General features: G+C 37.5%; 4 protein-coding genes across 8 annotated transcripts; 3 read left to right on the forward strand and 1 right to left on the reverse strand.

Moving 5' to 3' along the window:
* Positions 1 to 2,465: 2,465 nt before the first annotated feature.
* rbm27 (RNA binding motif protein 27) lies at positions 2,466 to 15,643 on the reverse strand. 2 transcript variants are annotated; one of them, XM_056731514.1, is made up of 21 exons: positions 15,480 to 15,643; positions 14,769 to 14,887; positions 14,512 to 14,630; positions 13,982 to 14,076; positions 13,219 to 13,415; positions 12,703 to 13,005; positions 11,278 to 11,496; positions 10,410 to 10,586; positions 9,996 to 10,142; positions 9,738 to 9,879; positions 9,328 to 9,481; positions 7,790 to 7,993; positions 7,549 to 7,680; positions 7,306 to 7,431; positions 7,112 to 7,186; positions 6,883 to 7,032; positions 6,695 to 6,799; positions 5,063 to 5,260; positions 4,888 to 4,971; positions 4,674 to 4,802; positions 2,466 to 4,306 (listed from the first exon to the last, which is right to left on the reverse strand). In XM_056731514.1, exons 1-21 carry the CDS (start codon positions 15,536 to 15,538, stop codon positions 4,217 to 4,219), a joined length of 3,024 nt encoding a protein of 1,007 aa, XP_056587492.1. In that variant the 5' UTR covers positions 15,539 to 15,643; the 3' UTR covers positions 2,466 to 4,216. The 2 variants fall into 2 exon arrangements, with proteins under 2 accessions (XP_056587492.1, XP_056587490.1); XM_056731512.1 differs by lacking the exon at positions 10,410 to 10,586 and having other exon boundaries at positions 15,480 to 15,642.
* Positions 15,644 to 16,358: 715 nt separating this feature from the next.
* LOC130408345 (leucine--tRNA ligase, cytoplasmic-like) lies at positions 16,359 to 34,859 on the forward strand. The gene is made up of 32 exons (XM_056731835.1): positions 16,359 to 16,441; positions 17,608 to 17,729; positions 17,818 to 17,905; positions 18,091 to 18,171; positions 18,266 to 18,403; positions 18,544 to 18,705; positions 18,807 to 18,919; positions 19,407 to 19,470; positions 19,568 to 19,635; positions 19,778 to 20,003; positions 20,678 to 20,765; positions 21,133 to 21,209; positions 22,356 to 22,409; positions 22,894 to 23,034; positions 23,121 to 23,198; positions 23,313 to 23,398; positions 24,836 to 24,901; positions 24,999 to 25,081; positions 25,364 to 25,502; positions 26,409 to 26,621; positions 26,833 to 26,890; positions 27,201 to 27,264; positions 27,590 to 27,773; positions 27,994 to 28,084; positions 28,310 to 28,450; positions 28,627 to 28,767; positions 31,445 to 31,555; positions 31,808 to 31,918; positions 32,361 to 32,465; positions 32,656 to 32,751; positions 33,310 to 33,442; positions 33,839 to 34,859. The coding sequence occupies exons 1-32, from the start codon at positions 16,436 to 16,438 to the stop codon at positions 34,042 to 34,044; spliced, it is 3,534 nt and encodes a 1,177-aa protein (XP_056587813.1). The 5' UTR covers positions 16,359 to 16,435; the 3' UTR covers positions 34,045 to 34,859.
* Positions 34,860 to 35,091: 232 nt separating this feature from the next.
* On the forward strand, positions 35,092 to 43,135 carry plac8l1 (PLAC8 like 1). Of its 4 annotated transcripts, XM_056731280.1 has the most exons (6): positions 35,092 to 35,223; positions 35,417 to 35,582; positions 35,703 to 35,888; positions 38,047 to 38,183; positions 38,750 to 38,889; positions 42,079 to 43,135. In XM_056731280.1, exons 3-5 carry the CDS (start codon positions 35,711 to 35,713, stop codon positions 38,879 to 38,881), a joined length of 447 nt encoding a protein of 148 aa, XP_056587258.1. In that variant the 5' UTR covers positions 35,092 to 35,223; positions 35,417 to 35,582; positions 35,703 to 35,710; the 3' UTR covers positions 38,882 to 38,889; positions 42,079 to 43,135. The 4 variants fall into 4 exon arrangements, with proteins under 4 accessions (XP_056587258.1, XP_056587262.1, XP_056587259.1 ...); XM_056731281.1 differs by lacking the exon at positions 42,079 to 43,135 and having other exon boundaries at positions 35,096 to 35,223; positions 38,750 to 39,278; XM_056731284.1 differs by lacking the exons at positions 35,417 to 35,582; positions 42,079 to 43,135 and having other exon boundaries at positions 35,094 to 35,223; positions 38,750 to 39,278.
* Positions 43,136 to 61,975: 18,840 nt separating this feature from the next.
* On the forward strand, positions 61,976 to 65,603 carry LOC130408506 (glutaredoxin domain-containing cysteine-rich protein 2). The gene is made up of 3 exons (XM_056732059.1): positions 61,976 to 62,275; positions 64,644 to 64,859; positions 65,430 to 65,603. Exons 1-3 carry the CDS (start codon positions 61,976 to 61,978, stop codon positions 65,601 to 65,603), a joined length of 690 nt encoding a protein of 229 aa, XP_056588037.1.
* Positions 65,604 to 71,808: the final 6,205 nt, after the last annotated feature.

A 71,808-nucleotide genomic window follows, 5' to 3' on the forward strand; every position in this document is an offset into this window, starting at 1 on the left:
GTTAAGAAACTTTGCAGAAAAAATAATTTATGTGTCATCAGTGCAAAGAACTCATGATAACACTTTACGGCGAAGCAAAATAGTGGTCAAAAGGGATCTCCAGCTTTAGAAAAGTTATCTCCTTGTCCTGTATTCCAAAGAATTTTAAAAAATGTACACACAGATGTGCCAAACTTTTTACATCCAGGCCCTCTCGTAGAAACAAAGGTGCTTAAAGGGTCCTTCACAGCGATGCCATAGAAGAACCATTTTTGGTTCAAGAAAGAACCATTCAGTCAGAGGTTCTTTAAAGAACCATCTCTTTCTTACTTTTTATAACCTGAAAAACCTTTTTTGCCCCAAAAAACTTTTTGTGAAACAAAAAGGTTCTTCAGAAGTTAAAGGTTCTTTATGGAACCATTTGAAAGAAAAGGTTCTTCCATTGATGCTTTTTCGACTGGATGAGATCAGTAACAAAAGTTCTGGCATAATTAAAGTAAGTGACCTAAAGCCATCTCCTGATTGCATTCACACCGGCAAAATGAACTATTTTGTGACATAAGCCAGACAACAGGAACGTCATTTAAAGTCACCATGAAATCAAACAGGAATTTTTTTTACACATTCCAGCAGTGATTATTATAAATGAAAACATTATTTTCTCTAAATTAATTTGCGCATGCAATCTTTAATCAAAAACATTAAGCTCCCTTTCCCCTTTCAACAACAACTCTTCACCACATGACGTCAGCAACAAAAAAGAGGTAGGACTATACTGACCGTCCAATGGCCAGGCATGTTCAGACCTCCCCTCCAGGCTCAACTTACAACAAACCAATCAGAAAGGAAAAGGCAAAATAAATTCCCAGCTCTACTTTTTTTTCAAATTTCAGAAGCCGTGTCATTCGTATATACTTTAACGATACGGAAAAGAAGTCAATCCCAACTTCCGTTTCATGGTGACTTTAAGCGTGTCCGCCGAATAACTGCAAACCACAGAAGTTCAGCCAATCAGCGTTTGCTTACGTCACGTGTTGTTCCGATCCTAAAGGTTTGAACCCTGCCTCGGAGGGAGCTAAAGTGTTGTACAACTCTCTTCTGCAGAACACAAAAGAAGAAATTTAGAAGAATGTTGGTAACCAAACAACATTAGGGCCCTCATTGACTTCCATTGTATGAACACAAAACCACAGAGACGTTTCTCAAAAAATCTTCTTTTGTGTTCCAGAGTCATAAACGGCAGGAGGGTGAATCAATGACTTTCTCTTAACTGAATGTTTTTTCCATTTTGTGTAACACTCATATTTTAATGGTTTAATCTCTCAGAAGCGGACATTAACAGCAAATAAGGTACAAATATGCCCTAACAGAATTTTTTTTTCACTGAAGGCAGATTTTTTATTTGAAGAATATCTTAGAAATATTTCTCACAAAATCAGGTGTGGACAAGTTGTGATGTTTTTTATGCTTTTATGTATGTTTAATGACCCTATGTAGTGCATTCGATACAAATTCTGTTAAGTTGTCAATTGAGTGGTCTTCAATTTTTTATACCACATATGTATTTGATATACACTCACCTAAAGGATTATAAGGAACACCATACTAATACTGTGTTTGACCCCCTTTCACCTTCAGAACTGCCTTAATTCTACGTGGCATTGATTCAACAAGGTGCTGAAAGCATTCTTTAGATATTCTTCATATTGATAGGATAGCATCTTGCAGTTGATGGAGATTTGTGGGATGCATGAAGCTCCCATCCCACCACATACCCAAAGATGCTCTATTGGGTTGAGATCTGGTGACTGTGGGGGACATTTTAGTACAGTGAACTCATTGTCATGTTCAAGAAACCAATTTGAAATGATTTGAGCTTTGTGTCACACTGTATTCACACTGTATATCTGCACTTGCTAATTGCACTTCTGGTTAGACCTAAACTACATTTCGTTACACTGTACCTGTATATGTGTAATGACAATAAAGTTGAATCTAATCTAATCTAATCTAAAAAACATGGTGCATTATCCTGCTGGAACGAGCCATCAGAGGATGAGTACATGGTGGTCATAAAGGGATGGACATGGTCAGAAACAATGCTCAGGTAGGCCGTGGCATTTAAACGATGCCCAATTGGCACTAAGGGGCCTAAAGTGTGCCGAGAAAACATCCCGCACACCATTACACCACCACCATAATTACAATAATGAGAAATTAAACGGGTGTTCCTAATAATCCTTTAGGTGAGTGTAGATGTTTCTTTCTACTTTACTGCCTTAGACATCAACAGTCCATTCATTCAACACACACGAAGAAAAACACAACAACTTTTTCAGAGGTGAATGATTCTTGGAATGGATCATGGATTTTTTTTCTCTTTTTCTCTGTGATGAGAGTTCTGTCTTTTTTCTTTGCAGGTTCTTGCAAACTATTTTAGGCCAATTTAACTTGTTTTTTTCCTTTCGATATTCATCCATCTCACCCCCATTCCAGTTTCTTTATTGATTAGCAAACATGCGACTGTTAGAAATCCATTTTACAAACAGACAACTGAAAAATACATCCATCGATTTTGAAATTTAGCAACAGTATTAGTCAAAATCTACAGTATTTATGCTAGGTGTATGACACTGTACTAATGTGGTGTAGTAAAAGAGTTGTACAAATGATCAAAATCCATTCTTGAAGTTCACACAGAAAGTTTTGCCCTGACTCTTTCATGTAAAAAACAACAAGACGACCTGTCATGAGCAACAGGGTTATTGAGAGAGAAACTGAGCCGTCTCAGGGGGTTTTACAGAACACATTCAATACAATTGTTCTGGAAATGTGGGGTGTATAGCGACATCACTGAATGTTTGGATTCGACCTTCATAGGGACATGCTACCTAACATCACATCAACAAATGTACACTGGTCCTTCTTTAAGGAACTATAAACTTATATCTTAACTGTTAATAGCAACGTATGTAAATATGATAATTAAAAAAATATATACGCATACATACATATTTCTTGCTTCAATTAAACACACTCATACAGATGCCGGCATGCTATAGGACAATATTGAAGATTACAGAAACAGAAACAGATCCGTTTCTGAAGGACCAGGTCTCTGAAAAAAGTGGAGTGCCAAATATGGCAAAACAGGATCTCAAAATAAACACAGAAAGAAAATATTTAAAGCGTAGTGTAATGATGCAAGTCTGCTAGTTAACAAAAAGACACAACGTTAGGTTTAAGTCACTTAAATAAGCATTTCACTTAAATAAGAGTTTGTATTAGGATGGTGATGTAACAGCTTCATTCATTCCTACACCTCAAATTAACAGATCAGTCGTTACTACGGCAACCCTTTACAAAATATACACACAAAAAAGAAAAACTCACAAATCTAATAAAAAGTCAGCTGAACACCGACAATAAGGCGTAAATGAAGCGCAAACGAATTCCGAATACATTCAAAACACCTCTGTTCATATTTTTATCGTAATAAACAAAATTCATCCAATGTCATTTTTGATTTCGAAACATCCTCTAGATGTGCGAAATAAATATGAACAGTTGGATACGTTGAACACAACGAAGTGTGTGCCGCATACATTTTCTACAAAGTCCATATTTACACGAAGTGGCACAATAATTTTAATGAAATAAAAATAACTAATCTGGGGGAAACTGAAAATAGAAATGTTTCGAAAGAGTTCGACAGAGACGGCATTTCATTTCTTCACAAAGGAAAGAGATGCCTTTAAGGGGAAAGATGTCAAGCGAGTGCATCCAACAGGGTTGAAGCCAAAATGGCGCAAAGTGCAGATGAATTTACACATCAAATTATATACTGGACGTTAAATGGGTTAGGAGAACGTGTTCAGTTAAAAAAAATACACAGTAGTCACAAATGTTGTGAGTTACTGATCTCTGGTCGTGCACAGTGAAACAAAATGTTTCCTCGCTGAAACATTTCGCATTCAATCTCAGCAAAAATGAGAGTTTGATACAGAAATGCGGAGATTTCAGAGTGACACTGCAATCCCTACGGACGTCTCATATTTTCACATCATCTCCTTTACGGAGAACGCTGTTGCTCAGACCGTTTCTAGAAATACTGAAAACCGTCTTCAAAAAAATGAAAGACCTTTTGTCTTTCCATCCCACATACTTTAATCAGCCTACAAAAACAGCAACTAAAAATGACAGTCCTTCTCCGAAGAAAAGTGTGATGCCGTTTGCCTCATCGTCTCCATGAGCGGCTCTCGTAATCGTCGTCTTCGTCATCGTCTTCCTCTTCTTCCTCTGGAAGCAGGAAGGGGCTGACTGTCTCCTATAAATTCATCAAAGATCAGTATGAGACAAAAAAACTGTGATAAATGATTATGTAAAAATTGTTTTTTTTTTCCCAGTTTCTCCACGTATTATGTCCAAAAAAAACTTCAGAGATTTCTTTTAAATACGTACAAAAAAATGACAGAAAAAAACAGGCTGCCAAAAATTTTTAGCTTTATTTACAGGATTTTGGTAACAGAATATTTTGGAAAATATTTATCCTGTACACCATAAAATTACCGGAAAAGATGGCAAATTTACCATGAAAAAGGGGATAAACATGTAATTTTAAAGCATCCCAGCTGGCAGAAATTTTTTGTTTGTTTACGGGACTTATTTTAGTGTATAATTGTGAAAATCATTACATGTAATCCTGGAGTGTTGACATCGTCCTTTAACTCCTCTTCTGGTTCAGTGGACACAGATGGAGTTTTAGGTTTGTACCAGGAGATCTGCAGGACTCGACCTTTGAACTTCGCCCCTTGATTGGCAGCCTGAAAAAAAAGAGATCCCTTTGTTAAATTTCTGTTAGCTTTAAGCAATGAAAAACGAAAAAGAAAACTTAAGAAGGCACAGTACGTTCTCAGCTTCACTCCGGGTTTTGAAGGTCATCACCACACTAGTAGCATCCTGCTCACGGAGCTCCTCGATCTCTCCAAAATTCTATAAAACATAATAAATTTGTCACATAGATTCATCATGCGCCAAGAAAAAAGTTTATTAATACATAACTAAACAAATGTAAAAGTCTTACAACAAAATGTGGCAAAAGTTCTTCTTTCTCTTCTTGTGTAAAGCCAAAAATGTTGATAGCTCGAGGGCGGTGATCCACCACCATATGATTGCCCCCTCCACGCCCCCTGAGGCTCCGCCCTCGGCCCCTACCCCTGCCTCGAGTTTGGGCTGTCGTTGGTTTACCACGCCCAGCGTGTATGAGTCCCAGCCGTTTTGCCTGGGAGAAAAATTCAGAATATAGTTTTAAAAAAATGCATTTAAAAGTTGACTGTAAATAAAGTGCATTTTTAGACCACTGCTATCCAAAAAAAAGAGATGATGTCAAAATTTGAATTTCACACAAAAATGAAAATGTCTTAAAATAAAGTTTTAAATATTGTGACCAAGTCAAATTCATTTTCCTATATGATCATATAAGTCTATATAACTTGTGTGCTATACATGCAAAGATTAAAAAATCTGAACTATGGCTAGAAATGTGACATTAAGTATGCAACACTTGAATCGGATTCACAGTTCTAGATTCACTCAAGCAGTAATATGCCAGAACATGCAAGAACTAGAGATGAACCAATATATCAGCCAATGATCGGTATCAGTCGATAAAAGCTATTTTTCAAAACAGCCGATATTCAGTGCCGATATATCCTGTCAATAAAATGAGGACAGGAAAAGGCAACGAATTTGTGCTCTGCATTCAGAAAATGTTTGGAAACATCACCAGTTTCATGTTCAATACTGATAATCATTAAATAAAGCAATAACATTTCATTTTAAAAAACGGTATCGACAGATATCACTTTGAATAATCGTCTATCTGCAGAGAAATTTAGCAAAGGTGCATCTCAGTAAGAACCCATTGATAACATTTAACAAGAGATGAACCGATATTTATTGGCAAATTTTTCATCAATTTAATACCAATGGCAAATCAGAAATAGCATGAAAAAGCAGATACCGTAAAACTTTTCATCTGCTGCTTTCATAAATAAGCGAGTAATAACGATTATCAGCTCATAGTTGTTTGTTAAAAACAAACTGGAATGGTACAAGTATATCGTAAGTAGTGATGCACTGAAAGAAAAAATTATGGGTCGAAACTGATACAAAAATGACAGAATTGTTCATTTAAGCAATAAATTCTTATAACAAGAAAACTAATCAAAATGATTTTAGGCAGCTATTCCATCCGTGGCCAGGTCTCTTTGGGTGTGCCACAAAAAAAGATGAGCTTTTGAACTTCAATATAGCTCTTAGAAACTTTAAATCTGTTTTACCCTGCCTGCACATTAAGTTTAAAAAAAGCCCCCACTGACCAAATTTTAAGTCAATGTAGTTCCTCTTTCTTCCATTAATTGTCTTTCCTCGCTTACATTTCTCGCATAGAAGCAGATCAAACTTTAATGTTACAAAGAGCACCAGCGTGAGAATGAGAGATGTGTGTTGGTTCGGTCGAGTCCTCAGGGTCCTGTAAGTGCTTACACTTTAATGTGCAGGAAATGCACTGTAATGACATGCACATTTCCCCTCGGCTAATTTAAGCCCGGCACAGGTTTTTGTTTCAGTAATCCTTCGTTAAAACCGAATATGAGATTGTGTCTGGGTGAAATGGATTACAGATTGTGATTCTGTCACATAACAGCATGCTCACCTCCACCTGCAGCTGACCCAACCTTCTCTTCAGGTCTGTGGTGTCCTCTCCTGCCGTTAGCTTCTTATGAAAATCCAACTCTGCGTCCAGCAACTCTTTCTGGGCCTACATGCAAAGTCCCTCGGTTTAGTTAAAGCCATACTGAAGAATCAAGAAAACATCTGAAACGGTGAACAAGAGTGTCTCACGTCTGTTTTTGTTTTTGCCGCGTTAGCAGTGGCTTGCGAGGTCGGGCTGATCTCGTTCTTCAGCTGCGAGATCTTCTCCGTCAGCTCTTTGAGCGTCTTCATGATATTTGCTCTCTCCTCCGGCTTCCTCTCCAGACGGTTTATCAGTACCTGCAGATGGGCAGCTCAGGTTTATATGCAGGCATCATTTCAAACTCCGTTTTTTGTTCTGCATCAAGTGCTTTCGTACCTTTTGACATTCGATCTGTTTCTCGAGCATTTCTTGCTTCTTTTTCCTCATGTCCTGCTGGAGCTTCAACGCCTCCTGAGGGCCAGAGGTCAGAGGTGGTGTGAGCTCACTCATAAGTACATTCCAGACTGTGCAATCTAAGCAGTCTGAACTGCTGCTATCGGTTTACGCTTGACGAGAAAGGAAATACTCACCTGCTTCTTTTTCTGAACCTCCTGAGCTTCGAGCACCTTGGCTGTCTTTCCCAATGATTTAGATGTGGTTTTCAATACCGTACGTGAGAACGGACTTTTCGGTAGAGTTGAGGGTGGCGTCAAACCCTGGTTTAACACAACAATAAAAAACAAATGCTGATTACGTGTATGTACATTATGAGTGTAAAAAAACATTTCAGTGACCCTAAGCCTTTCTAAGCTTTGCATATGCGTGTTTGTTACCACTGAGGGCTCTTGGCTAGGGCTGGTTGGTTCAGCGCCGGCAGTGGTTCCTGCAACTCCCGTTGCTGTCTGTTGTTTGGGGAAGGTATTATTCAGTACGTAAGATCCGGCATTGTGCTGCTTATTGATGACCTGCAGACGCAACAAAGTGTGTTTAGCATTAGCATTAGACTGCAGTCAGTGCTGCGTTCGTCCGGGTATTAATAATACCGAACTATAAAGCATCAGTGGGACATCTGACCTTGTGTGCTGCGGGATGCTGTTGGCCAGGGTTTGGGATCTGGCTGGGTCCCTGCTCCAGTGAGTTAGACGTGGCCTCTCTGTGCCAGTATACTCTTATAAAACGGTTATTCAGAACAGCTTCTGTACTCGATATGGCCCTCCGAGCCTCATCGTTTACCGTGTATTGGATTAACGCTGCCTCTGGGTCGCCCCCGAACACAACCTAGGAAAGAATCGCAGCCATTTATGATACATAACAGTGAAAAATTCAAAAAAATATTGAGTTGAACAACAATACTCTACTATGAGTAGAGCATGTTTAGAGCAGCCAAGCTTATACAAATCACAACGCAACAAACTTTGAGGAAAATAATCAGAAAATGAAATAACAATACAAAGGGACAAGACTGTGGAATTCTTTACACTAACATATATCAGGCATGTGATCAAAAAAGAGAACGCACCATCGCCCAATCCCCCCTTTTTAATGTTACTAATTAAATGATCCTTAATGTAAAGAATACTGTGGCCTCAAGAGACTTCCATACACAGCCACAAGATGGCATATCTGTGTCTTTCATACAGCGTTTGTCTGAATTAATCTGCAGGTATTGCAGTTTTAGATAATTTAAATGTATGCTTTCAGTCCAGACTTCAATAGGTTTATAATAGACAGTGACTAGATCAGCCATTTGTATAGTTTCAAGCCATCAAATTGTGGAATGGCTTATTTTAGTCTCTGTATATAGATAATGTTAAATCAAATCATAGAGACGTCTCAACTTCAAGACTCAGGATTTTCTGTTTCTGTTACAAAACGCTGTTCAGTTACCCACTTAATTAAAAGTTAAAACTGTGTTTGGCTTCCATTAGTCTGTTTGGTCTCTCTGGAAACATAAAGATAACTCCCAAAATTTATGCATTTATAAAAGCGGTGCATGACGTAGAGAGTAGAAAGGATCCTGTTGGGCGGCTTTATAATTACCACGCGCAAATCCCCCTCCCCCAATCCCGCCACTAATTCAAATAAATCAAATTTATGCAATTTACGCTGGTTATCCCAGCAATGTAAAAAAAAACACTGAAATCCGTGTATACGGAAAAATCATATCCCGAATATTAATTTTGCTTGTGTTTCCAAGGTTAGGTTATTAAAGGGATAATCCACCCAAAAACAAACAATTCTGTCATCATTTACGTGCCCTTACGTTATTTCTAACCTGTTAAAACTTCATTGCTTTGAGGAACACAAAAAAGATATTTGGTAGAATGTTTGTAACCAAACCATTCTGGGTCACTGTTGACTTCTATAGTAGGAAAAAAAATCTACAATGGAAGTCAATAGTGGCCCAGAACTCTGTAGTTTCCCCACATTCTTGAAAATATATTTTTGGTGTTCAACAGAAAAATGAAAGTTACACAAGTTTGAAACAACCAAAGGGCGAGTTTTCATTTTTGGGTGAACTGTCCATTTAATAAAAATTTCAGCTAAAGCCTACGTCATGGATATGAACTGTTGCAAAATATAAAAGCGCAAAAGCCTGAAAAACTTATCACCTGAATGTTGACTATGGTTCCAAACTTGCTGAAGTGCCCGTTGAGTTTGGTGATGTTGTTTAGCTCTCGGGGGATTCTGCGCACCTCTAGTTTGGTGTTGACATAATGGACCTTCTTCTGGAAGGTGGGTTTATGTTGGTTATTAAAATTTTGCCTGGAAAACCAAAAACACTTCTTTATATCAAAAAACCAGCACAAATGTTTCTATTCTTATAGTTTCCATTTTGCAACATAAAAAGTAACGCATGAAATAAATCTAAGATTCATTTAACTTTATGTGCTCCTTGTTGAAAAGCGTCTAAAAATATATATTTTTTTTCCAATTTATCTAGACTAACCAGAGGCAACTATGGTAAGGAAAAATGAAAAAGTGGTACTTTTTGTAAAAAAGAAATCTAAATAAATCTTACCTGTCCATCCAGGGTTTTTTAGCTTGAGAACCATCAGCAGACGGCAAAGTTCTCTTTCTGTTCTCCTGCTCTGAGTTGTACCTCACCTCATTGCTCGACACGCTTGTGACCGACGGCTCAGTCTGAATCACAATATTAGCAGCTAAAAATACAAACACACCTCCGTTACATTCAATTCGGTCATCTAAGAGAAACATGATTTTAAACATCATCAGCCATACACCAGAAATGGGATTGATTCTCTTTCACACCCGTTACCTCGTGAGGTCTGTCCATCTCCAGAGGTGAGGCCGATGAGGTTGGGTCTCTGCGTCTGAATGCGGGGGATAAAGTGACGGTACTGAGTTCTGCCCGGCCCCGTCAATCCCGGGGCTTCTGGGTTATAACCCTCAGGATCGTAGTTGTCTGTATATAAAAGGCAACATGAGGGATATTGTTTTAGATTTGTACGCAAAACATATTCAACAACACTACAGTAAAGAATTTTTTATTTTAGAACTTGTGTGATTATGTTATTTTAAAATGTCACAACATCGCCACCGCATGGTCAGAGTTGTTAATTGCGGCCTCAAAAAGAGTTTCGACCTTAATTATAAGACACATGCATACAATGCATACACATTGACAGCAAGTTGCAGAAACAGCAGAAGGAAAGCGCAGTGGCAGTCTTACATTCAGACAGACTGTACTGAGGATGAAGAGAGGCAGAGGAGGAAGAAGGAGGAGGAGGTGGAGGAGGAGGCGGAGGATGAGGAGGTGGTCCCAGACCAGGCAGGGCCAAAGGAGAAGAAGTGCTGCTTCTGGAGTGAGGCCGGGTGTCAATCCCAGTGGTTGGGATGTGAGGAGACCCTAAAACAAGACAAGAGCAAACTCAAGCATGCTAGACACAGTACATGCAATCCGGCTAAAGTTTAAAATGCAAGTATTGGCGGACTGTAGGAATTTACATTCTACATTGAGAGATTGACAGTGTGAATATGAAGTCTTTGTGACACAATTTGCCCTCAAATTCAAGATTTAGCTTTTAGCTATTTACATTTAAACATTTGGTAGAAAGTTTTAGCCAAAGCAACTTAAAATGCATTCAAGGTCGATTAATATGTTTGTTACCTGGCAATCAAACCCATGACCTTTGAACTGCCTGCACAATACTCGATCAAGAGTTTTTATGAAAATTTATATTCATTATATATTCATAAATAAATAAAGAGTTCCAAAATAAATCAATTAATAGACTAAATAAAAATTTACGTATTTAAAACTGAATTAATTAATCAATTACTGATAAAATATTTAATACAAAATTGTATGATTTTAACTATTTATCATACATTCATTTTAAATAACATGAATTTCTCCAAAATGTAAGGTTATTTAATTAAAATTTGTCCATATTTAATATTTAAATTATATTCTAAATGCAATTGAATAATACAAACCTCATTTCCACCAGAACTGATTGCAACTACATGGATAATGCGAGTAGCATTTGTTTTTCTTACAAAGAACATTAACTGTCAGAAATCAAAGTGACACCTACTTGGCATGGGGTAGATGCCTGGAGGCGGCGGCTGCCCGCGAGGGGGCATGGGCATTGGCATGCCCGGTGGAGGCTCAGTCATGGGCGGCATGGGCATCCTGGGCAGAACGGGGGGAGGCGGAAATGGGATCATGGTTGGAAGTGTGACGTCATCCACAATCAGAGGGTCATTTCCGTGGTCAAAAGGACAGAGATCTCCTCGTATACAAAATCCTTTCTCTGTTCAAAACAATGAGGTTCATTTAACAAAGATATTGTGCCAAACATTAACATAGACTTCAACACAGATGAGCTGCTTGACATGATCATTAAACAATCCATCCCTCAAATCATCCCTGGGGCTGATTCTAACTCCCACCAGTGTGAAAAATACTCCGGGTCCAGAGAGACCAGGTGATAAATATAAACACGGCTCACAGGAGGCCGTATGGTAAAACTGCTATGCCAAAGTCATTAGTGATCCTTTAGAAACCACGACCTTAGAGAATTAAAAAGACACTTTAGTGTTACTGAACTGTGGGTCTGTATCCACGAGAAGCCTAAACTTGTCTCTCTGATCACTTATTTCAGTCAAAACATTTTTTTACTTCTTCATCTTCACATCCTTTCAAATTGGTATGACTTTCTTTCTTGTGAGGAACACAGGTTGGTTTTGTGTTCATATATTGGAAGTAAATTGGGTTTGGTTACCAACATTTCTCAAAATATATTTTGTGTTCAGCAGAAGAAAGAAAGTCACACGGGTCTGGAATGACATTAGGATGAGCAAATGATGAAAGAATTTATATTATTTGGGTGAATTCCTTGTCTTCATGCAGTGACCTTGAACTGGGGTTAAAGGGTTGACATCGTTGGAGTCCATAATATGTTGATGGTTTATAGGCATATAAAAACAAAAGATGAGATTCATGAAAATCAAAAAGTTCAAGTCTAAGCCCCTAAGCACAGCTAGTTAAAAAACACTAGTTCATTATGGGTTAACGTAAAGGTTTACTTTACATGGTGTACATTTAGCAAACAAAATAGTATTTAGAAACGTATGCCATGGCATTAGAGCACAATATTAAACAAGGTATCATTTAAGTTGAACATTTTCACTAAATGATGTTTGTGAGATTTACAAACATTAAATACTATTAAAAACAGACATTTGGTGAAGCTTCAGTCTGAAGATAACAGTGATGAATTACACCTGTTGTCACTTTGTTGCTTCAAAGTCTTTGCAAAAATAGTTCAACATAATTAAGTCCTGAGAAACACTAATATTATTTGTTAGCAGATCCTTTATTATTTTTGCCACCTCAGATTGAATATTTTGCAACTTATGCAACAGCAGTCACATTCATAACAAACAAGCTTCTATTCGACCAAAACTAACCTGATAAATGCAAAAGATAGATACTCTCTTAAAAGTGTCATTCTTACCGTCGTAATCTCTGCAGCGATGTTTGAGCGTGCTGCTCTTGTTGAACGTCTTGCTGTCTGTGTGGTTGGTGAAGTATGCAGACCAGCTCTCTGTGGTGCTGTCGGGCAGGTGAGCAGGCGCAACCACGGATACGGCGTTGGGGACGGCGGGGCTCCCTGAGGAGGGGAACTGGTGCTGGGGAAGCGGTAGAGGCAGCAGAGGGGGTGGATGCATCTGCTGGTGGTGCAGGTTACCCAGGTGGGCAGGAGAAGGGTTGTAAGGCTCAGTCTCTTTCCGCTCCTGTTCGAATTTGGATCTGTGCTCTGTTGAAAGACGCCACATGTGAACTGATAAGGATTCGCTTTCGAGTTACCTGGATTACTTTTGAATCTTCGATATTTTGGAAATGAAGAGATCAAATGTATTGTTTATGTATAGTCATATACATCAGGGGTGGAATGATGGTAAGTAAACTGACTAAATTTTATCAAAAATAATATTTTATGACAGGTCTGTAAGTTTGTAATGATCATCACCTCTTCTCTGATTGTGCTCTCCGTCCCGGCTCTTTCCACAGCTGCCGCTGCGGCTACGACTCCTGCTGCGGCTGTAGCTCCGCCCCCGCGAACTGCCTCCGTGTCGTTCGTGGCGCTCCCGGTATGACTCTCCGCTCTTTCCGTGGCGCTCTGGTTCTCGACGCTTTCGGTCGTCTCTCCGGCGGTCATCTCTGGCCCTGTAGGAAAACATATGAGGGGTCAGAAACATTATTAATGTCAGTGACAGGGCAAAAACGATGTGTTTGATCATTTTGGTGCAGGTTTATATCATGTATTCCATGAAATTGATCATTTGCTGTATAGTTTGTGGTTTTAGAGCTGATACAGGAACAGTCTCTGGCTCAAACAAACAGCTGTTTAACTAAAAATAAATGTGCATTGGTTGAACATGCAAAGACAGATGTGTGGGAGTAAGCGCAAAATAGGGAAATTCTTGTTTTGCAATGTCTAAATTCTACAACAACAGTAAAGTCTGCTGGATGTAAAAATTTGGAGCGTGCTTCATGCTAGCGGTCCAAAGGTCAAAGCAGTTAAAGTACTGGCTCTAACCAAACACACACATAACAATAACTGTACATTTCAGACTATCTGCCATTTGTAAAATACACAAATCCAATTCTATTTAAGGCAAAATTATCCTTTTTATTCAAGTTATACATGTTTTCTTACTAAGATTTGGTTTTACCCAAAACCATTCATTTGATTACAGTACTCAAATTTGTTCTGAATCGTCCACACTTACCGTTCCAGGACCAACCTAGACTCATTGAAATCTGGACGATTTCTCAATGGGCTTCTTCGTCTTCGACTATCCCTGTCATCTTCAACATGAGCAGTCTGAAAATAAATATTACTTTTTAACATCAACAGCAAATGTTATTCACTCCTGCATTATATAATAAAAAAAACACTTGCAAACGGTAAAGTTAATCTATTATTCCGAAGGGCAGTCTTTAAAACTTCCCAAGGAAAAGAGTTTAACACAACTAGTTTAACTCCGATAATGTGCTGTGTTGTGCATACGCACTGGACATGTTAACTGGATGTGATGTGACTACATTACTTGTTAACAAAGGGTGATTGAGAGGACCAAAAGCTAGCAAATAATTAATAATTTATATGGAAATACAAGACAACGTTTTTAAAACACAAAACAGTTTTTATAAAAAGGCCTAGACATTCTGTTTAGCCAAGAGAAGTGTTACTGTACGATTTTCAGATTTCCTTCCAATATTATTCGTATAACTAATATAGTTAAAGATTTTTTTTTACCTCTTCCTTCTCTTCAACCTTTTGCACTGGAGTTTTAGAGTCCTCTTTAGCGGGTGGATTTCCCAAATAATTTTTAGTGGTTAGACATGCAAAGAGATTATCCACAAACCCTGTAGTCTCTGTGAAAATGAAAACCGTCAACCGTATCAGTCATATGCATATAATCATATAATCATAAAGTGCATAACTTCATTTTCACACAGCCTTTATTAAATAAAAAAGACCAATAAGCAATACATGTGAACTCATACTGATACCTTTCTGGAGGAAAACGTCCAACTGATCCGCACAAAGCGCTCTCAGTTCTTTCTCTGGTTTATCCTTCTTCACTAAAGCAACAACGTAGTTTGCCAGTGCAGTTGGATCAGCATCACATCTGAAAATAAGCACACATTAATAACTTTTACACTCTGTATGCATTTAGTTTAACAGTACTACAAAACTATACATTTTTGTTCCCCTGAGATGTCAAGTTTCTACATGCAGGTCTCTGGGGTTGTCTGGTAAGAGCCTTGTACCAAGAGCTCTTCAAGAATGCACTGAGATCACCTCATGACAAGTTTACTGCTTATGCATTAACCACCTACAACACACCTACTGCTTTCCTTAATAAACAGCATTTTAGTACTTAAAAAAAACAGTTAGTATGCTAACATGCCAAGACGCTCCATTTAAAATAACTTGTGTCCTGATACTCAAATACCCATATCACACTGTTTAGATTTCCACACCACTCAACCAAAACCTTCTTAGCTTAGCTTCCTAAAACATGGCATAAAAGTGGGACGTTTGTAAAATTACTCAACATACACAATATATGACTAAAACGCATTTTAACCCACACAACAAATGGAAATCACAATCTGTTTTCAGTGCAGGCACATGATCTGAAAGGCAGCTTGCGTGTTAGCATGTTAGCGGCGCTAGTTAGCTTTAACAGTTCAAGTGTCAGTCTGTTCATCACTTACATGGGTTCAAGAAGTTTAGCCAGCCAGGATTTCAGAGCGTCTACATTATCTATAATCATTCTGACATGCAATGAATTAATACTGATAAAAGGTTGGGCGTTTATGCTTCTAGCATCGTCTAAACACACACTGGGCCTTCTGTAGTCACTGAACGGCGGACGGGCTGTTGGAAGTTCACGCAACGTCACGCGGTAGCGTCACAGGACTACGGCCAATCACAGAACGGCTTTCAAAGCAACGTTAAAAAGCGAATATTCATTTTAGACAATAAACTTACATTTATTTAGACAAACAATGTTTAGTCTTTAATTCTATGTTTCTAAAAAGTTAATAAAGTCTCAAAAGTTAGATTTGCTAGAAAATCAAAAGTCGTTTTTGCAACGCAATTGATATATGGTGGCGTGATATATAGATAAGTGGTGTGAAGCGATGAAAAAATCGATGAAAAAAAGAAGAAAAAAAAGAATTTCAATTGCTGATTATATAAATTAATATATACATATCAAATTAGTTGCTATGTATTAAGCCAAAAACATAGGTTATAATTTAAAGTCTCTAATATAAATACCATAGGTATATACAAATAACTTTCTATTGATAGCAACATTTTATTACCCTCTTTTCATTTTAAATACTCTGCCATTGCCATAATTGTTATTGCTCTTTGCTTTACAATTCCGTTTTCATAAATCATAGGTTTATATTGTGCAAACTAATCGGCATTCCTTATTGGAATTCACTTTTAAAGTGATTGACTAGAGCCTTTAATCAACGCGGTTTGTTAAAACAATGCGTTTTTGTGTCTCTTTTCTGTGTGGCAAGGATTCAAATCCATTAAAACTACATTACCCATAAGTCCAAGCGCGTCTTCCGCCGGCGTTTCTTCACAGTGTCATCAGCCACGCGAGTTTCCACTCTTACAGAAATCTTGCTGAAGTTTCTGCTTATACATCAGCATGACGGTAAATTTAATCTACTGAAGATTTATGGTTTAGACGTTTTACTTTATTTATGTAGACCACCGCTTGCCTCATTATGTGAAATCCCATAAAACGCATAAAAATTGGTAATTTAAGCAGCATTGGTTTTCTTTAGCAACTAGCTTCGGACATATGTATCTAGTACTTTTGCACATTTATGTGCATTGAGTCGTATGTAAACATCCGATCTTCTGATCCACACAGCGATGCATCTACATCACCCCTGTATTTCATTTTCTTGTAAACTGGAGTAGATTTACAGCAACAGAAGTGACAGCAGCTGTCAATAGTGCTGCTAATGTGTCCTAATGTCATCTACTCTGCATATACAGTACACTAGCAACTCATATTACAAGTATAGTCCTAGTACTAGTAATAATGCATTGTTTGGCGAGCTAACAAGCAGATATTCTGGTAGCTCTTTAATATAAATTAAATAAGTAATTAATGAAACCATACACATAAAACGTTACTGTGTGTTGTTCAGCTGTAATACTGAAAAAATGGATGATGTATATTTATATACATATGTGACCCTAAATCACAAAACCAGTCTTGCATAGCACAGGAACATTTTTGGTAAAAGCCAAAAATGCATTGTATGGGTCAAATTATCGATTTTTCTTTTATGCTAAACATCAATAGGATATTACGTAAAGACCACGTTCCATGAAGATATTCTGTATTTTCTACCCTAAATATAAAAATATAAATATTTTTGTGAGTGGATGGCCTGCTACAGTGCCTCTGATTAACAACTTCAAAGGCAATTTTCTCAATGTTTGCACCCTCAGATTCCTGAGATGTAAACGGCTGTATTTCTGCCAGATATTGTCCTATCCTAACAAACCACACATCAAAAGAAAGCGTGTTTATTCACCTTTCAGGTGATGTAAAAATCTAAATTTGGGGAAAATCGACCCCTAAAGACTGGTTTTGTCGTCCAGGGTCACATATACATATTCATATACACAATATTTGATGTATTTCAAAATATAACTAATACTACTAATCATAATATCGTCTGGTCATAATAAATACGTAAGAAAAACATGTACAGATATATATATATATTTCAGTTCTCTGCTGAAGTTTTCACGTATGTAAATTGAAATGTAAAGACATTCTGCTGATGTTATTTGTCTCAGGAACGTAAAGGAACGGCGAAGCTCGACTTCTTGAGGAAGATCGAGGAAGAGGTCCAGCAGAAATGGGAGAAGGAGAAGATGTTCGAGATAAACGCTCCAGCCTCCACTGGAGAAAGTACCAAGTTAGTCTGTTTCCACATCTTGAAGATTTCCTGAATCTGAACCTATTTACTTTCATGCCTAATTTCTTGTAATTCTCTGTTTAACCAGTAAGAACAAGTACTTTGTTACATTTCCTTACCCGTACATGAATGGGAGACTTCATCTCGGGCACACGTTTTGTCTGTCTAAGTGTGAGGTCAGTATAGGGTTTTAATAATGAAAATGTTTATTTGTTGATTACAAGCATTTTATTTCTAAAAAAACTTGTGCATAATCTTTAAACTGGATATTTGAAAGGATTTCGTTTTATCATTGAAGCTTCTGCATTAAATATGAACCCCTACAATTTATTTACCTTACATTATGACTGATGTCTTGCAGTTTGCTGTGGGTTACCAGCGTTTGAGAGGAAAACATTGTCTTTTCCCATTTGGATTGCACTGTACTGGAATGCCAATCAAAGTGAGTCCTTTAAACTCAATCCAGCACAAACACATACACTTTATAATATCAACATCAATCCTATTATGTATATATATATATATGTGTGTGATAGGCATGTGCAGACAAGTTGAAGAGAGAGATGGAGCTCTACGGGTTCCCGCCACAGTTTCCTGATGAAGATGAGGAGGAGGAAGAGAAGCCGAAGATCAATGATGAGATCATCATCAAGGACAAGGCAAAGGGCAAGAAGGTACTTCTACAGTTTGAGCACCTTGAGCAAAACTCAGGAGTCATTTAAAGTGACATATTATGTCCAGAATGAAAGAATTGAAGTTAAATAAATGCTTGCTGTTGTGTAAAGTACTGTTTTCAATCTCATTCAACTCACAGAGCAAAGCCGTGGCCAAGTCTGGATGCTCCAAGTTCCAGTGGGACATTATGAGATCCCTGGGGCTGCGTGACAATGAAATCGGGAAGTTTGCCGAAGCCGAACATTGGCTGGATTATTTTCCTCCGCTTGCTGTAGAAGACCTTAAGAAAATGGGTTTGAAGGTATGTATGAATGAGCGGTTTCCATTGTGTGTAATGCTTTACAATTTTACAATAAAATGTAACTGACCTTGACTTCGTTCTTTTCTGCATTATTGTTGTAGGTTGATTGGCGTCGTTCCTTCATCACGACGGATGTAAACCCCTTCTACGACTCTTTTGTTAGGTGGCAGTTTATCACTCTGAAAGAGAGGAAAAAGATCATGTTTGGGAAGAGGTACATCTTTAAACATAATTAATTGGATAGATCCTATTAGATAGATAGAACCTGCTCTGTACTTACAATGTAGAATAATTATATTTATGTAATGCAGATCTACTAACCACTAGTTGCACTATTAGGATGACATGTGTGATTTAGGGTATTTCTTGACAAGCAGATGGTTAATATGTATCACAAAAAATGGCCACATGATTGACATCTGCGAAATTTTAATAACGAATTCCATTTTTTAATTATAAATCTTTTCTTTAAAAAATCGTAGGGAGAAGAATAAGGGAGATTCTCTCGATCGGGTTTAAGAAAGAAGCAGAGCAGTAGATTAAACACATCTTAATGGTGTCCAAATACTTGTTGTGGACTCTGTATTTACTTTAAAGGAGTAGTTCAAATCATGCAAGAATTTTCATTTTGAAGGTGAACTATTCCTTTAAAGGTTAAATGATTTTAAAGATTTTATAAAATCTTTCTTGGTTTGTTACAGATATACCATATACTCTCCCAAAGATGGGCAGCCGTGCATGGACCATGACAGACAAACGGGAGAGGTGGGGATGATTTGTATTTAATGAATCTCTGTTTTATTAAATAAACTCTGTAAATATTTTATTTTGAGTGTTTCAATGAGGTAGTGCTTTTTTACAGGGAGTTGGTCCTCAAGAATACACCCTTGTCAAGATGAAGATGATTGAACCGTACCCATCAAAACTCAGGTACTGCGGTGGCCCTGTGGTACTTCTGTTGCACAGTGATTAAGAACTGTAACCATTTTACCATCCCTAAAAAAGATGACATCAATGTAGCGCGCTTGCTGTGTAATGTTTACCATTGTTTGTGGTTTTCTGAATGTTTTAGTGGTCTTAAAGGCAAGAACATCTTTCTGGTAGCTGCAACTCTGAGACCCGAAACCATGTTCGGTCAGACAAACTGCTGGCTACGTCCGGATATGATGTACATTGTGTTTGAGACTGCCAGTGGCGAGCTGTTCATCAGCACACAGCGTTCGGCCAGGAACATGTCCTATCAGGGCTTCACCAAAGAGAACGCCCAGGTTCCTGTTATCATGCAGATCATGGGAAAGGTCTGTGTTTCCCTCACATGCACAGAGAAGTGTAACGGGGGAATAAAAACTCAAATTTACAGTTTAAAGTGTCAATATTTTGTTGTTTGTTAAGGTCCTACTTTGGTTTATGAAGTGTCCAAAAACAGGTTTATGTACATTCATGGTGTAAAAACACTTTCATTTTCTAATAATAGGTGGTTATAACCTCACTTCTTGACTGATTGTCAAATGATTTGTTCGGCGATTCATCTGTCTAATCCCCTCCTTTCTGTCAGCCTACTCTGATCTGATTGGTCAGATGGTTTAGTCTGCTGTGATTGGTCTACCGCATGCAGTGTCAATGTAATTTAGGCAGGCATTACACTGAGTGACGCAAATCTGACCCGGAACTGAAATTAGAATGACAGACGACTCATTTTTTTGCCCAATCAAACAACTTTGTCATTCGTTCACTTTCGGGTTTACAACATGGCAGTCTGCTTACATTCACATGCAGCAACATTATACACTGCATGAATTGTCATTTTAAGGACATTGTAATAGATGCTGTAATAGAAACAATTTCTGAGCTCAAAATAGCAAAAAAACTGTCAAACCATATTTGAACATAGATTATTAAACCAATTTCTAAAATAGCATCATTGATGCAGTCATAAAAAATGTAATCTAAGATGTTTCTCTTACTTCTACAGGACATCCTGGGCTGTGCATTGAGCGCCCCCCTCACCTCCTACAAGACCATCTACGCCCTACCGATGCTTACCATAAAGGAAGATAAAGGTACCATCCCATAATATCACCTCATCACATAACATTACCCCCTGATGAAGAAGATGTGCCTCGTAACAGACTGCAAGGCAGTTTGCACATGATTTTAAAGGCAAAAATGAGAGTGTTGTTTGTCATTGTGGAGCACGGTGAAGCTAGTAGAAATGGAATATGGAAATGACTGGTAATGGATGAGGCCCTCAGGCGGCCAGCACCACATTACTCTAAACACATACACAATGTTTTTTGCCTTGGGTTTCATTCTCACCCTGAAAAAGGCCTTTCTTAAGATTGAAATGTCACGTTGGCTAAAAGTTGTTTGTGGAATGGAACGTGAAGCAATTTATGCAAGATGATTAAATGTCGTTTGTAAACACAGGAACTGGAGTCGTCACCAGCGTGCCGTCAGACGCGCCGGATGATATAGCTGCTCTGAGGGACATCAAAAAGAAACAGGTGTTGTGTTTACTTTATATCATATATTATAAAGTTGTTTGCTCTGTTTTATACTACATCCATTGGGTTCATAATGATTACTGTATGTGTTAGCGATGTTACAATATCAAAAACTCACTGAACGATAATCAGTGTTGGGTAAATTACTCTGAAAAAGTAATTGATTACTAGTTACTAATTACATGTTCAATAGTGTTATTAGAGTACTGTACAAATGACTCTCTCCAAAAAGTATTTAGTTACTTATTACTAATTACTTTCTGTATCCCATATCAATCTTGATTAGTTAAGGGATTCACGGATGGATATATTTAATTCATTCAAATAAAAATATTAAACTACATAGTACTCTAATTAACTGACCAAAGTATAACAAATGTTAGAATAATATATTACGGCACGCATTTTAAAGTTAGACTTGATAGATTTGATAGTTAGACATTTGATGTCAATTCCACTATTGCACACACATATATTAAGCAAAGTATTTAGTTTAAGTACATAAAAAGTAACTAATTAAATTACAGAAAGAGCAATGCCTTACTTTACTTTTTCAAGGAATAAGTTATTAAATTACAGTAACTAATTACTCAGTAACTAGTTACACTCAACACTGATGATAATATCTAATATCTAAGTATGAGGTCAAGAGCACGATATTTATTGCTATTTTCAAAATGACAAATGATGACTTGGAAACGTGCCGTAAGCATCCGCTTTTCTTTATCCTCGAATCATAACTGTTGCTTACAGGTATGAGTTATAGTATGAAATGGGTCAAATGACCCTTTAATAAAATAAAAGAATTGCACCAGATGGACCTTGACATAGGTAACATATATAATTTTTTCTAACATTCTCTATGTTATGCCCAGAAGACCTATCGTTTCATACAGTCACGTGACCACGATAATATTGAGACAATTTTGCTATTGCGATAACACAATGTCGATAATATTGTTACATACCTATTAAAGTATGTATAGTACAATCACATTGTGGAAAAGGAAACACTGGAGAACAGCACATCACTTAAAGTACAAATACGAAATATACACATGCTTAGTATAAAAAATATGAATATGAAAATATGAAATATGAAATATGAAATATGAAAGCTTAACTCTTTTTTGATGTTGTTTTTAGGCTTTGAGAGAGAAGTATGGAATTCAGGATCATATGGTTCTACCCTTTGAGCCGGTAAGAAGATTCCTAAACTAAACACTCATCACAGTCCTTTTTTATTGATTTCTGTTATGTTTGTTAGTTTTATGGCCATTCGTATACTAACTTACTGCATAAAACCATCTTTTTTTTTTATGGAGATACTCTTTTGCAAGTATACAAAAGTATTGATGGAACTTAAAATGCTTTGTTTCCAGCTCTTAAATGATAAAATACCACCTTCCCCTGTTGTGTTTGAGCTTCTATTTCCTTCTCAACCATAAGTTGCTTCTGAAGGATGTGCTTGAAATTGATTCACTTTGATCTGTCAATGTCTGGAATTTTGTTTGATGTATTGTCAACCAAAAACTATTAAAAACAGTGGCATTAATTTTGTCCTGGCACATTTTGTCAATGTGTCAACACAAGAAAAAAATATATACATCCATTTCATGGGGTCTTTAGGTCAGTTGGATTGTTTAGTGGATCTGAGGTGGTTTGTGGCTCTGTGTTCTTTCAGGTGCCCATCATTGAGGTACCAGGATATGGAAACCTATCGGCTCCTCTTGTTTGTGACGAACTAAAGATTCAAAGCCAGAACGACAGAGAGAAGCTTGCAGAGGCCAAAGAGAAAGTCTACCTCAAGGGCTTTTACGAGGGGGTGAGAACATCTGAACAGAAACATCCCTTAAACAGATTTTTTTAAGGCTTAATACCCATATTTATCCTGAAATTTTGTTTTGCTAGATTATGTTGGTTGAAAGTTTCAAGGGGCAGAAGGTCCAGGATGTGAAGAAACCCATTCAGAAGATGATGGTGGAAAAGGTCGGTAGATTTTTCCCCCTGCTACTCCAATATTTAACCGTGGGGATACTGAACCTTCTCACCTGTATGTTCATGATCGATGGTTCTGACCCCAGTGTGTTACTGTGTTGTCAGGGTGAAGCTCTGATCTACATGGAGCCAGAGAAGCAGGTGATGTCTCGCTCTGGGGATGAGTGCGTGGTGGCGCTGTGTGATCAATGGTTAGTGTGACTTTCACGGAAAAGAGTTTAAAATGCAGCATGATATTCTTGGCTGAGGCCAAAATTGGTTTGTATTTACTGGAATTTGCTATAAAAGAAAGAATATTTCTAGCTTGATCATTTCTAGCTTTATAGCGTCAACCGTGTTATTATAGCTTTGTTAACAGGGTTGAATAAATGCATTCACAAATGGCGTAAACACAGCAGTTTGTGGAACAATAAAAAAAGTTTATTAAGAGGGGTTCAAGTAATGTTTATGATAAAAACTTTTCTTTTAATCGGGGATGATTGATGTATGTGATAACACCAAAATGTGGCACCCCAGACATTTCATGTTGGATAATACTTTTTATAAATAAATGTATTTCTTCTCACTCCAAAGACATTGATATGTGAATTACACATCCAGCTCCTCTCAGAAAACATTATACATATATATTTATTTAAGTGTATTCACAGCAACTCAGAGTTATCATAGGTTTGATTTTAGTTTTATTATGTTTTTATTAATATTTAAAGGGATCATATGGCATGTATTAGACACGTAAAATTGCAAAAATTAAAGTATGGAAACATAATACGCATTCTATCTAAATGCGAACCTTTTAGCTAAAAGCGAATCGTGTAACCACACCCCCACAAATCTACTTCATTTTGTGGTATGATTTGACTAAGACCGCCCAAATGTATAGTACGGTGGGTGTACCTGTCAGTACAATTGCTTTGGAACCTGATATTCCAAATATGGTAAGAGGCGTTACATTTCCGTCACACGCTTGCAGTATTCGACCAATCACTACACACTGGTAACTGGTCAATCATAGCACACCTCGCTTTTTACCTTTGTAAAAGATCTGCATATTTCAGAGAGGCGGGGTAAAGAGGAGATACAAACATGCACGGTATGTGAGAAATACAGTGTTTTTGAACCTTAAATCATGTATACACATTGCATTACATCTAAAACAAACCACACTATTCGTTTTTGGCGTGTCATATGAACCCTTTAACTTTTGAATGTTACATTTTAACTTTCGTTAAATATTAAGCAACTTTGTTATATGCTTTTGTTGTTTTAATTTTTGTATTACTATATAAGATTAATTAGTTTTAGTTTTGTTTATTATTTAAATTTTAGTGCTTTGAACTTATTTCAGTTTATTTCTGAGGCAATATTTCAATTCTTTGTTAGTTTAGTTTTTCCCGATAATGTTTAGGCTGTAATGTTAATGCTTTGAATAAACAAAAACACTTTCAAAGTTCTAATTTTGGTAAACTAAAATAAAGTTACAAAAACAGTCCATTCCTTTCATGGTGATGTTTCATGCATTCGTTGTTATCCTGTGAGGTCTTTTATCCGGCTATTGTAGTGACTTGCCTCAGGGCTCCCTTGTCTGAATTGGCTTTTCAGAAAGTGACTAGAGTCTTATTTCTCAGGTATCTGGATTACGGCAATGAAGAATGGAAAAAACAAACCACAGGCCTCCTGACGGCTCTGGAGACGTAAGTCTGTCTCACACACTGTGGGACATTACACACTTGTTGCTGTTGGACAACCTGTATGAATGTGGTAATACTGACTAAATACTTTCTTCTTCAGGTTTTGCGATGAAACCAGGAAGAACTTTGAGGCGACATTGGCTTGGCTCCAGGAGCACGCCTGCTCTAGGACATATGGATTGGGTAAAGATCTGCTTATCCATTTATCTGTATGAGGTTTTTTTTCAAGCTTTAATGTTTGGAGGCTTTTTTTCGTAAGCATGTCAGATGACCACCTTAGTTTGAAGCCTGTATTAATCAAAGCTTTTTCATAAGGACGATGCCTCTCTATAGTTCTTTTGTAATACACTTATTTTTGCTCTCGTGCCCCCAGAGCACTCAGCGATAGCATCAGCAATTTTTCTTGCCGTTCCTTAGAGAGAACTTTTTGATTTTGGAGTTCTTTTATGTGTTTGGTTCCCATAGGAACACGGTTGCCATGGGATGAACAATGGCTCATTGAGTCCCTGTCGGACTCCACCATCTACATGGCCTTCTACACCCTGGCACATCTTCTCCAGGGAGGGGTCCTCAACGGACAGGGACCCTCGCCACTGGGAATAAGGTATTATTTGCTCTGGAAAGGCTAGACAGTTTTTTCCTGTCATTTATGGCCATTTCAATTTTTGCAAAGAGAAATAAGTATACAGAATGAAAACTCAGGTGATGGTGAAGTTTTTTTTCTTTGAAAAGCTTAAATACATGAAAATGTATCTTGCTTAACATAAAAATGTTTAAAGCTGTGACGTGAAGTTAAATGAGTAGCTTTTATTAAATACAAAAATAAACAAAGAAATAAAAAAATATAAGTTAGAGCTGGTAAGCGATTGATCGTGATTAATTGCATCCAGAATAAAAGTGTGTGTTTACATAATATTAGTCTGTGTACACATACATTTAAATATTTAGGAAATATTTGCAATCATATCTTATATATATATATATATATCTTATATATATATATATATATATATCTTATATATATATATATATATCTTATATATATATATATATATATATATCTTATATATATATATATATATATATCTTATATATATATATATATAAAACATTTATTGTTTTTTATTTTAGATTTTTCTTAATTATATACATGTATGTGTTTGATGTTATACATACAAAATAAATATGCACATTACACAGACATATATAATGCAAGCACACACTATTGTTATGGATGAAATGATACTTGCACTTAATCATTTAACAGCCCTAATAAAAATTTGAATGAACAAATTGTAAAAAAAAAAAAAAAAGCAAATTATTCAAAATTCATGTTGTGTAAAATAACCAAATTATAATCAGAGTCATTAATCAGATGAAACTAAATTAAAATGGTAATTGTAAATGGTAACTGTATATAAACACGTAAACGTTCAGATATATATATTGTTCCTTGGATAAATATAGCAAATGAAGAAATGCTAGAGAAAAACACTGTTTCTCCCTGTAGACCCGAGCAGATGACGAGGGAAGTGTGGGATTACATCTTCTTCAAAACAGTCCCTTTTCCAAAGACGGACATCCCAAAGGATCACCTACAAAAGCTCAGGAGAGAGTTTGAGTTCTGGTACCCTGTCGATGTGAGAGTGTCAGGAAAAGACCTGGTGCCCAATCACCTCTCCTACTATCTGTACAACCATGTAGCCATGTGGCCCAATGACAGGTACCACATAAACACCTGCTTATCAAGAGTATTCAGTTTATAAGTTGAATATCCACAGACTTGAAATGTTTTCTGATCATTTGTACATTCTTTTTTCTATATACATTGTATATGACTATTTCACAACTATTATTATGGTAGTTAGTCTAGTTAAGTTATATTTGGCAGTTCAACACTTTTATTCGCTGATTTCGGGATTTTTGCTGTATAGTGGAAAATGGCCACAAGCAGTACGGGCCAATGGTCATCTTTTGCTAAACTCTGAAAAGGTGAGTATATGTTACTTTATTTTCATGTCCGAAAACTGACTTTTCTGTTCATTCCTACTCTGTCTGTCAAGTATAATTTCCAACATATCATCACAAACGGTCAATATAACACACAAAAATATAATTCACAATTACAGTCAGTCCTTCCACAGCTAATGTGTACAGACAGTTTTAAGGGAGCTTGACTTGAGCACTTAAACTTATAGTTCGTTGTGTTCTGAGAGCTACCTTGTAGAAGTGACACAGTCGTGTGAGGGCCCGCATCGCTGCTTGCAGCTATATTCTTAAAAGTTGTGTTTACATCCACCAGATGTCCAAATCCACTGGCAACTTCCTCACTTTGAGTCAAGCTATCTCAAAGTTTTCTGCAGATGGTAAGTACACCATCAATGGAATGAGATTATTGGAGACATTTGGCCATGTGGACTTTAAAAAATGATCATATTTAACTTAACATTTCATTTTCCTTTTTGATTTGTCAAATGATAGTATTTTGTCAGCTCAGGTAATGTTTTGTTCGAAAAATTTGTCAGACCTGTTTTATTTTCGGGACAAATGGAGTTTTGCCAATTATTCTTTTTTTATATTCAAACAAACAAGTCATATTTATATTGAATATCATTTGTTTTCCTCATACAATACTCAAGCATTTTCTGATGCTGTTATGAGTCTAAAAACACATCTGTCCCGTTATCTCAGGCATGCGTTTGGCTCTGGCCGATGCAGGGGACACGGTGGAGGATGCTAACTTTGTGGAGGCCATGGCGGATGCTGGAATCCTGCGGCTGTATACATGGGTGGAGTGGGTGAAAGAGATGATAGCCAATCAGAACAACCTGAGGACTGGACCACCTGACACCTTTAATGACAGAGTATTCATTAGGTAAGACTGGAGTTAGTAAACAACCATGAAGGCTGTTTTATACCACTAAAGGTTCAACATTGTTCTTGTAGACATTTGATTTCTTAACAAAAAATAGATGGATATATAATAGATGATAGCTATTCGAATAGTCAGTCAATGTAATAAGTTCTTATCATACTGTACCTTACAAAAATGTAAATTTTCTGTATTTTGGAACGTAAACCTGTCTTTTCTGCAGTGAAATGAACTCCAGCATTGTTAAAACGGAGCAGCATTATGAGAGGATGATGTACAAGGAGGCATTGAAGAGTGGATTCTTTGAGTTTCAGGTAACACATGGACTGTAAGATCCACCAGCTTTTATTTAAAAGCGCCTGTCGGAATCCTGAACGTTGGCAGGTGGCCGGCATCTGTTAGGCTGAATAAACTTTGTGAATGTTATAAGTTGTAGTTACAGCTGCACCTGTTATATTTAAAAACACAATTGAAGTTTGTTTGGAGACTTCATTATCAATTCACAATCATGTTTGTTTACAATTCTTGTGTCCTTTTAGGCAGAGAAGGATAAATACAGAGAGCTGGCCATCGAGGGCATGCACAGAGATCTCGTGTTCCAGTTTATTGAGAAGCAAACACTCCTGCTGGCTCCCATCTGCCCCCACCTGTGTGAACACACCTGGTCCCTGCTGGGGAAGGTGAGACCCCCGAAACGCTCTTCCACAAATTTCCAATGAGGATCTACCACAACATTGAAATCCATTTCCTTTGTGTAAAAACATTTTTAAGGTTCATTTTCTGGATACAACTCGAGTCTGTAAACAAGATTGAGAATCTGAAAAATGGGAATCGTGTGTTTTTTTTCTACATTTAGAGAAGTTCTGTAACGAAGGCCAGCTGGCCCACAGCCGGTCCGGTAGACGAGGTATTGAATCGATCCTCACAGTATCTGATGGATACGGCTCATGACCTCCGTCTGCGCCTGAAAGCTTACATGCAGCCAGCCAAAAACAAGGTAGGAATTCTTTACACACACCCACCGATGTGAGAAATGAGAATCATCTGATAGCTTATACAATTCTGCCACGTTAATGTATAACTGCTGCATTATTGCAAGACATATTTTGAGATTCATGCACAACGTAAAAAGGCAAAAACAGAGTGCATCCAGATTTTGATCAGTAATAATATCGCTAACGATAAGTTCCTTTCGCAGAAGAGATGTGATGTCAAACAACCCAAATTTGTAGATAAGTCATTATGTAATTTATTATCGATAAGATTTGTTTGTGATGATTTCAAATGTTTTTTGTATTTGTGGGTTCGGGGAACAGACACAATCGCTAGATTATAAGTGGATGATACCGAGTGATGGGTTTTAAGTGAGCTAGGTGACATGTCATGGCAGCTTAAGCCAGTCTGTCTTCATTTTTTTTTTAATGTAGAATTTAGGGATGCACCGAAATGTCACATTGGCCGAGAACGATAACTGATAACTCTTTTTTTTTCCATTCATTGTGAGCCAAAATTTTGGGCGATATACAGTATCTAAATATTATTAAAAAAAATTCTGGGACTAAAACAAATGGCAAAAAGTGATTTTATCTGAAAACATTGACTTAAGAAAAAAAGGTAACCATTTGTTCCATTAGTTTTCTCCAAAAAATTGTGTACTAAAGTTACTTTAGACTAGTTAATGATTCTGTAAAGGAGTCATATGGTGCGAATACGTATCTTTCTGTGTCTCTGTGTGTTATAAGTTGCCCATGCATGTAATATACACGTCAAATTGCAAAAATAAAGTCTCAGAACAAAAGATAAAAAAAAGCGAATGCTCTCACAGACCTGCCTGAAACGCCTCGTGTAACCACACCCCAACAAATCTACATCAGTTTGTGGTATGAGTTGACCAAGACCGCCCAAATGTATACGCAAGTAAGGTGGGCGTACCTGTCCGCACAATTGCTTTGGAACCTAATGTTCCTAATATGGTAAGAGGTGTTCACACGCTGGCAGTATTCGACCAATCACTACGCACTGGTTAACTGGCCAATCATAGCAAACCTCGCTTTTCAAAGTGATGAGCTTTGTAAAAAATCTGCGTTTCAGAGAGGCGGGGCAAAGAGGAGATACAAACATGCACTGTATATGGAAAACACAGCGTTTTTTAAACTTAATTTGTGTATGTATGTGTAGTTTGTGGTATGTTCGCATAATTTACACTTTCAAAAATATTGTATCTGCATATTGTACCTACATCAACAATGTTTGGATAATAAAAGTAAGTGAACGATCACGACAGAAAGACAGTACTGTACTGTATTTTAACTGTGAGCAGCATGCAGCTGAGGAAGTTTAACCAGAGGAAATAAGTTGTTATTTATGGTCTATAATGCTTTCCTGTGGCTAAGTGGTTAGAGCGTGATGCTAGCTACGCAAAAGGTCAAGGGTTCGATCCCAGGGATCTGATACAATGTATAGTATATGCAATGCAAGTCGCTTTAGATAAAAGCGTCTGCCAAATGTGTAAATGTAAACTATATATTGGCCTAAATTTGAATATGACCAATAATGTATCATGCATCCCTATTAGAAATATCACCACGTTTGGTCTGGGGTTGTTTATTTTTATATATATCACAATTTTTGCACATATTTGCTGTGCGTATCCTAATTCTATATGTTCTTAAAAGCAAATATTTACTCAATATAGATATATTATATAGATTTTAGATTTCAGCCTAAAACACGAGTTGTGTAAGACAACTTTTGCTTTTCACCTCAGGGTTGAGGTCTTTCACCTCCAGACCCTGACGGTCCAGCATGCAAAATCAATCCCACCCAAAGAGAATACACATGAGGAGCGAGCTGTCATGTAGGATCAGTGTAGCTGTGTCTCCGACATAAGAGCAGTGCATTATCCCTCACAGTCCTTCAGTCTTACGCAACCACAGCCAGTGAATGGCTTTTCTCAGTTCTGTTTCTATGGCCATGTGATAATGCATGTCGCTTTGAATAAGGAGTTGTCATGTTGATGGGTTTTAGACCATGAAGCAAAAATATACGGCTAGTGACCGTAAACAGGTTCAGAGATACACTATTAGCTGAAATATTAAATTTATAGAAATTATATTGTTTGTGCATTAGTTACGTTAACAAAATCAGCGCAAAATCAGTTTCTTTTGTTTTTCTCCTGTGCAGTCCAAATATGAAACATAATTTAATATAAATATAATATAAGAAGTACAGTGTTAGCAACTCATTTTACTTTTATTTCAATAAAATGAAGAAATGTATAAAATTTGCTTAAACACATTGTTTGTGCCATGCTCCACCTCTCTGAATTACAGAAAAGCACTTGAATCAGCATAGTGTTAGTCTTAGTTTTTCTTTATATTAAAGACACTTTTGTATTATAATTTTTTGTTTGTTTGGATTTTAAATTTGATTTTAAAATTGTAATTTAGTTTTCTTATTTGATATAAAACATATTTTTATTTTACAAAGAAATAATAAGATGGAAGTTGTTAAGTTCTAATTTCTCAACTCATTTTGTAAAAATGAACCGTGAATAAATCATATTGTGAGATCAGTATCATGAATCGCATCGCGAGGTGAGCGAATCGTTACATCCCTATTGTCTTCCATTTTAGTCTATTTTGTTAAATCTTTCATTCCTTTATCAACCACAGAAAGGAGACAACAAACCTCCAGCCAAGCCCACACACTGTAACATCTATATAGCGAAGACCTACCCACCCTGGCAGCACAGCGCCCTCTCTCTGCTGGGCAAACATTACAAGGTACCCTCCATTTAATCAAAGTCCACTATTGTCTGAAAAATTACTTATGAAAACAGTCTCCACATTTTTTAAATATTCAATATTTTAGAAAAGGAGATTATAGGTGAATAATACATGTGGCGATGGTAACTTTTATTATGTAGTGCAGGAATTTGCATTATTCCGTATTGTACATCACTGTGGTGATACTCAGAATGTCAGAGCAGATGAACTGTCAATCAGACTGCTATTCTTTTCTATCGTCATTTCCAGAGCAACAATGGATCTCTTCCTGACAAAAAAGTCATCGCCATGGAGCTTGGAGCCATGCCAGAGCTGAAGAAGTACATGAAGAGAGCGATGCCCTTTGTAGCTATGATAAAGGTAGGAGATGATACTTTATGGTATTTTATGAGGATGGTCAAACACTAGCTCCAACCTGGCACTTTATTTTTTTAAGCTCCGTTTGCAAGTTTTTAAACTCTGAAGGCCTATTATTTTAATAGAATGATCAAAAGTTGCAGCTACAATATTTATCTTTTAAATATGTCAAATGTGTTTCTATTAGGGCTGTCAATAGATACAAAATTGTAATCGTATCCTTTTCGTGAGATTAACTGCTTGTCAATACAACCAATTCAAATCGCGCCCAAATAGTTAAAAGTCCCTTATATGAATACGAGCATGAAAAGAAGATTTAGAAAAGAACGGCTACTATCATTTAAAAAAAAAACAAGAAACAATTGGAAAAACATGCTGTACGCCAGCAGAAACGCCTCGTTGGACACAGCCCTCTAGTCATGTTTGTGTGTCTGTGTGTTTTCAGGAAAATCTGGAGAAAAATGGGCCGCGGGTTCTTGATCTAGAACTGGAGTTTGATGAGCGTGCCGTCCTGCTTGAAAACATTGTTTATCTCACCAATTCACTTGAGGTAGAAGCACGCTATTTGTAAAGCCCAAAACGTTTTTATATACGATTTATGTGCATTATGTCCAACTGAAAAATGCCTTTTCCTTCTAAAAGCCACTTGGCAGACATTAAACACTATTCTTTTGCAACAAACTGTGCTGAATATCTTAAACATTTGACCCGTCTCTGTCCTTCTCTCCCCCATCCAACAGTTGGATCAGATAGACGTGGTGTTCGCCTCTGAAGCCGATGACAAAGTAAAGGAAGACTGTTGCCCTGGGAAACCGTTCTGTGTCTTTAGATCTGAGGTAATGATGATGTCCTGTTGAGGTCTTGTCATTCCCACCGTCTATTGTTTCTCTGTTGTTGTTGTTTTTATCTGCACTACTGCACATGCACGGAGAGCGAGGATCATTTTTGAAGCGCTCTGTGTATTTGTAATGCTCTTTTTGTGCATCTCATCATGTAGCAGTGTAGGCGTACAGCATTCATTCAGAATTAAAAAGGTTTTTGGATGGTTGCCATGCATTTAGATGAAAATAATTGTTAAAAAAAGGTAACTTTTACTCTTTGTTTCGTATTTGGTGAATGCAGAAGTGGTCAAGAATGAAATGGCCACTCTTTTGCATATAAAGTAATTTGAGCCCAAAATGGCAACTTGGAAATATTTATCATTTGTCACAATTGGACATGTGACACACTTTTAATTTTGGGGTTTGACTTTCCTATTAACTTATATAGACTGTCCTATACACAATGGCAGCATATGATACTTTTTTGTGTGACAGTTTTCGAACTGTCACATTTTTGATGTATCGTTCATAAATCCATAATCATGTGCCGTGACTTCTGTGTCTGTCTAACAGCCTGGAGTATCCGTGTCAATGTTGAACCCGCAGCCAGCCACCGGTCTGTTCTCCACTAAGATGGAGATTCGACAGGGAGACAGAAAAGACTCGATCATCCGCAGACTTTCTCGAGTTAACCGAGGGATCAAGGGTATGATTATAATCTTTCTGACATTTCAGTCTTGCTCGAACAAATTGCTGGAATTGAAGGTTGTAAAGAAACCATTAAAGTCCCAGTGAAATTAAAAAGGGCTATTTTTTCATGAAATATTGCAGCGTTTATAGTAAAAAGATTATCAACTTTCTCTTTTGAAATTCCTTTTAATTTGGAAATGTGTCAGAATACGGAAGTAAAAACGATCACAACTTCCGGTTCACAGGGAATTTAAAGCCCTGCAACCCTAAAACAATATTAGGCCTATGTTTGAAGCCACTCTTTAAAATGTGAGTTTTATGCATTTGACGGCAAAATATGAAAACTTCTGTGGCCAGTGCATGTTACATAAATGTTGTTATTGTTTGTGAATAACGGTTGTAAAACTTTCAGATTTATCCAAAGTGAAACTGATGCGTTTTGAGGACCCTGTGCTCGGGCCCAGACGAATCCCCGTTCTGGGGAAAGAAGAAGAGGGAAAGCTTGCCATCTCGGACAGTTCGGTCTTCCACATCAGCCTGGAAAAAAGCACAGTTCATATGAGCGACAACGGCTTTAAAATGGATATCGGAGACACTTTAATCTATCTGGTTCAGTGAGATCTGGGACTTCAATTGTTACTTTATTTACAAGTGGATACTTTTCTCTTGTCTAGAAAACATGTTTTGCATCAACTGAGATGAAAGTTAATCTAACACTAGCTGGTGTTTAGACTCAATGTGACTAGTCAATTGCTGTCTCTGCGTTTGAATCGGTGTCACAGTTACAGTCATTTTACATAATAAAAGCCTGGGGGACTGTACATTTTAAGTTCATGCTCATTCAAGCTAATGGGACTGGAAATATTCGTGCTATTTTACATTTTTTGCTCAACAGTTCTTACTGTTGTGCTCACAAATTTAAATTTCCCATGCAGAATCTGCAAGATGATTTTTTAAATAAGAGATGATTAAAATTGCATTTTCTTCATCATACGCAGTCAATAAATGCTCACGGTGATAACTACAGTATATTTATACAGGATAATTTGTGTTCTTTTTCTGTAAACTATATGTAGATATCTATCATGCAGGTTCTTCAGAGTAAAGGAAACAACAAAAACAAAGCTATTTTTATGATCGCTGTTCTTTTATACATACATGTAAACTGTATGTATACCCTATGGATGCTTTGAAGGATTTCTTACCGTTCATACCTGCCGATGGAATTTCATTTGTACACCTGTTCTCTATTTTACACCCATAATTCATAGTATTTCAACAGAGTTTCTGTAAAGACATCCGTTCCTTCAAACGTTGTGTCTGGCATTCAATTCAATGTCTGCACTTTTGTCGGACATCGGTTTTTGTCAAATTTCATGAATTCTGTGAACACTTAATAATTAATTGCTAATAAAATTTGCCTCTGAATGCCACCTTGGTTCCTTTTTTGCATTATATAATAATAATAATGAATGAACCACACAAGCACAAACGGCACAGTTTTCTTTGAATGGACCTGCTGAAAAACCTCTGTCTTATGAAGACACGGATGGATGCAGTTGGAGGCGAGACCATTCACACATGCTGAGAGAGACATTAACATGCACTTGACTGCCAAACAAAACCCCATCTACACAACTCCATGCAATGTTTCATCAGTGGATGTGACCCAGTTTAATGTGTGCAGCAGAAGGAAGTGATGCGAAACATTAACCTCAAGAGAACGTGCTATTCTGCATAGTCTTTATTTGTGCTCTTGGGGTGCGTTTGTGTAGCGTCACACAGTCTGAATCGCTGGTAAGTGAGAGGTTTGGCCTGATCTTTGTGTGTGGTCTGTGGCCCGAATAATGCGTGATTATGTGTTTCATAACTGGGATTTGTGTGATGCATTAGCTTTTGTTTGTGTTATTTTTATATTAGTGTGACCTGAGAGGTTTAAACGCGCTTGCTGTCTGTGTCTCCTGTGTTGTGGGTTTGTGTGTGTATTAAGACGGCTGGGGTCTTATCAGCTCAAAGCAGCTTTCTGTCGGGGCTTTTCAGCCAACTGGCTATCAGAAAGAATACGCCACTGTCACTATGGGAAACTCAGCCTTGCTTTTTTCTGCAGTCTCTTGTCGTTGCTTGGGGTTGTCAGCCAATTTGACATTCACTGCTTTGTGAGTTTTCACCCTCATTTTAATGCGTTTCATTGTTGGATGTAATTTTCTCACAAAGCTAGCGAAACTTTTAGGTCAGGTCAGAACAGCCGTTTAGTACTATTAATGTGTCTTTCTCAGAACACCAAATGGACTCATCTGGTGGAAGAGACGAGAAACTAAATGTAATAGGATATGAAAAGATGGAACTTCCTGTTCTCACTCAACCTGGTCTTGGCGTGACAACAACAACGGTGACCAATATCACTCAGACTGGAGGAGACTGGTCTACGGGACTCTTTGACGTTTGTGGTGACACCAGCACATGTAAGAGAAACTCCTTTAGGTTGAGTTGAAGGGACAGTTCACCAAAAAATAAAAATTCAGTTTTTTACTCACTCCAAAATCTTTATAAATGTCTTTGTTCTGATGAACACAGAGAAAGGTATTTGGAAGAATGCTTATAACCAAACAGTTCTTGGACAGAATTGACTACCATAGTTGGAAAATAACAAAAAAATGTTGTTCCGTTGAACACAAAAGACGACATTTTGAAGAATGGATTGAACTGTTTGGTTACAAGCATTCATCCAAACATCTTTCTCTGTGTTCAACCAAACCATGAAATGTATACAGGTTTGGGACGATTAGAGAGTGAGTAATTCATGACAGAATTTTCAAAGCATAACATTTTTTTTGGGGGGGAGGTACTGTTTCTATTCCTGCTGCATCTAGAAAAAACTACCGATCTTTAAAGCGATAGTACACACAAAATTAAAATTTTGTCATAATTTACTCATTGTCATGTCATTTGCAAACCTGTATGAGTTTCTTTCTTCTGCTGTACACAAAAGAAGGTATTTTGAAGAATGTTGCTAACCAAACCCAATTGACTTCCATTGTATGGACAAAAAAACATTTCTCAAAATATCTTCTTTTGTGTTTCACAACACAAAATTCATTGTTGCTAAAAACTTGTGTCATGTCTGTTTAGGGCACAATTCATCCATGAGGAATTCATTTTATAGGCCTGTATCATTTTGACTTAAAATGAGCAACCGAATTTACAGTCTGTTGTAGTTTTAAAGATGAGGCAACGCACACAGTTTCTGCCAATCTCATATTAATCTTGGGAATTTATAGTGTAGTATTGCATACTTCGTGTCTTTGAACAGTATTTAGTTTGATCACATTATAGACATACAGCTGTACGATTATTTTTGGAAAAAGACGAGCTCCTGGAGGCGTACAGTGGGCAGAACTACAGCACGACCACATAACACATCATCGAATCGATTCACTATAAATTCGTGTTTTTTTTTTATAAGGCGCCTACACGCGGATTGCCAGCAAAAAACAGACAGATATGACTTAGTTTGACTAACCGCATACGGTTCATGTCCGGCATCTTTTAGCGCTGGCACCTCTATCAGTTTCAAACAATCTCCAAATCCAGCGATATATCCACTGTTTCTATAACATTAATCACTGAAATGCAGTAACCAGACAAACACAGCTGAACCGTCAGTTGAGAGAAGCGGTATTGAAGGGCGGTATCTTTCTTACGCTGACTGGTTGACGCGTGGACGTAACCAAGGGGTTCACAACAAACGAGTGTAATTACATACAATGTCAATTCAAAGAGGCGTACAGACGCGAACTCGCGGCAGGATTATTCCCGCGAACAAAGTTTAATATCGTCTTTCGCGAAAGTTGAACATATTTGTCATTTCGCGTCACTCAAGCGAAATAACGAAAAAAACGGTAATCCTTTTTATAGGGACCAATTCACAGCATTAACTAGTTGCTTATTAGATGCCTATTTTTGGCATATTGGCTGTTTATAAGCACTTATAAAGCACATATTCAACATGACCATGATATACTTGCCTAATCCTACCTAATACCTAAATCTAACAACTACCTTACTAACTATTAATAAGCAACAAATTAGTAGTTTACTGAGGCAAAAGTCATAGTTAACGGTTTATTAATATCGAAAATTGGACCTAAAAATAAAGTGTGACCGAAAAAACTTTTCCTGTGAGTAATAATATGCGTTTAACGCGATTGTTCGCGTTTGGTGTGAAACTTTACAGTAATTTCTTTTAGGGTATTTCTTGCATACTATATTTACAGAGTTTTCAGACATGCCACTTATTTTGGACACAGATTTTTCCATTCACTAAATTATTGAAGTAGGCATATCCTCACATCTTCTGGGACTTGTCCATGCCTGACTAGGTTTGTTTGTTCCCTGTCTCCCTTTTAAGACTGCTCCTTAATTATAATAAATTGTCTAGCAAAACTAGACTGTCTGAGAAGATAACATGTTCCATTTCTACCCAGAGCTATATTCATCAGACAGAACAGTTTCCTATTGAATCCTCTTCTGCAGTCAATCAATAGAAGCCGTGCTAAGTTCAATGTAGCTCATTCTATAAGTTTCTTAATAAATGTTTTTGAGCATGTGTCCTCTTTGCAGTTCTGATGGGTGCGTTTGTGCCCTGCTGTCTGGACCTGAATCTCGCTCATCAGTATGGAGAATGCTTGTGTTTGCCCCTGTTGCCCGGCTCCACGTTTGCCATGAGAGTGGGCATCAGAGAACGCTTTAAAATCAGGGTAAGGATCCAATTGTAACATTACAGTAGTTTTGCATGATGAACACAGCAGGCTCACCTGCCATTTTTCAGATAAGTGTGATTTTGCAACAAACAAAAGGGTTTGCTTTAAAGATAAATATCTTGCAAACTTCCAGTTACAGCCGTGGCACTGAGGTGGATTTTCGTTAAATTTTGCATTATGAAACAGCTTAAATTTATTAAAATAATAACACACTTTAGCGTAGTGTTGGCATAAAAGCAGTTTCCAGAAAAGGAAAAATTGTTTTTGAAACCAACACCAGCTTTAAACTCAGAAAGTGACTAGAAATTTCAGCTCTATGTATTATTATGACTCAAGGGGGGGAATAAATAAACAGGTCCAGTGTATTTCCTCCCAAAATAGACTCTTAGATGAGCATTCCCTAATAAAATCTATAACTGGATTCTTTGACTGAAATTGGGTGGTTAAATCAGTCTTTCCAGCCATTAGAAATCTACAAACCCTTATTTGGCTTGCAATATCAAGTTAAAAATACATAAGAGTGTTTCTACAGTACCTTTGTGTGTGTTTGTGTGTGTCTCTAGGGCAGTGTGTGTGAGGACTGGACCGCTGTATATTGCTGCTACCCTCTGGCCCTCTGTCAAATGATCAGAGAGACGAAGAAGAGGCTGAAGACACAAATCTACACTGTTTCCACCATGCTGGACAGCTCCTGAGACTGCTGGTGTGTTTGTGTGTGTGTGTGTGTGTGTTTGTGTTTTTGTGTAATATGCATCCTCATCAATGTTTTTGGTGATGGAAAAAGACTGAGGAGCTGTCAGCTGTCAGCATGTTTATTACCCCAGGTCCTGAAGTTCACGCAGGGTTACACAGATCAGTACTCTCTCCTTGAAGATTGATGTCGCTGACATTTCAGATTGATGGAGAAACAGATGGGTGGAGAGATGGAGGAGTGAAGGTTATGATGTGTTCTGGGAACGTGTGTAGCTTGACTTCTGCTCTCATGATACATGTACACCTGCAGTTTCAGCTTTTTATTATTTGTGTTCTTTTTTTTAACTTTTTCCATCAAATTAAATTCGAAATAAATAAAAATGAAATATTTTGCATTCATTTTTACATGTTATTCTTTCTTTTTGTGACACATCGGTCAGTCAAACAGTCCGCTAAACTCAAGGCTTTGGTTGAATCATTGACGTTGGAGGCTTCAACTATCAGATCAATGTTTTGAAAGCCCTGAAGACAAGACCACATCAATCTAGATAATGGTGGTTTGTACATTAGCAGAGTAAACATATAAATGCTTATTGTCATAATGGAAATGGAAATATATATATACTAGTGGTGGGCCAACGCCGTTAACGCAGTGAGACTCTTATCGCGCGATAAAAAAATTGTCGCCGTTAATCTATTCTCAAAGTTGGGTTGGGAGCTGGGTCTATACTACGCAAGCTATGATGACTTTCACCTTGATATTTTAGCGCGGATGTATACCAGCTTAACTGCACTGTACGGGGCGAGAACGAGATTTTTCAACTCGCGTGATTCGCGTCATTCGCGGAAGCAGAAGCCGCCTCATCATCTCATAACCAGGGCTTCATTCGCGCGATTCGCGCAGCAAGTCTATTGCCTCTTTGCATTAACACATAAATCACTCGCGCTTGACGCGCCATTCGCGTTTGGTCTGAACACAACATAACGTTACTGTGAAATTACCGCATCAAACGTGACGTGCTAACATGGATGCAGCTATGAAGCCGCCGGGTTTGCTTCAGGGAATATTAATTTTTAAGAAGCTTCCCAATGGAAACATAGACAAGACTAAGGTTGTTTGCACCTTGTGCAATGCGGAATTGGTTTAAAAAAAAACACTTTCTCTCAACAGGTACTGGTCTAGCTTTAGTTGAAACCAGTAACTTTGTATTGAGATCTAATGTATTATGGCTCCTGTATGACATATCGCTTGTTGCTCCCTCACTCTTTGTAAGTCGCTTTGGATAAAAGCGTCTGCTAAATGACTAAATGTAAATGTACTGTAGCAGCTCTTCCAGTCTCAAGTACCACCTAAACGCAAATCATCCCTTAGCTAATGCGGAAGTAAACGCAAGTTCATCTTATTGAACATAACTTAATTTTCATCACCAATTATCATAGTAGAACAGCTTTCTCAAGCAGTTTGAGATGCATTTTGAAAACAGGAGATGAGCCCCTGGTCTAATACGCCACCTGGCTTGAGAAACCCGTTCTCAAAGACTTACTTTTAGTCATTATTTGGGTAGCACACATATTCTGAATGCCTTCGGCAGAATTTAAATGAGCCATTTTAATCTAGATTAATCTAGATTAATCTAGATTAAAAAAAATAATCTATGCCCACCACTAATATATACATATATCATAAAATACTTTCCCACGTGAATGTTTTTCACAATCGCATTGCAAATGTGAAAACATGTTGCTTTTCTGTTTTGATTTCTGTATTTGTTTTTTTTTCTGTTCAATTACAAACAAAGAAAAAACAAATACATTTGCTTATTTATTTCTTTATTTATTGAAGTAGGCTGTGTCACTTAATATTTTTTTTAACATTATGAAAATTATAATCTCTCTCTCACTGCACTGGGAAATAGGGGATTTATCGTAGACTTGCCTTGTATTTATACTGACCCAGTGATATTATCTAATCTCTACACAAACCCTTATAGAAACATTTTAGCATTTTCATAAAAGCATAATTTGTGACCCTGGACCACAAAACCAGTCTTAAGTAGCTCAGGATAATTTTTAGCATGGGTTTAAATGGGTTAAAAGTTGACCTCAGTTGGTCTGTTTAGTCGCAGCTCCATCTGTAACTAGTAAATTCCGGGAACTATTGAGAGCCCGTGTAACGTGATTCATGGAGTCTTCAGATAGTTCCAGGAAGTTATGTTTTCTCTTTAAATGCTTAATTTCTTTCATTTTTATTCATGAAATGGCTTTCGGGTTTAAATGAGTTAGAAGTTGACCTCAGTTGGTCTGTTTAGTCGCAGCTCCATGCGTAACCAGTAACTTCCTGGAACTATTGAGAACCTCCATGATTTTTAAAGCAGTTGTATATCTTAAGAAACCATACATCAATGGAAAGTGTATTTATTCAGCTTTCAGATAGTGTAAAAAGATTGGATTGGTTTTGTCATCCAGGGTTACATGTACTTTATTTATTTATCAATTTTATACACTTGATACAAAAACGCTTTTAGAATCTGAGAGTGAGTGTAAGTGTAATCTTTATGCATTTGTTTGTCTGCAGAGGGCACTGTTGTCACACACACTTTTCTCCTCCATTCAAGTAAATAGATTGTGTGTCTGTGTATAAAAGTACAGGTATATTGCTGCTCTTGTGGGTTTTGTAGGACCCCTGGGAGACACGAGACCACTGGAGCCTTAAGCTCTGCAGACACAAAACCAGAAAAGAAAAATGAGGACGGGTCAACTAAAGAAAGATCAAGAAATTTCTGAGCAATTCTCTTGCTCTCTCATTTACCTAACTCACACAGTATCAATGTGCCTTTGTGTTGCATATTTTAACCATGATTTATTTCTTATTTATCAAGATCACGTGATAATTCAATCAATTTAGTTAAGGAGATGCGTCAACAAAAATCAAGCTAATTGCTAAAAGTAATTGTCAAAGTCATAGCTGGTTTATGTGAAAGTAAAGAAAAATTATGAAATTGTATTTTACTTAAAGAGTCAAATAACTTAAACGCACATCATCGCAATTACAACTTCCTAGCATAAGCCAAACTTCCCAGGAGATCTTGAAGGCAGCAGGAGAATCCATGAGCATCCATGGCGATTTTTGGACCATCTGTGCCGTAATGAGGAGCTATCTTGCCGTGACGTGTCTTAATGTTGTGTTTGTCGCTCCTAGGCAGCCTGATGTCCCCCTGGTAACAGTTCAGTCCACGGCAACAACACAGACACCTGGAGCACGGAGGGCTGGTCAGATGTTTGAGTTTTCAGAGCTCGGATCTCTTCCCACAGATGAGCTCACAGCTTTAAAGAGAGAATATAGTGTTACTAGTCTTCATTCATCCATAACAAGGTTTTTTATCCTGTTCAACAAACAGTATATGTGTAGTCACACAGCAGAGAGAGGCGTTAAAGGGTTGCGAGCTGTTAGTTTCCACTGAGAAAATGTCCAAGCCGTTTGGAGAGCTTTCTGTGAGTTTGACACGGAGGTGTTTTTCTAGTCTGTGGGCTCGGTTAGAAAGCGGTTTGATGACAGTTCCGACTGTTATTGTGGGAGGCGAGTAGAGATGTGAGATTTTAAGTTCAAGGTTGAAGTCTGATAAAAAAAATCAATCTGATCTCTGCCTTTCCAGCACTTGAGTTCACCCAAAGCTTCTGAAACCACAGAACAAATGGTGTATAAAAAAAGAAGGAAGCATGCAAGATCATGCTGTCAGTCAGATTCATCTTTCATTTTTTGTTCATTTGGTATTTTCTATTTTTGGCCAATGAATCAGGTGTAGGGAGTTTAAGAGAGAGTTTTTAACCATTGTGAAATGGTACAAACTGGTCAAAATAACAAAAAAGATGCAATGTTTGCTGATCTTGAATGCTGCAAAGAAAACAAGTTCATTTTCATTTTTAAACAACACAATAATAATGTTTTACATGTATTTTAGGATAAGTTCAAAAATGAATATGGAAATAACTTGGCATTCTCTCAGTCTTTCACATTGCTGTTGGGGGACTTTATGCCATTCTTGAGGGTTGCTTCTATTAAAAATCCACACAATTTGGACTGGAATTGCACTCTTAAAAATAATAGTGCTTAAAAGGTCCTTCACAGCAATGCCATGGAAGAACCATTTTTGGTTTAAAAAAAACATTAAGTCAAAGGTTCTTTAATGAACCATCTCTTTCTCACTTTTTAATAATCTTACGAACCATCTTTCGTTAAAAAGAACCTTTTGTGAAACAGAAAGGTTCTTCAGATTTTGAAGCATCTTTTTTTAAGACTGTACCACAATATGCACAATCAATGCACAAAGTGCAGATGGAGGGCAAGAAGTGATTTTCCATATGATAAATCACAAACTCAAAATGCCTGTTTAGTGTCGTTTATGGTTGTTCAAATTGATCAAACAAGGACAGTCGTTCTTATTTTGTGTTGCCAATGCTGTTGTTCATGAATGGTGAAATCATCTTCTTTGTGCTTTTCACAGATTTCCAACCATAGAGGTGTTTCTCAGGGATTAAGATATCCATTCCATAGTTTTGCAAATTTGATTTTCACTGAATTATCGTTCAGTTTTCAGATGTTTTTTTGACGTCAGGCCACAGTGTAGGGAATGCGTCTCTCCACAGGATACGGCGTAGGCCCGACACAATCTGCACTTAGAACGGCACCCAAGTATGAAAAACAACTTCAACATCTTGTGCAGGATGAAAGTTCTCAGTCAAGATCAAAAATCATCCTTTTGTTGTTTATGGAATCTGTGTTGGTGGTCAACAATGACGTTTGACCTGTGACCTTTGACCTTGACCAAATCTTGTCCTTATGTGTGCGTTTCAAGAGGTTCATCCTCTGATCTTCTGTGGTTGCGATATGGACTGCATGACTTGGTGGCTTTGCATGGTAGTTTGTTTTTGGCTTTCATCATGTGCGAATCAGCTAACTTTCAAAGCAATGTGAAGGCATGACTGGGTCCCAAAACTGTTGGACCACATTTAAGTGTGAATTAGCTGTTGAAGAGCTCTTTTTCAGTTGACCTGTTTGCTTAGCCTCCAGACTGATTTCTTCAAGTTTGGGTCTCAGTTCCACCAGCCCAAACAGCATGACTAGGATAGAGGGCTTTCCTGGCTTGGCTCCCTTCGGAACTACTAGTGTTGGTGAGTGTCTTCCTACCTTGAATGTCTGATTAAGGGATGAGACTACATATTTTTTCTTTAACATATTGCCTGGCTCATCTTGATATGGACTGGTTGACATCAAAATATCCTTGCATGCTGTACAATGTGATAATACACTGTAAAACATTGACAGCTGATGTTTACAGTAAATTTTTGTAAATGAATGTCTTCTGAACTAGAGCAGAAATACTGCTCTGCTATTCCAGGAAAATTATGCCAGGCTGATGGGTACTTGTGAGGTGAATAATGGGTAGTATACTTCTGCATCACGGTGCCCCAGTGACCTTACTTTGGACGCTATGCATCAAGCTCACTGAAAATAGAGCAGTGAAAGAAAAAATCCTTGTGGTTAGTGATGGAACAAGACAAACAATGATAGAATATAATAGATCATGAGGAAACACATAAACACACATTCACAGGCCAAAAGACCATAATCTATACACATGAAACTCAGGTTCTGCATCATGCTATGGTGGTTATTAGCATATATCATTATTTAATATCTCAAAGCTAATGTGAAGTCTGTCATGAAATGTTACTTGTGTATTTATCATCATAGTTATCTTTATTTTGTCCATTGGTGTAGTCACTAATATATTTATTGTCATACAGGGCTCAACAATAAGGACTGCTCAATGGCCCGGGCCAGCATGGGAGACCCTCGGGCCAATTGATGGACATGTCACTTGCCTGTTTCATAACGAAAAATTATAATTTGGGAAAATTAGGAACAATCGTGTGTTATCTTTGACATTGAGCCCTGTTATAGTTATCTATATGCTCATAATTCGTTGATGTGGATGCTAATATATATTTATTGTTATTTTCATTTTTTCGTTGGTGTGGATGCTAATATATTTATCGTTATAGGTATCTTTATCTTGTTTGTTGATGTGGACGCTATTTATTTATCATCATAGTATCTTCATTATGGTCGTTGGTGGACTAGGGCTGTCCAAATATCATTTTCACTGCTCGGTTATCGTGGTCAAATGAATGTCCTATAACGACATTGTTTGGATATTTTTTTTTACATAATTGTTTTTAACTCTTAAATCAAAATTTGTAAAGCATGCTGAACAGTTTGTGATTAAACGATATGTGTATAATTAACACAATTTCGATAAGCTTGTTTTTTATATCACAATTATTGACTGTACCAGTATATTGTGACACTCCTTGTGTGGACACTTATATATTTATCAATATAGTCATCTTCATTCCGTCCGTTAATGCGGACACTAATATTGTTATCTCAACTCGTAATGATACACTAAAGAGTAGTTGTCTTTATCATGACTGTCTGTTGGTGTGGATGCTAGTGTTGTAGTCTGGACCACCAAAACCGAAACCAAGACCAGACCGAGACCAGAGGGTGTCGAGACCAACACAAGACTAAGACTTTGACGGGCCGAGACCAAGACAAGAACGAGACCAGAGGGTGTCGAAGCCAAGATGAATTTAAAGAAAAGATAAATTTAAGTCTGTGACCTTCAACATAACAAAACATTCAGTCACTTAATTAGTTTCGTTGCTTTTTTATCTAATTAGCAAAATAGTTGTGTGTTGCTCAGAAATGCACAAACGTTCAGATTTGTTCTAGATTTGTTTGGGACTAGCCAAAATAGTGTGAAATTGTGTCTAAAATTTAAGTCACATATTAATTCAAGTTCCCTTTCTGTCGGTCTCTCGACGTTGTGTCGAGAACAACAGATGGGGTTCGCCCTTGAGAACCAATCAACTCTGACTATTATTGAAAAGGCCAATAAAATTTGGTGAATGAAATTTGCATACCAGTCTCCACCCCCGGATGTCCAGTATAAAACGAAGCTGGTGTGCAGCATTCATTTACCTTTTGTTCTTCAGAGCCTTCACTCATGACTACGAACAAAACAAATTCTACAAATTCTTCTTCTACATTGCCGGATCTACGACGTAGAGCAGCGGATCGTCCCTACCTGCAGCGACCTTCCGCTGGGCGTCTCGGTGGTTCCGGAGGTGTTAGAGATTTTTTTCTAAAAAGGTCCTTTTCAGGACTGAGCATTCTCCAGCGCGGCATGTCCCGCTGTTCTCTTGGGTGCAGCACCCTTATCGAGGAGGGGGACGAACACGATCGCTGCATTAGGTGTCTGGGCGTCCAGCACACTGAGGCAGCTTTCATTGAAACATCTTGCCCGCACTGCGGGAAGTTGCGGTCACGGGTGGCTGTCTTTCTACGGGAACCAGCTACCATTTCGTTGCTACCTAGGCCGTGACGTCGGTGGCAAAGGCCCCGATGCCCGCCAGTGTTAGCAGCGTTAGTGATGTGGTGACCTCTGCGAACGTAAACCCGCCAGCCAAGTGCTCACGGGCCGATCGCACCCCGATTCGCTCTTCTGAACGTTCCCCAGCCGGCGGTGGCATACCGTTCCTCAGGCATGCACTCGGATACGATGCGTGATGTAGATGAGATGTCGCTTGTAGCATCGGAGGGAGACTGGCATCTGACTCTGACCCGGGGGGTCGAGCTCAGGAGGAAGCGGAAGTGATGTCAGCCATGATAACCCGGGGATAAGTGGCTCCTGGGGTCGGAGCGCGCTGCAAACCACGCCCACCCCAGGGGCCATTTTTTTCCCGGAGGTGCATGAGGAGCTGTGTAAAACTTGGAGCACACTGGATGGTTACAGTTTCGTGAAAGTTTCGAGATGACACGCCCAGGCCTGTTACCGTCGCTTCGCTAGAGATGTGACGCGATGCAGTGTTGTGGTGTTTTCCATAGGTAACCCCTTCTGTCGTTCTCGACACAACGTCGAGAGACCGACAGAAAGAGAACGTCTTGGTTATGTCTGTAACCTCAGTTCCCTGATGGAGGGAACGAGATGTTGTGTCCCTTATGCCACAAACACGTATCGTAATCTGCTGCAGTCATGAGAGGCTCTCTGGCTATTCAGAACAAAAGGTAAATGAATGCTGCACGCCGGCTTCCTTTTATACCCGACATCCAGGGGCGGAGACCGGCATGCAAATTTCATTCGCCAAATTTCATTGGCCTTTTCTATAGTAGTCAGAGTTGATTGGTTCTCAAGGGCGAACCCCATCTGTCGTTCTCGACACAACGTCTCGTTCCCTCCATCAGGGAACTGAGGTTGCAGACATAACCAAGACGGTTTATTGAATAATTATATAAAATCAATTTCACATCAGATGTTACAAGATCTAATACAAGTATCTATTTTCCAATTACATCTCAGATATTGTGGGCCTTTGTGTATAATCATTTTTTTGAAACCTTTCTTTAAGACAAACCCCCATTCTTCTCTTACCAGCAGCAAGAGTAAGAAAAGTAACAGAAGAATCAAATATGGAAGAGTGGTGAATGATTTTAAAACCAGAAGTGTTGCATAAAATCACATGAATGATGTTAACACATAAATCAGACAATGCACCAGCAATTTAGTGTAATTCCCACAGCTGTGGTCTTGACCGCTCTTGAAATATAATCTCAAGACCACTAAGTCATAGACCAGGACAAGACCGAGACCGAGACCAAAGATAGTCGAGAACAAGACAAGACCATCAAAAAATGGTCTTGAGACTGATCTCGAGTACTACACTAGTGGATGCTAATATGTTTCTTATCACAGTTATTGTTACCGTTCTTGCATTGAACAGAAACATTTCTTTAAGAATAATATTTCTATGTTGACAAAAACACTTTTTTTACATTTCGAATCAATTTAGAAAAAAATCTTTCTTTGTTTTTGTAAAGAACAGTATAAATAGATTTCACAAAGCAATGAAGAAGCTAATTCATCGCATCAGCCACCTTCAGAACCAGCTGACAAGAATCTCCCGGTACATTTGATGTCATCCTTTCTTCTGAACGATGACTGATTTGAAGTTTCCTCAACAAGAAACACACACAGTGTCTCAATCCACACACTGTGGGTGAGCAAATAAATATTTCAGTTGCCTGTTTTCATGATATGCTTCAAACCTTAAGAGGGCAAACCTCTCTGAAGTGAAAAGTCCTTGTGTCGACAGATTGAGGTTTCCTCTGTAGATTTTTTAAAAACGGAAGTTACAGAATACAATAAAAATATCATCAATTTAAAGAGACAGTAATAGAACACATTGTCCCTTCAGTAAATGTGCCCTGATGTGTTCTTCTAAATGCTTGTCTGCACTTTAATTTTTTTTTAACAAGTTACATTGGATACATCGGGTCTGAATATAAGGTGAAGCTTAAGCAATGCCCATAAAAACATATTCTGACATGACATGTCACTCAGTCAACTGAACAGAGAACAACAGATGGCTCTGAAACATGAGTGGCCATCAGACAAGTGTTCACATCTGGTGTCGCTGTTTGAGAGGAAAAGGACTGAAAACTGGAATAAGTTAGTAAAGAAAACAGAAAGAAAGAGAGAGATAGAAACTCACAGTGAAGTGAATGAAACGTGCAGTAAAAATAATAAAGCAAAAACGAAAACAGTCAGTAAGCGATAGAGAGACTGGTGCTGTATGAAACCTTGAGAGAGGGAGAGGTCAAAATAATACTTCATAGTAAATTGTTGCAAGCAAAATACATTTTTTCAAAGTATGCTTGCGCTTAAGTTCCCCCACAGCACACAGATTCTGTTGAACACCTTTTGGACTTAAATCAGACTAAATATATATATATTTTTTATGTCAGATGTTCCCATTTTGGATGTGTTTAAATTGTTGCACTGGGTTTTTACATTCATGATACTGTATAATTTCCAACTTTTAATGTTTACAGTGCAGACGTTCTAGTTACAAGATCATAAAAGTATTAAACTAAGTCTTCCTTTGTTACCTCTGTAGTATTTTCCATTGTCTGTCATTCGTTTTTCGCTTAGAAGTGTGATGCTTTTTTTCATTAAGTTCTCAAATGCGTATAGTTCCACCATTGGTTTTAATATCTACACAATTACAAAACTATTGGTGATATTGAAATACGATTTGTTCTGCCACTTTGGTTTTGTTCACAGCCTGTTAATCTGATTTGTTTTTCAGATTGAGTTTTTCGCACATTCGTTTCGTAAGTAATTGAATCTGATCCGTTTGTTCAGTTGGTGCAGACAATATCCAGTATATCTATCAGTTTCTATTGTATAGACTTATTGTAAATGATAATAAAAGATTCTTTCATCATTTACTCACTCTAATGTCATTCCAAACCTGCATGAGATTCTTAAATTAAGACATTTTGAAGAATGTTGATAACCAAACAACTTTGGACCCCGCATTTACTTTCATTGTGCGCATGGAACCACTTACACATTTCTCAAAATATCTTCTTTTGTGTTCCATTGAAGAATAAATATGTGACCCTGGATACAAGGGACAATTTTTAGTAATAGACAAAAATACATTGTAAGGGTCAAAATGATATAGATTTTTCTTTTATGCCAAAAACATTAGGATTTGAAGTAAAGATATTTTTTTAATTTCCTACCTTAAATATATAAACTTTAGTGGATGGCCTGCCACATTGCCCCTCATTAACAACTTCAAAGCCAATTTTCTCAATATTTGGATTTTTTTGCACTCTTAGATAACATCCAGCTAACAGGAAATGTTCTCAGAACTTTGGCTCAAGAATGTTCCCTAAACGTTATATCAACGTTTTCAAAATGTTATGGCTGTAACACTAAAAATATTTTTTTAGCTACATTATGTCATTGTTCATGACTGTTTTAATCATCATCAATGGATAAAAATCAAATCACATTATAATAACCATTGCTATCCCCCTACACATTTTCCTTGATATTAAGGCTATGAAACTGAACTTGTACACAGGGGCGTGTTTACGTGTTTACCATTACACATACTAACATTTTTTCTTTGAATTCAACAACAGCAATATTGAGTATATGTCATTTGTTAGAAATAAATAACCTTGATTTATTTTACTATGAATCTCATACAGCACACAAAATTGTTTACAGTTTGGTATAAGAATAAACATTCTTTATTTTGGAATCTAATATTTGATGTGCGCACTTCAAAATTTGATCATTTAAAATGTAATATGATAAATATTGAGTTATCAATAATAATCTAAACTAAATAGCATGAACACAAATCAAGTAAATATTATAGAAATTAACTTTATTAAAGAACCTTCAAGATTTCAGTGCTTGCTTTCTAGACTATGGTGAACTCACATTCCACTTATACAAATTGAATTGCTGAAAATACTTAAGAATTTTTAAGACATATTTAAGTGTATCAAATATGTTTTTCCTCCCTAAAAAAACATAAGATAGATGCTGTGATCTAACCTAAAGACTAACTTAAACTAGGCAATTACAAGAGTTTCATATAATTTCAAGCAAAATACAAATCTACAGGTTATTGATGCGTTTTTCCAGCAAGACGTACTTTGCGGATGATGTCGTCGTGCTGGCCCCATCAGACCAGGACCTCCAGCATGCACTGGGACGGTTTGCAGCCGAGTGTGAAGCGGCTGGAATGAGAATCAGCACCTCCAAATCTGAGGCCATGGTTCTCAGTCGGAAAAGGGTGGCTTGCCACCTTCAGGTGGGTGGAGAGTCCCTGCCTCAAGTGGAGGAGTTCAAGTATCTGGGGGTCTTGTTCACGAGTGAGGGAAGGATGGAACTGGAGATTGACAGACGGATCGGTGCAGCTTCTGCAGTAATACGCTCACTGTACGGGTCTGTCGTGGTGAAGAAGAAGCTGAGCCGCAAGGCGAAGCTCTCGATTTACCGGTCAATCTACGTTCCTACTCTCACCTATGGTCATGAGCTGTGGGTCGACAATCGAGTGGGGTCAGCTGAGGTGGCTCGGGCATCTTTTCCGGATGCTCCCTAGACGTCTTCCCGGGAAGGTGTTCCGGGCATGTCCCACCAGGAAGAGACCCCGGGGAAGACATAGGACACGCTGGAGGGACTATGTCTCGGTGTCCCCCCGGAAGAGCTGGACGAAGACTCTGGGGTGAGGGAAGTCTGGGCATCCCTGCTTAGACTGCTGCCCCCGCGACCCGGCCCGTATAAGCAGTAGAAAATGGATGGATGGATGGACTTACTTTATTTGAAGAACTTCATAAAAGGAATGTTGTTCCTGTAAATATTAGCTATATATGATGAACGGACATCAAAATGTCAATAACCCAACCCTTAGCTTTAGAAGTTTTGATTGGATTATTAACCGAGACGGACCTGTCTGTTATTATATGCGTCCGGTAAAGCGCATGCATGTGGATCGCAGTCAAAAAAGCAATCATCAAATGATTTATCTGCCTGTGACCACTAGGGGGCCCCCAAGCATGCAGGGCCCTATGTATTTATTGTGGTTTGGGTAGCGGTTTACAATGCTACTTCTTGTGCAGATGCTGTACAAATGTTGTTTTCAGAAAACTATTTAGATGTCCAAAGTCACATAAAGAGTTTAGAGAATTTGCATAAAAAATGAAGCAGATCTATTGTTGCTTCATACGGCTATTGATGCTGCATGAAACAATGTTTTATTGCTTTTGTTTCCCTGCCTGGTTCCTTTCAAACACAAAGTTAATTTCCTGCCGAAAATCATTTCGTTTCAGCAATCAAACCAGAACATTCAAAGATAATGTCCCTGTCATGTATAATTGCTGTATCAAAATAATACAGCCCAAACGCTACCACAACCCAAAATCAGAAAAAAGTTGTTGCTAGATTGATTCTGTTTGGAGCTGGAGTCTAAAGACTAAAGCTGAAGAGATGAATCCAGGTTCAAAGTGCATGTTGAAATCGGGTTGACAGGCGTCGGTAATTGAAGAAAGTTGTGAAGGACCTGAACATCCAACAGCTCACTCGGATGAAATTAGCCTCAATGCCACAGTTATGAAACTAAAAAACATGCAATCCAGTAGACAGCTTTTTTCACAGTGATGATTTATGACTGAGATTCTCATTACCTGTACAGACACCAATGAGCTGGGAAATTATCTGCCAAGTTTTTTCTGGACTGATGCGCAGGAACTACTGAGTTTCTCAAATGAAAGCTTGAATCTACTTGTATGTATGTGCCAACAATAAATGACAAACTCTTAACATTTACATTTATGCATTAGAAAGGTTCTTTTACAGTGCATTCAAGACATACATTTTATTTGTATGAGTGTTCCATGGGAACCCACATCTTTTAATGCATTATAGAATGTGGTTGCCAGGGTGTTGCTATACAGTTAAGGTTATGCAGCTAAGGTGTTCTAAGCAGTTTACATTCAGCTATCAGGGAATGTTCGCAGAACTTTGGCTGGAGAACGTTCTCTAAACATTGTCAACGTTATCAAAAATGTTCTTGCAGTAACATTAATAAATATTTTAGCTACAATGTAAAAATTTTGCTGTAGTTTTTGCAGCTGGTTTGACAGTAACTTACTGTAGATTTAATTACTACTTATATACTTTCCAATTAGTAGTGTTTTCAATTCCTTTAATCAAAATTAAAACACTTTAACTTTTAAGATTCAAAATGAGCAAGAAGAGACTGGCATTAGCACAGCAACACTGCAAAAAATGACATTCTTCCTAAGCATTTTTATCTTGTTTTCTGTAAAAATATTTCAAATGTCTTAAATAACGATACATTTATATAACAAGAAAAGTGACCTGAGATACTTAGTTTTGTTTTATGAAAGAAAAATATATAAACTAGGTAAGTTAATGCTTAAAATCTGATTTATATTAAATTTACAGTAAGTTACTGGCAAAATTACAGCAAAGTTTTACATTGTACAGATGTCATTGTTCTCCAACTGTGCATTTCCAATTGTATTGAAGCTGGTTGTCATGGTGTTGAAATGCAGTTGCTAAGGTGTTCAAAGCCGTTTACACCCAGCTGACAGGGTATGTTCTCAAAACTTTGGCTTGAGAGTGTTCTCTAAATATTACATCATTGTTTATTACATTAGCTACATTGTTATTGTTAACTGTTCCAAAAAATGTGTATAAAATCATTATTCATAAAGTAAAGTATAAAAGTAAAAAAAATATACGTTTTTATGACTTCAAGGAAACGTAAGCAAAATGTCCTTAGAACCAATTTTTGTTAGCAGGGCAGTGTGTTGCTCTGGGGTTGCTTGCATGCTCTGAGTAGTTGCTTACTGGATGCAGGATTGTCCACGATCGATCACGATGACCTCAGAGTACTTGTGTCCATTCCTAAAACCTTACAATTATGTTACTCAGCAATCTAATTCTGCATGCGAAACAGTAAAAGCAAAACTAGCCTTTTTTTGGACGAGTTTCCGCTATCTTCATCTTGAATGCTCCCAAATCAGCACTTAGCTCTATCATTTAGCATCACTGCCAGTCAACACTATTTAATTTGCATCATCCAAAGCGCTTGTCTACAGAACCCTCTCCATCTGTGGGAGCCAGACGCTTGTGAATAATTCAGCGTGATGCACGATTCGGTGCCAGCGAGTGAATGTGCTTTTTTCCCCACTGCAGGTTCCATCTTTAGCCTCACAGCCACGTCGCCACAGGAGGCCTCCACAACACAGATAACAACCAATGAGCTCTCAGCGTGTAGGCAACACCCGTGCTTTTAATAAGCAGGTAGGTCTGAATCAGCTGGCACCTATTGTCCATAGCAAGTGCGCAAGGTGTGAAAAATGTAAAAATGGCAGACCACTTCTCTCCAAGCAGAGACTTTTTTGCATTCGGGAGTCAAATCAAATGGCATCTACGAGCATATTTAAAACAGTAAAACCTGAGGATTGACCTCAATGGCTTATTTATTTTACATTTATGCATTTGGCAAATGCTTTTATCTAAAATGTAACTCGATCAGTGCCTGTTTACTGGGGTTTATGCTTATTCACCTTTATTATACCAATTCAATGCTCTACCAATAGAGCTCCAGGATCTCCTTTCCAATAAATTATGACTTTTTACGATTTGCTCTGAAAAATCATGTAATTAATGACCCAGAAAGTCGTTCACAGCTGGATTAGATCTCCGAGGAGCTGCCAAAACCAGTGAGAACCTCAGAAAGGACATGTAAGTAGTGTAGAGACAGGGTGCTTAACTGAGCCGTACAAACGCATAATCCTATTTGACCCGACAAAGAGTCAGATGAGAAGAATTGTCATTTTGAAGGCTTGGCCTTTAAAGTTTGCCTTTTATTTGCTGCGTATAGTGCTTTGCTGGAAACTAATTGACATAAATCTGAATATTCAGCAGAATTACACTACAAATATGAGGACAGCAACAGAGCTTTTAATTTACATTTACATTTAGTCATTTAGCTGATGCTTCTATCAAAAACAACTTACAAATGAGGTAAACAATGGAAGCAATTGGAAGAACATTAGGACAAAAAAGGATAAGCACAATAAAACTGGTATCATATAGCCTACCACAGTATACAAAGCTACTTAAGAAGAAGTCAGAAGTCAGAACTAATCGGTCAAGTTTTGATGGCATGTGTTTTCAATCGATAAGAATTTAAGAAAAGATGGCTACAGAATCTGCACAACTTGTAGCTCCGGGCAGATCATTCCTCAGATGTGGAATAGATCCAGAGAAGGTACGTGAGAGCGATTTTTGGGATGGCACTACAAGACCTTGTTCATTTGCAGAGCGTGGGTGCACAAGTCTGTATTAGAGGAAGATATGGGGGTGCTGAACCATTGGTGGTCTTGCAGGCCAAGAGCAAAGCTTTGAATTTGATGCGAGCCGCTACTGGGAGCCAGTGTAACTTAATGAATGGGTTTGGCCATTTAAGCTAGGGGGGGTCATTGTGAAGGAAGTCTGAGGAGCATTTTGCCATCATGCAATCTTATAACTGTGTCTATTGTAAATATATGAGTGAATATTTTTGCGGGCATAACCAAGGAAGCACAAAGTCAGTTTGTCATCTTAAATATTTTATTTATTGATATCATTTGAACTCTTTTTATCTTAAAATTTTCGCCAGCTCATTCACGTTACACTACATTTTAACTACTATTCTTTTTTCCCAATCTATATAGATATTTATATTGATGACAATGACACCCAAAAATGAAAATTATCTCATAATTGACTAATTTACTAATTTTTATTGGGTGAAATGTTTCTCATTGTCCTCAAGTTTTTGATCCAAAGGTGTATTGTTACATGTCTGAAATTGGTTTTGTAGACAAAGAATAGAATTGTGTTAAACATTTTTCATTTTAAGCGAAAATTTGATTTAATTGGATGACTTTGACTATATAATTAAAATGCACGGTAGCCTATATAGGAACATCTTCAGTGTTGTTTGAAAAGCATCCCAGGATCACAAGTCGAGGTAATGAATGGAACGATCTTTCATTGGCATTTTGTAACACTTCTTAAATAAATCTAAGAAAAAATATTATTTTTGTCTAAAAATTAATATTAAATGTCTTTGCAGTTTTCAGTGTCAGGAAACATTGCATCTTTTTTGTCATTTTGACCAGTTTATTCCGTTTTAATTAAATTGCAAATAAATACAAATTAAACATGTTTTGAAATTTGTTGCCATTAGTAAACACATACATATAAACTGTATATTTAAGAAAATAATTTTGGAATGGGCTCCTAATTTGAGCTTTATATATAAAAAAACATATGTGTTTAGATAAAAAGGAATTCATATGATGTACATTTACATAGGATGAGGGTGAATAAATGATGTGAGAATTTTTATGCAAACTATTCCATTAAATGAGCTCTTTCTAATTTATTTTTGCCTAAAGGCCACCTAAGTTAAATCCATCACATCTTGGTCCCTACGCTGAAAGCCGAGAGCTTCAGCACCATCCATTTTCATGACTCCTAATTGCCTAACCTGGCCCGCTTTACCAGGCTGATTGTCATTAAGCAGATTACCATGTCTTTATTCTTATCTCATGAAACACATGAGGCAGGGAAGCAAAGCTGCTTGTTTAAAGGAGGATCGGCCTGACGTCCAGCCAAACGGAATGGCGGATGGTTCACAGTCCAATAATGAACTAGCAAACTAGTGAGGGGAGAACCCGTTCTGCTTGTGCCACGCTTGACTGCCCAAGAGAAGCTGAACAGTGTTATCTGACCGAGTCACAAACATGCGTCAGACCCGAATTCATTCGGCTGATGTCTGATTTTGGCAGTGAGCCGTTGACTCACAGCCGACCCCTCTGCAGGTGCACTGGTGCTAAAAGGCATTTCAGGAGATTACAGTGTTTTGAATTTTATTAAAAAAACTGAGAAGGAAAAAAACAATATGCTCAGCAAATTGAGACAGTTCAGGTGTGGATGGCCCATAATATAAATTAAAGGGAAATTTCACCCAAAAGTGGAAATTCTGTCATCAATTACTCGACCCCTAGTTGTTCTTAACCTGTATAAATGTATTTGTTACATGTTACAAGGAAGATATTTGGAAGAATGTATTAATAGTTAATTTTAACAGCTTTCCTGTAACTCAAAATGTTTAGGCAACCACGTTGCTGGTTTTTGGGTGAACATGGCCACTGGTAACTGATAAATCTAGTAACTCTTTATACTTACTTGCATACAAATCGACTGACATGTTTCAAGAAAATATGCGATTACTTTGAAAAAAATCTATATTCATTCAAAACACCTGAACTGAACCTTGAACATGCAAGTAATGATGTGCAGAAATATTACTTGACATTCCAAAAACTAAACCAGGATGTAATCACACATTTGATTCATGATTAATTTCTCTCAAGCTGAAACTCTATCAACATATTAATGACGAATCTGTTGTTTTATTAAACATGAAGCTCTGGTAAGCTCTGTTATCTTGTAACTTTTCCCCAGTGAAGAATGAGAAAGTGTTTCTATGTTTACACATTCTGCTTTGCAGTCATGAATAATTTGTCCCGCTGTGACCAGAGCTGTAAGTCAAGAGTTTCGAAAGCGCATGTCGGATGGTATAACGGTGTAAGTGTGCTAATGTCAGCTTTATACAGATCCTCTGAGGTTTTATATGCATCAACCTGCCACAGAGAACAAACATTACACTGTCAGTTTGATATCTGACAGAACTCTCAAAGTCTGAGCTGTTTGGTTTATAGTCCAAGAACGTGCAAGAAAATTAACAGTTAGCGCTATACTCTCCCTCTGGAATTTACAATTGGTTTTTAGAATAGAAGATTTTGATATCTGAGTAATATAAGAGACTGTTGACCATACAAAATGACAGTACATACGATCAATAGGCCTACGTAACTGTGTTCCGTACATACAATTGCCACAGAAGCTTTTCAAAAGCTTATCGGGGAAGAAAATAATATCACATTATAATAAAACTGTAATAAAAAATCCTGTAAGAAAGCTGGAGCGCTAGAAATATTCAATAAAACAATGTGTTTTCCTGTTTTCTTGTAAATTTCTGTAAAATTATATGACTATATTTCAAAAATGTGTTGTAAAATAAATCCTGTTAAAACAACTGATGTCGTTGAATAAAACATAAAAAATAGTTTTTTTAAGTGCTTTTTTCCGTACAATTAGTTTTCCCTTTTTCTAGAAAATTTGCAGTCTTAAGGTCTTTTCACATACAGTACGAAATTTTTGTATGCGTTTTTTATATTTGCTCTCGTTTGTACGGTGTCTCTGAACTGTTAAAAAGGCCGAAAAACGCAGAAAAATCGAACCCAATTTTTGGATGACGGACGAAAATATCGGAGGCAGTGTGTAAATGTGATTGACCAAATGTGATCTCATATTTATATTCTAAAGTTCGAAAATATCGAACGCGAATTTCGGACTCAATGTGCCATGGGCTTTACTCTGTAATTTTACCTTTTTTTACCGTATTTCAAAAATTACGTTATTGTTTAAACATTATGTGTGAAAAATCTGTAAAAAGAATAACAGTGAAATTCAGTAAAACATTTTTTTAAATATTTTGCAGTGCAGTATATCAAAAGCAGCAAAGCAAAATTAGACACATTTGAAGCACTCAGAAAATTATCCTAGTGCAAATACCCCACAGAAAAATAAATCCCACCATACAATAGCTGAAAATAAGCATGCATGTCGATTAATAATCGTTTTGTACAGCCTAGTTGGAGATTTGACACCCTGAATCAGTCTTTTACTGAGAGTCACACAAAACAATTTCTCACGTGAATGATTTTATACTAATGGCAGAAATGCATGTGGGAAAAAAAGGAGTAGCACAGCAGTCAGTTAGAATGCAATAACACTCCAATTATGGCATAATTGCAAGACTGATGTTTGAATGCATAAGGGTTAATGTCACTTATTTTTTAGACTGTCTCACTAAACTGGCACCCAGCTAGCTGGGGTCTGATCTGAAGGATTTGGTCTTTCACATGGTAAGAAATACAACAGACACAGATAGCTTTTAATTATTATGAATCTGAATGTAATGTCTAAAAAACTGAAGAGGTCTATAACACCTGGAGAGTAGTATGGTATTTAGCATTACCATTCATCTCAATGGCAGTTGCTCGACTTGTTTGTGACACCCGGGAGGTACACGATGCTTCCTTCTGTTCTTGCAATTTCACGTTTTCAAGACCCCTATCAAAATAATTAAATGACTTGGGTATCTACAACAATAACATGAAATATCTTTGAGAAATAGTTAAATCTATAATGCTCTTTAAAGAAATAGTTTACAGGAAATTGTATTTTACTCCCAGAAGTACAGTAGTGGCTAATGGCTCATTACAATGCGGTTCAGTGCAGTACAGTACGGTGAGGTTCCAGACAACAATCCCTGATCTGGCTTGTGTTTCCACTGCCAGTAGTATCCTAGAAAGGCGTGATATGCCAGCAATCGGCGTCTTTAAAAAATGGCGCCTGTAGCATGGGCACGATTCTCTGTCAACCAATCAACATTCTGGAATGAGTCTAGCTCCGTCCCTATGGTACCGGACTACTGTGCTAGGTAACTCCAACGGATGAGTCCCTCAAAGTGGTACGGTATGGTATTGGACCATTCACAATGTCTGACAATGGAAATGAAAATACAGTAATTGCATATCGTTGTAGCGATTTTAGCTGCATGTTAAAATAAGGATGAGTTTAGCTCACCAAACATGATTCTCCACCAGATCTAATCAAGATCACATCCATGCAATTTCAGTCAAGGAATTAGTTTAGCTCAAAGGAAAATACGTATAATAATTGTCACTACACCTAAACATTTTACAATTTCTGATTAGCAGTATAGTGATAACATTCATATATGTATTCGTCCAGCAAATGCATCAATGATTTTATACACTAACGTTATCTCATGACCATAAGTAACGTGACTTTACCAAACAGAATTAAGAGCAGAGGTAGCATAGATCGAAACACAGTTTAAGTGACCCGTTTGTGAGCGTGAGCACAGAAAACCCATCACAAATGCCTTTATGGTTTTTATTAAACTCTACATGGTAAAGATAATGACGATCGCATAAACCAAACAAATACATGAAACACAAACGTGCTAGGAAGCGCAGAGAGAGAGAGTGAGAATGAGAAAGACAGGTCATGGCCGCGAGGCAGGTAAAACATATCTGAAAACCAATTAAATCATCTTAAACAGGCACGCTCTTAACGCAGCTATTCTATATATAGAATTGGATACTTGCTATCTCGAGATGGATCAATATCCCTATGCGCGTGAATGGAAATCTTGAATGGTTTCAGAATGCAGTCCTGTTGAAACGCTGAGTTTAGGTTCTGAGTCCGAAGTTCCATGGCATAATCGGACTGCCCAGAGGGGAGCCGCAAGCCGGGGTGTCCGTTGGATTGTCATCCGCATTCTCTTTCTTTTTCCTTCCAATTTTCCAATTCTTCCGAAGTGGATCGGTGGTGGTGTTTTAAATGCATACCTGCCCTGCCCCCAGGTGGGCTGCGGGCCAATGCCATGAAAGTGGGCCAGAGAAAGTTCCTTTGTTTCTCATGGCGCCTCATTTGCATAGCTCTGACGGGATGGTCATTTTGCAATTAATACCTAAACTTAGTTATGGACATAGTATGATGCATGCTATGTTTTTATAACATAGCTCATCATATAGGGAATTCAGAGAGGTGTAGTTTCATATGAAACATGCAAGGCTTTGAGCTGTGAATAATCCCAACGTATGTATACATCAAATAAACCCTAAATCAAAACTTGTACATCTAACAGTTACATACAATCTAAAATGGCACGAGCGCCAACACACAACCTAGACATTTAGATAGATTTATAGAAAAGGTTTAAATCACATAAGTTCCTATTTGTCAGAGAAGTTTCTCTTATTAGCCTCAGATGTTAATTTAGAGATGAGAGAGAGACTTCTCACCAATGGTTTAAAGCTAAGGAGTCGTAAATATCCTACAGAGAAACCAAAGGGTTATCACAATCTCTGTCAGAGTTCAAAACCTAAAACCATACCCCTGGAGCCAGGTTTGCTATGGTCTTTTGATGATGGTATCTTGAAACCAGGACCAAAGGAAGTGAGGGGGTTTATGGCTTTCCTCTCAATGTTCCAGTCACTACATCGTACTGTACTGTACCAAACCGTTGGCGGAAATGAGGCATAAAAGTGATGTCCAAGGCATTTGTACAATATCACAAAAGGTCCCATGGGTCCGATTAAACCATATGAGGGGCATTGTGGACAAAATTGTTTGGAAAAAAGTGTCAGGGAATATTGGTTATATTTGAATATCAAAAAAAAACCTAGGCCTTGACTCAGTAAACTTTGTGCATGTGTTGAAATTTGTCCTAAAACCCAGCTTTAGTTTGCATTCCAAAAACAAAGCGACATGCATACTACATTTTTAATACACCTTTAATAATATATTTTAAAGAAGAAGCAGCAAAAAAAATTCTACATAACTTTTGGCCATATGACTTTCTGACACAGAAATTAAATAAATCCTATCTAGTAATGAATTATTATTACTATTATTATTATAATTAGTAGTAGTAGTAGTAGTAGTAGTAGAAGTAGGAGCTCCTTAAAGCAGTGGATCTCAAAACTTTTTGTTGTAAGGCCCCCTCTGCGGCCCCCCAAATAAAAACTCATACTCCTAAACTTAGAAATTTAATTAAACCAAAACCAAACTTTTATGCTGGAACATCACTACGTTTGGTTGGTGGACATCATTTTCTGATGTGTGATTGCATAAGGATATATTTCATTTAATGCTAAAGAATCTGTGGTCTCCCTGGATCCCTCTTGGCCCCCCCCAGGCAACCCTGGCCCCTAGTTTGACAGCCACTGCCTTAAAGTATACATCAATCCATCATAAAAGTAATTTATAAGACTCCAGTGGGTTAATGAGTAAATCTCTTTTGGGAAACAACAATTTCTTTGTACAAGAAAAATACTTTTCAAACCTTAAACATTATTTCTGGTCATCCGGATAAAGAACTACAAGTTGCATTGGATAAAAGCACCTGCCAAATATGCTGTATCAATGTAAATGCAAATGTAAAACAGGTCACCAAATTTAATTTAATTTAAAATGTCAAGTATAAGTTGACAGATTTCTAAACCAATTCAGAATACCTATTGTATCAAACATATTGTATCAAACATATATACTTTGACAAATGTAGCACAAACAAACATTAAGTTACAAACGTTTAAAAACAAAATGTTCAGTTTCCTCCAATTCCCTATGGTGCATTTTATGAAGTTTAAGAAGAAAGTAACTTTATAAAGTACAGTAGTAAACATTCCTTATCAAATGGACATTGATATTCATCACTGGTGACACATAGGCAGTCCACACACCTGCTTCTGTCCTTCAGCGTCATTATTTAATGAAACCGTGAGGTCTCAGTTTCCATCTCTCTGGTGTGCACACGATCTCCTCCTTAATTATTCATGAAGCCTACAGAAAGCAGCTGGACAGTCCCAAGCCTTCCTAAATACTATGTTCTTCCACCCTCAGCAGAAAAGGACGATGGAGGAGCTCCAGTCAGACACCAGGATCGAGGGCAAACCCAGGAAGGTGCGCTTCAAGCTGGCCTCGTCGTACAGCGGCCGGGTGCTGAAGCACGTGTATGAGGATGGACAGGAGCTGGACAGTCCTGAAGAGCAGTACCCTAACAGCTTCATCAACACTAAGATGGAGATGGGACAGTTGTGTGGCATAGACGACATGCAGGACTCTACGGGACTGATCGCTCAGAGGATAAATGTCTATCGAGGAGTTTGCGGAAGTCCCATGACCTGTGACGATCTTCCAGAGCGGGATAACAAAGTAAGAACATCCAGTTGGAAAATGTGTATATAACTTTTATTAATTGCTCAAAAACTTCAAATTGTAACATATATCAAACTATATCAAATCCCCTATGTGAATCACTTGTGTGACATAGTCGGGGGAACGTTAATATCCAAATGATGGAAAGCATAGCACGAATCTCCCAGGGTCACATTTAAGCATGTTTATCAAAAATGAAAAATCTATCATCATTTATTCACCCTCAGGTTGTTTCAAGTAAACTGAGTAAACTTATGTGTTCCAATGAACACAGAGAAAAATATTTGGAAGAATGTTAGCAATTTTCAGTTCTGGGACATCATCCAATACCTAATTTATACAGGTATGAAATTGCATGAGCAATTAAGTAAATGATGACAGAATTTTCACTTTTGGGTGAACTATCCCTTTAAGGACTTATCCTATACAGGTATTTTTATAACCAAAACTCTGTCCAGATTAGAACCCCAAAAAACTATAAAGCGCTGTTAAAAGCATGCCAAACCAACAGATGACAATATAACCCAGAGCCATTGTGAGAGAGAGTCCATTAACTCCATAGACGTCAATGGAACAATGACCGTTTCCCAATTCCAAAGAACGGACTTCTGGGACCTCAAACGGGTTCCGTACGGGTGCAATGCTGCATTCGTTGCATCCTTGATTTCAAGAACACATCCGGTTACTATTATGCGTTCTCTGTTCTTGTGCGTTGCGTGTGGAGCAATGGCCAAACCCCATAGAAAAAGCTGCGCTTTTGAAAATACAGCTGTTTGTGTGAACAGGGGCTTAAACACAGTGGTTGGTGAGGGAGCTAAACTGGACACAGGAGAAAAGTAACCATGGAAACAAACAAAGTTTTAATTAAAGTGATTATTTACTAAATGAGCGGGAAATGCGGGGAATAGAAAGAACAGAAACACAGAGAACACAATTGAAATGATCTGTAAGTACTTAAAGAAAGTAATCCTGGCTTGTGTAAAATAAACAGGACTACTGGATAATCCCAAACATAACTTTATTTAAAAGTAAAATCACAGTCCAGATACCGTTGCCTTCAGTTGAGCTCCTGCAGATGGGTGTTTTGTGAAACGCTAGTTTTGCCTCTTCATTTAGTTTAGTTATGTTCGTTCGCTCATTATTTAAATCTGGCCTTTAAAGTGTAAAGGCAGTGAAACATTTCATTCCAATCTTTTCCGCCCTCTTTGTTTCAGTCCCCGGTCACAGTGTTTTATTCTCAATTTTCATTTTTGTGCCCAGCTGAAACTAATTCATACTGTAGTTTCCAGTTATATTATTAGACCGGCTCTAAACATAGGCATGCAATTACATCCCACCGGCACAGTTGACATTCTCAGCTTTCCTCCTTTGTGAACTGTGTTGTATTTCTTACTTCTGATCTGACTGTAAAATCCATGAAACCCAGAATGAAATCTTCCAGGCGAGGATTATATTGTATAAACAACCACGATCAGACAATGTGGACCTTTAAAAAGATTCAAAGCTTTGCTACTTTGGAGAGTTTTTCAAATGTCACATGTGACGTTCTGGTTGAAGGGATACTTTACCCAAAATGTATTTATTCCTGTAGCTCAGAGGTAAGAGTATTGAATTAATAACACAAGGTTGTTGGTTTGAGCCCGGGGGATTGAACACACTTAGAAACAAATGTATAGGATAATCCAAAGTAAATCGCTTTGGATAAAAGCGTCAGCCAAATGCATAACTGTAAAATGTCTAAGATATTTGGAAGAATGCTTTTAAACAGACAGACTTTGTCCCTGATTGACTACCATAGTAGAAAAAATACAATAGTAGTTAAAAGTACTTTTTCTATCCTACATTCTTAAATAAGTCTTCTTTTTTGTTCAACAGAACAAAAAAATTATAAAGTAATTTTTCCTACTTTTGGTTGTCAATGGTGGCCAAGAAGTGTTTGGTTATAAGCATTTTTCCAGAAATCTTTCTCTGTGTTCATCAGAATGAAGACATTTATACAGATTTGGAACCACTCGGAGGCGAGTAAATGATGACTAATTTTTTTTTTTGGGTGAAAAATCACTTGTCATCGATGAACCTACACCATAGATTCTGCAAGTTTTGGAAACAAAATAAATTTTTACATTATATTACATCATTACAAATGTGACCTATAAAGGGATTTTATGGTGTAGTGTTCACAAAAATGTGCTATTTTCCGTTAACTATATAAAACAAAATGAAACGATGCTACAGTACACCATGAGCATATCTGAAAACAGTAAAAATGATTAACATATTAATTGTATTTCAAACCTGTGGTCCTGAGATAGATGCCCGAACCACCATGGTAATGATGCGTTTGTCTGTGTTTGTGGCTTTACAGGCACCAGTATTAGATTTTGGAAAGATCATTATCTACACCAGCAACCTGAAGATTGTTCGGGCTCCTCACAAAAAAAGAGAATCTGGGAGGAGTCCTCACCGCAGCCGGGACAGGAAAGAGAGTTCACCACGCCGCACATCCCGGAGCAAAGACAGGAACAGGACAGCATGTTCTCACGCAGAGGAACCAGATGAAACGAGTGCACAAAAGATATCTGTATGACGTTCTGTAGACTGCAAGCAGTTCTTACTGCTCTTTTTCATTCTTTTATCATTTTTTCTGGTACTCATCATTGTACACAGCACATTGAAGTTATTGAAAACAGTTTGTTGTCTTTGGTCTAAGTTTGCATTCAGAAGCAGTCTGCAAATATTTCAAATACACCAAACTTTAAATATAAAAAAAACTTTAAATATTAAAATTTTCAAAAAAAACTAAAATAAAAACTCTCCATTCTCATAATAATAAACAAACTGGCTTTACAGCTTTGTCAAATGATCTGGATTTTTTCCAAAAACTTCATAACTGATAACATATTCAAGAAGCAATGATTAAGATGTTTGCAACACGAAACACGATTTGTCATGAAAAATAATGTTCGCCGTCCTCACCATTGAAAACAATGAGCCGTGTCATGAATGCTTGTACGCTACACTGTCATAACTCTTTCTGTCATTCTTGTCAATTTGTTTCCTCATTGTCGTAGCATAATATAGCTCTTTAAAATGTAAGTAAGTGTAAATGTAAGTTGTCAATCATTCTTGGATGTTTGGTTTGTTTGTTCAGCCGGAAGCAGGCTCCTGTGGACAGTGCGGAGGTTCTGGTTCTGCTCCGTGCTCTCTGTGTCACGGCAGCAAACTGTCCATGCTGGCTAACCGCTTCAATGAGTCAATCAGAGAACTGCGCTGTCCAGCGTGCAACCCCCATGGCCTCGAGCGATGCCAGTCCTGCGCACACTAACATCAACTCCCCTGCCGAAGCGCAGATCAGACACTTTGAGCTGTGAAGGAAAGTGCATCCAAGATTAAATCTTACATTTACAGGCTTAAGGGGCTGCTGAGAAATACTGCAGTGAGAGTTTATACAGACGAGAGTTTAACAGGTGATTTTAAAGGAAAAAAGACTCAAATTTATATGAGATATGGATACAGTATTTGATATTTAAGGAATTTGGAGTGCATACATTCAAATACTCAAATATGGCGCATCACACGTTTGATATGTTTGTCTATTTGTGAATAAGATTCATGTTTTTAGAGTAGAATTAATACCAGAATCAACTCATATCTCAATTCAGAACCATTCATCCTCATTCATCTTTTCTTACAATCTTTTTCATACCGGTGGTGTTGTTTGGTGTGGACATTCATGTTTGCTTTATTTAATAATCATACATGTTGGTCTGATTCACCTCATACAGATTTGTAGTTAATCCACCACCTCATAAATTAGTTTTCGTGTGAGATCAGGTTGCCAGAATCTTCGATGAACATGCACAACCAAGATTTAGTGAATATCTACTCACCCAATTTTTTTGTATGACTTCTGCCATTAAACACTGCTTTCAATTCAAATGAACGTGTTATTTTCAGTAGTCTTTCTTCTTTGGTCTTGTGTAGTCTCTGGTAACCTTTATTCTCTTGCACTTGCAAATATACACAATACTTTATTAACCTCTTTCCTCACATGGGTTCAGTGACCATTGATGTATTCCATTCTTTATCTTGATTTAACCATAGTCTTACGATGTGCACTGAATTATAAATGCAAAAATGTCTGTATTTTGCTAATTTTAGCTATTGAATCTACTGTACCCAACCAACCAAACAGACCAAAAAAGCTTTTACCACAATGAAAAACATGAAGGCAAATGCAACATTCTTTTGACTTCACAAGGCAGGTCCATTTTTAAATGGTTCACTGTATAACAATGATCTAAGATATATGAAATATAACACCACTACATTGGATATGGTTATACAATCTTATGTGATGAAAGGTTTATTGTAATATTCAATGAGAAAATGTGAAGAACTATAAGTTAAAGAGGGTTGCAGAGGTGCCAGTTTTACTGTAAAAGGTCTGACATGTATCCCAGGGTACACACAAAACTCTTTCTAAATTCAAAATGTGTCACCCTGGCCTGGAAAGAAAAAGCTGACACATATACAGTAGGTGCCTTTCAAGGTCCTCATATACAAAAGAGGAATAGCTAAACAAGACAAAGGACAAAAAGCAGCAAAATAATAATCTAAACAATAAAACTGATGACAGAAGGAGGCTTACAAGTAACATGAAGTAAAACATACAAAAAGAAAAGACCTGGCTAAATAAAAGTCACTATTTAACATTAAAACAATTTTCTTATAATATTTTATTCCAGAGTATCTGAGTGTCTTTTAAAACTGGATTCATATGTGATGCATTGCATCAAATTTATGCTTAAAGTTTGATGTAGGAATTTGAAATTTAATGTATTGGACATATAATTATATTTAAACAATCGATCTTTAAAGTTAAAAATGAAGACGATAATAAATGGTCTGAAATTCGGTAAGGATGTGCAGATCTGTAATTATTATGTAACAGGCAAGAATTGTAGAAGAAATTCACCATGATAGTTTTCCACATCATCCATCATTTCTGCATGCTTGATCGCTTACACATGTGCTTTGGATGACATCAAGACATGCAATATGGCGGAAAGCCATATTACGTCTGTTAAGTCTTGCCCAACCAAAACCATACACTAACTGCAATAAAATCACCTTAATGCCTTGTTCATGAATACGAATTAAACGGAAAAAAACAAAAACATAGGTAGAACAACATATGCTGACCATTTTCTGTATAAAATGTTGGTCATTGATTAATCAAGTGAAATTACTAACAGACATAAACACGGATATAGGCATAAACATGCATTCAAATACTTGTATTTGTCAGACAGGTATGTAAAGATCAGCAACCATGTGTTATTATGTTGTGAGTAGCAATTTCTGCATAACCTCTTTGTTTTACAAATGCGAACTCTGTTTGTATCTGCTCTAACTATTGTCGCACTTAGGACATACGAGAAAACGTTGAACTCACCGAGATGGACACTGCTATAACTTTCTTTCGTTGTTATGAATAAGCCTTACAGAAATGATGTCTGTCACAAGTCTTCTGAACCGATGGGCGTGATGCGTTTTAATACGATGCGGAAAAAGTTAATTCTTCCCGAACGCTAAGTCATCATCGTCCACCCCGGGACTTTCGATCGTTATAACTCTGGCTCGCGAGGTAGCAGCGGGATGAACCCGTGCTCGTCGGAAAGGTCTCATCCCGGCCTACTTTTATGTTCCATTTTATATCCAACAACAGTACACATTTGTTGTTTCTTAGACAATTTTGTCGCTGGCTAGTGATTACATCTGCTTTTGCCTGAAAATGGCTGACAGCGTGTCTCTGGCTGAAGATGGACCTAAGCGGTCATAAGGCGGTAAGCGTAAACAATATGACATCAGATTGTTAGGGGATCGCTAACAGTCTGTTTTGTGTGACTGTTGTGGTTTAAAGGAAATGATAAAAAGAATAATAGTTGGATTTGTGTAATAACAGGGTGTTTCTGCACACATGCTGGCGACTCAATTTTCCGTAGTTAATAATTTAAAAGTCCATTTTCTGCGATTGGGTCCCTTTAAGACATTCATATGATATTTTTGCTTCAGTGCTGGAGAGACACAAAAGATTTTTGGTCAAATTAAAGATGTAAGAGTATGTCAATATCACATATTAGGTTTTAGCTTAGATCTCATGATTTTTATTTTCGTCTAATGTTTATTCTTCAAGGCCGAATCCTCCTTAGACATTTAAAGTCTAGAGGTTGTCTCGCAAACATCTTTCTCAGAACATGAATGGCAGTATTGTAGTTTGCACCCTGGTGAGAAGACAACTATATTGTGTGTTTTGGATGCTGTTGTCACCATCATATAGGTCACACAGTCATGACTATGCTGGTTGACCACCACAAAGTTTTACACCATATTTGTTCTCTTCCAGCTGGTCTAAGCCACTGTTTCCAGAAGGCTTAAATCTTCAGATATGTAACTTCTGCAAACAATAAAACCTCCAGAAAACTCACTTTCAGATTAAAAACAGACAATGTGTCAATGAAATTGTAGGTTTGTGTACAATAATGTTCAGCATCACCCCCACACGATAATAATGTTCAGCATCACCCCCACACAAGAAACGAGAGTGACATCGATAAATATAAGCCTGTCAGAATTCTCTTCATTTGGAAGTGGAACCAACCAAGCCAAACTTTAGTCTAGTTAAGGAGCATTGGAGTTTGTAAAAGTAAACAGCGGCGAGGCGGTGAAAGCAAGTCTGCAACTAATGTTTTGACAGGTTTCTGCAATGTCAGATTTGCGGGGTTCCGGGATCTTATGCTACTCCATTTTCCACGAAATTGTTTGGGCTTGAGAGAGCAGACATGGTCATATTTGCGTGGTTGTTGCTTTGTGGAGCCTAAAGCACAAAAACTGAGGGCATGTGTTTGATTCATTTCAAGAACTGCATAGCTGCAGATTAACATCTCAGATCGGTTAATATAAATCAAATCAGTGGTGAAAATAATATCTGTTTACCATCAAAATATTTATTGCTTTGTCATGATTCTTTGCATAAAATGTGTAAGGACAAATAAAGCAGGTATCTGGATATTTTCAGAAATGATGCCAAAACACAGAGCACCAGAAACAAACAAAACATTAGTTAAAATACATGAATAGAAATCGCAGAGGTAAAGATAATCTGGATTTAGTCAACTTTATGAAAAATGTTTGGGTACATTTTAAAACTTCAGTTTGGGACATTGTTGAGATCTCTTCTAAATTGTAATGGAGACATTTGAGAGATTCCTGAGTCTTTTTCTAAGGAGGTATAGAAGCCTTACATTATTTTTATAACATTTACCTACATAGTGTGGCACACAAAATCTGACATACTTTAACAAAACATTGAAAACATTGTGACTATTTACAGCAAATTGTTACATTAAACAAGGATTTAAATGACATAACAAGAAACACCTGGGGAAGACTAATTAACAAGAAAACTGAAAGAAACAAACATGGCACTTGACAGGAAAACAAAGGGTATCACAGACAGAATCATGACAGAGCCCTCCCATAAAAGCCCTGACATATGTCCTCCTCAGCCTTAACCACAGTGAAGGCAGAACTCGCCAGTGCGTAGTCCAAAAATGTTTGTAGTGACTCGAGGACCATAACAGATGAGATGACTCTTAATGGTTTGACTGAGTCCATAACAAAAATCTACAACATCAAAGCCTCTTCTTCAGCCGGATACATTTGTTTTTAAACCACCAACTGTTTTTGGTAAGTTGTTATTGTTCTATACACAGTTTTAATGGTCCTTTTTATTTATTTTTAACTGTTTTGAAAATCCTTATGTTTGATATCAGTCATTGAATGATAGTCTGATTTGTTCACAACAGCTTCTCCAGAGAAGAAGAAGATGAAGAGGAGCTCATTAAAGCCTGAAAACTCCAGTATTACAGATCGGAAGCTGAAGCGACTGCATCTGTCCAAAAGACACCGTGACAAACTTAAAGCAGCTCCTGTACCTCAGTGAATTAAACAAATTATCTCAATTTATAAATGCTTGAATGTTTGTAGAAACAGAACTTACTGAATTTTTATTGTATTTTCAGGCATCATTTAGTGTCAAGCTTCTCTCAGATGAATGGAGTGAGCCCACTAAACAGGCCTTAACCTCCTCTTCGTATGGCCTCATTTGTTTTAAAACCACCAACTGAACTTGGCAAGTTATTTCCTTTCTTTCTGACAGTTTCAATTCTCTCAAAACTGTTTGTAAATCAAAATTTTTGATATCAGTCATTGGGTTAACAGGAGTGTCATTTAACTACTCTGATTTCTACAGGTTTTGCACAGAAGGAGGAGATGAGGAGCTCTTCAAAGACTGACTCCAGCTCCAACTCCATGGAGAGCAGAACCGACTACTCCTGTAATACTCTTCCCAAACTCAAATCTCTTTCAAATCAATAGTGAAAGTAAAAAAACAACGATAAGCACAATAAAATAATTATTCTTAATTATCAAGCCTTGTGTTTTAAGCACGTATGTGTATTAAAGGAGGTTGGGATTGACCTCGGCACTAAAAGTGTGAAACAGAAGTCTGTAACACAGGACGAGGGCTTTCGTAAGGTGGCGAAACTTTAACTTTATTGCACAGTGTTTATTCATCTCAGTGTGATTAAACCACGTATTGAACTGTAAATGTTGTATCTAACTGTTCAGTATCATATCGAGGTTTGAGAACTTCCTAGTAGTTTCCACCAAACTGAACATCCACTAAAAGAATGACTGAATCTTAGTGCCGCTTTTTACATTAAAGATCATGACGTTTCAATGAATGGACTTCAAAACTATGCTGCCATAAGTAAACTAACTGTCTACACATGTTTTTGCAGCATTAGTCGGCCTGAGCTGAAGCAAACATTTGTCATATTGTGTCATTTTTAACATAAAAAGTCAGCAACTTGTATGCTTATAAGTTTGTCTTGTTTCCTTGTCTCATCCTCCGGAAATCTGAGTCCAACAGAACCAGCTCCGGTTGACTGAATGCTCGGTCTTGTGATGATCACAGCTGATGTCTGCAGCAAGCAGAAGGTAATGAGAGTCTGCACTGAGTCGAGTGATGAAGTGATGCTAGAAGAAGGAGGTAAGCAGAGGTCTAAAAACATCCCGATTGACAGGATGATCAATCTCTTCCTACAGTTATCACAAGTAAAACGTAAGTTAAACAATGTTGTGAAGCAGAGGTTCTCAACCAATTTTCTGCTGAGTTTAGCCCCGCTAACCAGTGAGTCTGGGAACAGACACGGTCATCTTAATGTTGGGCTGCGCAGATTGTTTGGAATATATCATTAAGGTACCGGGAGAGCGATTCAAATGCGTACCGAGCATCTGCACTTGAATCGTTATCGCGGTACTTGAATGTCATACGCTGATAGATTTGCGCTGCATTAAGTTGAACGCATCTATTCCTAAAGATGCTGATTAGCTCGTTCAGGTGTTTTGTATCAGAGTTAGGGCTAAACTCGAAAGGAAAGAGGATCTTGCGGGCCAGAGTT

This window comes from Triplophysa dalaica, chromosome 19 (genome assembly GCF_015846415.1).
Source record: "Triplophysa dalaica isolate WHDGS20190420 chromosome 19, ASM1584641v1, whole genome shotgun sequence".
In the NCBI taxonomy this organism is placed as follows: Eukaryota; Metazoa; Chordata; class Actinopteri; order Cypriniformes; family Nemacheilidae; genus Triplophysa; species Triplophysa dalaica.

Coding starts and splice junctions, on each gene's coding strand:
- rbm27 (XM_056731514.1), bottom strand. CDS start 15,538: ATGATTATAGATAATGTAGACGCTCTGAAATCCTGGCTGGCTAAACTT. Junction 14,077..14,511: donor AGGTTGAAGAGAAGGAAGAG/GTAAAAAAAAAT, acceptor ATTTATTTTCAG/ACTGCTCATGTTGAAGATGA. Junction 4,972..5,062: donor AACTTTTGCCACATTTTGTT/GTAAGACTTTTA, acceptor TATGTTTTATAG/AATTTTGGAGAGATCGAGGA.
- LOC130408345 (XM_056731835.1), top strand. Junction 17,730..17,817: donor TCCACTGGAGAAAGTACCAA/GTTAGTCTGTTT, acceptor CTGTTTAACCAG/TAAGAACAAGTACTTTGTTA. Junction 22,410..22,893: donor TGGTTCTACCCTTTGAGCCG/GTAAGAAGATTC, acceptor GTGTTCTTTCAG/GTGCCCATCATTGAGGTACC.
- plac8l1 (XM_056731280.1), top strand. CDS start 35,711: ATGGACTCATCTGGTGGAAGAGACGAGAAACTAAATGTAATAGGATAT. Junction 35,889..38,046: donor TTGTGGTGACACCAGCACAT/GTAAGAGAAACT, acceptor TCCTCTTTGCAG/TTCTGATGGGTGCGTTTGTG. Junction 38,184..38,749: donor GAGAACGCTTTAAAATCAGG/GTAAGGATCCAA, acceptor GTGTGTCTCTAG/GGCAGTGTGTGTGAGGACTG.
- LOC130408506 (XM_056732059.1), top strand. CDS start 61,976: ATGGAGGAGCTCCAGTCAGACACCAGGATCGAGGGCAAACCCAGGAAG. Junction 62,276..64,643: donor TTCCAGAGCGGGATAACAAA/GTAAGAACATCC, acceptor GTGGCTTTACAG/GCACCAGTATTAGATTTTGG. Junction 64,860..65,429: donor CGAGTGCACAAAAGATATCT/GTATGACGTTCT, acceptor TTGTTTGTTCAG/CCGGAAGCAGGCTCCTGTGG.